The sequence below is a fragment of the Scyliorhinus torazame genome, chromosome 2 (assembly GCF_047496885.1).
Source record: "Scyliorhinus torazame isolate Kashiwa2021f chromosome 2, sScyTor2.1, whole genome shotgun sequence".
In the NCBI taxonomy this organism is placed as follows: Eukaryota; Metazoa; Chordata; class Chondrichthyes; order Carcharhiniformes; family Scyliorhinidae; genus Scyliorhinus; species Scyliorhinus torazame.
In genome coordinates this window covers 171,346,087-171,418,175 of record NC_092708.1, presented here as the reverse complement: position 1 = coordinate 171,418,175, position 72,089 = coordinate 171,346,087, and the positions used below count along the sequence as shown (strand labels likewise).

The 72,089-nt window shown below is 45.8% G+C and overlaps 1 protein-coding gene across 1 annotated transcript; it reads left to right on the top strand.

Moving 5' to 3' along the window:
• Window positions 1–20,431: 20,431 nt before the first annotated feature.
• idh1 (isocitrate dehydrogenase (NADP(+)) 1) lies at window positions 20,432–67,226 on the top strand. The gene is made up of 9 exons (XM_072479985.1): window positions 20,432–20,556; window positions 21,882–22,021; window positions 25,335–25,626; window positions 45,719–45,824; window positions 58,233–58,410; window positions 58,859–59,010; window positions 59,380–59,520; window positions 60,776–60,938; window positions 66,063–67,226. Exons 2-9 carry the CDS (start codon window positions 21,897–21,899, stop codon window positions 66,154–66,156), a joined length of 1,251 nt encoding a protein of 416 aa, XP_072336086.1. The 5' UTR covers window positions 20,432–20,556; window positions 21,882–21,896; the 3' UTR covers window positions 66,157–67,226.
• Window positions 67,227–72,089: the final 4,863 nt, after the last annotated feature.

Below are 72,089 nucleotides of genomic sequence, written 5' to 3'. Positions count from 1 at the left end.
CTCTTTCACCCCAGTTTCCCTCTTTCACTCCACTTCCCTCTTTCACCTCCCTTCCCTCTTTCACACTCCTTCCCCTTTCACTCCCTTCCAGTCACCCTTTAGCCCCAACCCTTCCCATCACCCTGTTACCCCACTCACCATCTAACCTTGCTCCCTCCCCACCACCCCCTCAACCTTTCCCCCTTCCCACGATCAAGGCTCCCATCCTCCCCCCCCCTCCCTCCCCCGCCCCCCCCCCCCCCCCAAGTATCATTTCAGTATCAGACCAGGGCTTGGGTTGGCAGGTATCCTTGGCAGGACAGAGGATGATGATGACCAGCTGTGAAATGAGCTGTGGTGCTTCTCATTATCTGAGCAAGTCTGACTCCTGTTTTTTTGATGATGTATCGCTGACCATCCGGATGATCTCTAGTTGTGCAATGGGGGCTTCTCCTCATAGCAACATTTTTTTGTGGGGTGGTGGGAGAGGGAGCGAAGTTTGGAGTCATTGACTGGAAATGCTGTCACACTGTTGCTCACATGGCCTGTCATGTAAGGGTGAGAGTGGAGAACCTGTAGGATATCCATGGGTCTGAGTGTACCTCGGACTCGGAGACACTCCAGGTTTCCCGCTGGCACGATTTGGGAGAATCACGCTCGTTGTATTTACATTTATGGTGTTGCGAAAATAAATGTTTATTTTTAATTTTAATTTAAACCTATGAGAAAACTTATTGTTCCTGTCATTGAAAGTTACAGCAATCCTTTAAAACACATCCTTTTGGGTTTAGTCGAGAGGCGGGTGGAAAATGGGGAGCCATCCTACAGTCTCCTTTTGTCTGCAATATTCTGTTCAATGGCAAGAAAATGGAATGTTGGCCTTCATTGCAAGGGGGAATGGAGTTAAAGAGTAAGGAAGTTACAACAGGTGATTAAGAAGGCTAATCGAGTTTTGTCTTTCATTGCTAGAGGGATGGAGTTCAAGACTAGTGAGGTTATGCTGCAATTGTATAGGGTGTTGGTGAGGCCGCATCTGGAGTATTGTGTTCAGTTTTGGTCTCCTTACCTGAGAAAGGACATATTGGCACTGGAGGGAGTGCAGAGGAGATTCACTAGGTTGATCCCAGAGTTGAGGGGATTAGATTATGACGAGAGGTTGAGTAGACTGGGACTGTACTCATTGGAGTTTAGAAGGATGTGGGGGGATCTTATTGAGACATATAAAATTATGAAGGGAGTAGATAGGATAGATGCGGGCAGGTTGTTTCCACTGGTCGAGGAAAGTAGAACTAGGGGGCATAGCCTCAAAATAAGGGGAGGTAGATTTAGGATGGAGTGTAGGAGGAACTTCTTCACCCAAAGGGTTGTGAATCTATGGAATTCCTTGCCCAGTGAAGCAGTTGAGGCTCCTTCTTTAAACGTTTTTAAGAAAAAGATAGATGCCTTTCTAAAGAATAAAGGGATTCGGGGATATGGTGTACGGGCTGGAGAGTGGAGCTGAGTCCACAAAGATCAGCCATAATCTCATTAAATGGTGGAGCAGGCTCGAGGGGCCAGATGGCCTACTCCTGCTCCTAGTTCTTATGTTCTTATGTTCTAAGTTCTGCTACAACTATACACAGCATTATTGAGATTGCACTTCGAGCACTGCATACACTTTGTATCCCCTACTTAAGGAAGGGTATATTTGTAGTGGAGGAAGTTCAAGGAAGGTTCACTAGATTGATTCCTGTGATGAAAGTGATCTCTGACGAATACAGTTTGAGCAGGTTGGATTTATAAGCATTGGTGATAATGGTAGAATCATGTTTTAATAGAACGTATGCTTTAAGTTGGTTAATTAAAAGCAACTGCCCTGAACTGGGGAAAGATTAGGAAATCATTGCAAGACAAAAAAAAAAGTTCACATTGAGCGTTAAGCGGGAACAAGAGGAACTTGTGCCATTACTTTGTAACTCAGTTTAAGAAAAAGACTGGCTTCAAATTCATTGTTTCCTTAATATATGATTCATGAGATTAACCTTTGGAATTTAGAAAAATGAAGGATGATCTTATTGAAACATATAAGAGTCCAAGGGGCTTGACAAGATAAATGCTGAGATTTTTTCTCTGATGGCAAAATCTAGAATTCAATGCACAGTTTCAAAATAAGGGGTTTCCTATTCAAAACAGAGATGAGGAGGAATTTCTTCTCAGAAGGTTATTAACCTTTGGAATTCTCAATTCCAGTGAGCAGTGGGGGGTGGGTTATTGAAATATATTCAAGGCCGAGTTACCACATCATTCTTCAGTCTTTCTTACTATTTAAATAATATTCTGATTTTCTATACTTCCTGCCAAAATGGACAATCTCATATTTTTGCACAATATAATTCATGTCAAATTTTAGCTATTCATTTAACCTACCTATATCCCTTTACAGACTCTTTATGTCCTTCTCATAATCTGCTTTCCTACCTATTTTTGTATTGCCAGCAAATTTGGCTACAAGTCATTAATATAAATTGTAAATAGTTGAGACCCCAGGACTGATCCCTGTGGCAACCCTCTCATTGAAAATAACCACATTTATCCCAAGTCTGTTTCCTGCTGCTCAGCCAATCCTCTATCCATGCCGAATATTACCCCCAACGCCATGTGCTCTTATTTTATGGAGTAACCTTTCAAGTGGAACCATCTCAAATGCTTTTTGGAAATCCAAATACACTACTGGTTCCATATTTCCACTCAGCTTGTTACATCTTCAAAGAACTTTAATACATTTATGAAAGATGTTTTCCCTTTCAGAACACTATATTGGCTCTGCTGGATTATATTCTGATCTTCTAAATATCCAGCTGCTACTTCTTATAAATTGATCCAAGCATTTTTCTCGTGACAGATATTTGGCCTGTAGTTTCCTCCTTTCTGTTTCCATCCTGGCTGGAATAGAAGTGTTACATTTGCAGTTTTCCAATCTGCTGGGACTTTAGTAAAACTTAAGGAATTTTGGAACATTACAACCAATGCATTCACTATCTCTGCAGCTACTTCATTTAAGACACTAGACATCAGGCCATCAGGTCCAGGGAAGTTGTTAGCTTTTTATTATATTACTTTTCTCAACAAAAGGCAGTTGAAGCAGAGTCTTTGAATATTTTTGAGGACGAGGTAAACTCTTGATTAACCAAGGGGTAAAAAGTTATTGGTGGTCGGTGGGCGGTTACAATCAGATGAGCCATGATCTTATTGAATGACAGAACAGACTCAAGGGGCTGAGTGGCCAACTCCTGCTCTTAATTCATGTGTTTGTAGTTTTCCCAGTGATTTTTCTCTAGTGATTGTGATTATTTTAAGTTCATTTCGCACCTTGACTTTCTTCTATTATTACTGGGATTCTTTTTTGTGCCTCCTAATGTGAAGCCAAATACAAGATATTTGTTCAAAGGCTTTGCCATTTTCTTGTTTCCCATTAATAATTCCCAGGTCTCATTATTTAGGGGACCAATCTTCACTGTAGCTACTCGCTTCCTTTTCACATACTTGTAGAAGCTTTTACTCTGTTTTTAAAAAATACTATATTTCTTGCTAGTTCACTCTCATGTTCTAATTTATCCCTTTTTAAAAGTTATCCTTTACTGGTTTCTAAAATGTGTCCAATCTTCTGACCCACCATTACTCTCCACAGTATTGTACATGTTTTCTTTCATTTTGGTACCTTAACTACCTTAGTTAGCCATGGATGGTGTGTCCTTCTCATAGTCTTTCTTTCTCAGTGGAATGTATTTTTGTTGAGGGTTATGAAATTTCTCCTTAAATGTTGGCCACTGCTTCTTTACCATCCTACATCCAAACATATGAATTAGGAACAGAATTAGGCCACTCGGCCCCTCGAACCTGTTCCATCATTCAATAAGATCATGGCTGATCTGATTGTAACCTCAACCCCACATTACTGCCTACCCCCAATTACCCCCAACCTTCACCCCCTCGTTAATCAAGAATCTATCTAACTCTGCCTTAAAACTATTCAAAGATTCTGCTTCCCCTGCCTTTTGAGGAAGAGTTCCAAAGACTCATAACCTTCTGAGTGGAAAATTTCTCCTCATCTCCAGATTAAATGAGTGGCCCAGTGGCACCTCATTCTAGATTCTTTGACAAGATGAAACATCCATTCCACATTCACCTTGTCAGTACCATTCAGGATCTTCAAGGTTTTGATCAAGTCACCTCTTACTCTTCTAAACTTTTGGTGGATACAAACCTGACCTCTCCAATCTTTCCTCATAAGACAACCATTTCATTCCTAGTATTAGTCTAGTAAGCCTTCTTTGAACTGTTTCTAATGCATTTACAACTTTCCTTTGGATAAGGAGACCAGTGCTGTACACAATACTCCAGATGTTGTCTCACCATTGCCCTGTACAACCGAGGCATAATCTATCTACTTTTGCAATCAATTCTCCTCACAAACAATAACATACTATTAGCTTTCCTATTACTTTCTGTACTTGTATACTAGTCTTTTGTGATTCATGCACTAGGACACCCAGATCCCTCTACACCTCCGAGCTCCACATTTTCTCACCATTTAGATAATAAGCTTATTTTTTATTCCACCTGCCAAAATAGACAATTTCACATTTAGCTACATTATCTTGATTTGCCAGATTTTTGCCCATTCATTTAACCTAGCCATGACTTTTGTAGTTTCCTTACATCCTCTTCACAATTTATTTTCCTACCTATCTTTGTGTCGTCAGCATATCTAACAACCATACCTTCAATCCCTTCATCCAAGTCATTTATATCAATTGAAAAAATGAGGTCACAGCACTGATCTCTGTGGCACACCACTTGTCACATCCTGCCAAACAAAAAAAGACCCACTTATGCCAACTCGCTGTTTCCTTTTCGCTAGCCTATCTTCAATCCATGCCAATATATTACCCCCTACACCGTGAAATTTTATTTTCCACAATAACCTGTGATGTGGGACCTTATCAAATGCCTTCTGAAAATTTAAGTACAGTACATCCACCGGTTCCACTTTATCTACAGTACATGTGACTCCTTCAAAGAACTGGTTAAACATGATTTCCCTTTCACAAAACCATGTTGACCTACCTGAACGCCTTGATTTTTCCCAAGTGCCCTGCTGTAACATCTTGCATAATGACTTCTAACATTTTCCCTACAACAGATGTTAGGATAACTAGCCTGTAGATTCCTGCCTTCCTCCCCCCCTTTTTGAATAAATTTTCTATAATGGAATCTTCCCAGAATCTAGGGAATTTTGGAAAATTAAAACCAATGAATCAACTATCTCATAAGCCACTTATTTCAAGACATTGGGGTGAAATCCATCTGGATCATTGGATTTTTCAGCCCGCAAACCCAACAATTTGCTCAATGCCACTTCCCTGGTGATTGTAATTTTTCTGAGTTCCTCCCCACTCTTTCATTTCCTGATTTACAGCTATTTCTGGGATGTTAACCACGTCAATTATAGTGAAGACATGTAAAATACCTGTTTAATTTATCTGCCAAAGTCCTACTTTCCATTATTAATTCCACAGACACACTTTCCAAAGAACCGTTGTTCACATTGTCAACTGTTTTGTTATTTAAATATCTATAGAAACTCTTACTATCTGTCTTTACTGTTTTGTTATTTAAATATCTATAGAAACTCCTTACTATCTGTCTTTCTATTACTAGGTAGCTTTTTCTCGTACTTTATTTTTTTCCCTGCTTAGTCTTTTTGTCATTCTTTGATGTTATTTCTATTCTTTCCAATCTTCTGACCACCACTCGTCTTTGCGCAAATATATGCTTTTTCTTTATCTTTATTACTGTCTTTAACATTTTTAGTTAACCACAGATCATGGGCACTCCCCTTGTAATTTTCTCTCTAATTGGAATGTGTTTTCTGTGTATTCTGGAATGTCTCTTTTGTGAGGGCCACGAAGATTCCAGCACGAGTTTGTAGAACAGAAAGAAATAACATTTATTTACAATTACATATCTATATATACACACAACAACAACAGCAGCAGCAGTACTCTCTTGCTGCTCACTCCTCTCTAGCTGGTTCCATACTGGCCAGCAGGTACTCTGCTAATGATTTCTCCCCTCATTGGGGAAGCTCATACTCCCTAAGGATTGTGGGATTGCCATTAGTCGCCAGCCAGTAGTAAGCAGGCAGGTTATAACATCCCTCCCCTCAAAGTCCAAGGAATCCACCGAAAACCCTGGCGAAGGAGGGCATCGGACTCGTTTTGCCGCAGGCCGGACACCATTTGCACGAGGTGCTGGATCGGGCGGCGTGTAACAAGATGAAGAATGGTGCTTCCGTGATGAACGGCGTAACGGTTGTACATCCAGGGCCCGTGGGCCCGAGGACTCCCCCTCTGAGGCATCCTGTGTCTCCATCTCGGAGTCGGAGTCCACTGCCTCTGTCATCTTGGCATCCCTATCTTGTGCTGGAGACGACCCTGGGCTTGCACCTGGTAAGAGATAGGGCCCGTTCAGCGAAAGCTAATACCAGGGACCCACTGGGCACCACCAGCAAAATTTTGAACGAACATGGGTCACCGGGCGCAAACTGCCGAATCGGCCGATGACAAGAAAGGTCATGTCCCTGCCTTTCGTGAGTGCAGCGTACATTTACGCCAATGTCCGAGAAAACCATGCTAAGGAGGGTGCGAAGTCTCCAACCCATTAGGAGTTCCGCGGGAGTTACCCCAGTCACCGCATGTGGAGTGGTCCTGTATGAAAACAAAAAACGAGCCAGTCTTGTGTCCATAGACCCGGAAGACTGCTTCTTTAGGCCCCGTTTTAATGTCTGCACTGCGTGCTCCGCCAACCCATTGGAAGCCGAGTGGTATGGGGCGGTGCGGATATGGCATATGCCGTTCATCTTCATGAACCTCGCAAACTCCTCACTTGTGAACGGAGTGCCGTTGTTCGTGACCAGCACCTCGGGGAGGCCATGCGTACTGAAAGACAAACGCATCTTCTCGATTGTTGCGCAGGACGTTGTGCGTACAATCTTATGCACCTCTAATCATTTAGACTGGGCATTGATTAATAGAAGGAACATGGATCCTTGAAAAGGGCCGGCGAAATCCACATGCAAGCACGCCCAAGGCCGCCCTGGCCATTTCCAGTGATGTAGGGGCACGGCCGGTCGAAGCTTCTGATGCTCCTGGCAAATGGAGCAGTTTTGGGCCACCTTCTCAATGTTGGTGTCGAGGCCTGGCCACCAGACATAACTCCGGGCCAACATTTTCATTTGGTCACACCCGGATGCCCATTGTGCAAGTCCCTTAGTATCAGCTCCTGGCCTTTTTCCGGAACAATCACACGCGTCCCCCACAAGAGGATGCCGTCTTCCACGCTGAATTCTGACAGCTTGGAGGAATATGCCCACAACTCGCCTGGGAGCTGTCTATGCTGCCCACCATACAGGACTATGTGCTGAACCTTTGACAGGACTGGCTCCTTCTGGGTCCACTCACAGATCTGTGATGACGTGACAGGCAAGGAGTCCATAAAATTTAGGGTTGCAACCACCTCACCGGTCATGGCGGTTGACATGGGGCCAGTTGACAAAGACAATCGGCTCAGTGCACTGGCATTCGCTATCTGGGCCCCTGGTTTATGCTCCAGAGAATACTCGTAGGCAGCGAGCAACAAAGCCCAGCGCTGGATCCGTGCGAAAGCAATGGGCGGTATTGGCTTATCCTCTCGGAAAAGTCCCAGCAGAGGCTTATGATCAGTCACGATAGTGAAGTGGCGGCCATACACATACTAGTGGAAGCGTTTCACCACAAAGACCACCGCCAGGCCCTCCTTCTCGATATGCGCGTACTTCTTTTCCACTGCAGTCAATGTGCGGGAAGCAAAAGCTATCAGCCGCTCGGCCCCGTTCTCCATCTTGTGGGACAGGACGGCCCCAATACCATATGGGGATGCATCACATGTGATGAGCAAAGGCTTTCCAGGATCATAGTGGGTTAGTAACCCAGACAACGACAATTGCTGTTTTACCCGCCGGAAAGCGGTTTCTTGCGACTGACCCCAAATCCAGGTGTGATTCTTCCTTAGCAGAAAGTGCAACTGGGCCAGCGTAGTTGCCAGATTGGGGAGGAACTTCCCATAATAGTTTATGAGGCCGAGAAAAGAACAAAGATGCAAAGTGTCAGTCGGGGCAGGGGGCTGTTGAATTGCGCGCACCTTCTCTGCAACAGGGTGCAAATTTTGCGGTCCACCCAATAACCCAGGTAGACTACTTCCTTCTCCTGAACAATGCACTTTGTAAGATGTAAACGGATTCCAGCCTCTGAAAAGCATCTAAGGACAGCCTCCAAATTTTCCAAATGTTCCTGCTCCGACGTCCCTGTAATCAAAACGTCGTCTAAGTAGACAGCAACACGCGGTAAACCTCTCAAGATGACCTACATGATGCGTTGAAAGATAACGCAGGCAGAGGATACCCCAAAGGGCAACCGTGTATAATCATACAGGCCCCGGTGTGTATTAATAGTTATATATGGCTGGGAGGCAGGGTCCAGCTCCAACTGTAGGTCGGCGTGACTAATATCTAAATTTTGTGACGAGAGTCCGCCTGCAAGCTTCGCGTAGAGATCCTCTATGCAAGACGTTATCAGTCGAGCCGGGAAGCCGTATTCACTGTCAGTTTATAGTCGCCGCACAAGCGAACTGTGGCATCTGGCTTAATTGCAGGTACAATTGGCGCTGCCCAGTCAGCGAAACGGACGGGCCTGATATTACCCAAGGACTCCAAACGAGTGAGCTCCCCTTCTACTTTCTCGAGCAAGGCGTAAGCACCGGGCGCGCCCGGAAATAGCACGGCGTGGCTCCTGGTTCGACTTGGATATGGGCTATGGCCCCTTTTATTTTCCCTAACCGGGCTGGAATGCATCTGGGTACCGTCCTAGTACCTCAGTCAACCCTCCAGAAACTGTTTGGAGGATGTGCTGCCACTGCAGCCGCAAATGTTGCAACCAATCCCGACCCAACAGGCTGGGCCCGTGGCCGCGCACCACGATAAGTCGCCCCTCCTGGCGTCCATTAACAACAGGGGTCATCCTAGTTCCTGCAATGTCCAATGGTTTCCCCGTGTAGGTGGCCAACTTGGCCTATGCATTGGTTAATGTAAGGGTCTGTATACCCTGCTTGATGTGATCGAATGTCCTCTGGGTGATTACGGAGACCGCTGCGCCAGTGTCCAACTCCATCTCAAGCGGGTGACCATTGACCTGTACTGTCACCTTAATGGGGGCCACACGGGGAGCTGCCACACAATGCAGCTGCAGGCAGTCGTCCTCCGTCTCCACGTCCTTGGAAGTTGTTGCGCAGGTTCATCCAAATGGAAAGTACGGCCCTGGGCTGGCCCCAGTTTCTGTCAGAACGACGGCGCCTCTGGCACTCCAGGACCGGCGTCCGCGACGGGGTCAGCGCCCACAATTCTGACACTGACTTGGCTCCTCATCTATTGGTTCTGGAGAAGGCTCCCTTCAGGGAGGAACGTCCGGCAGCCACTGGCGTCGATCCGGACGCCGACCCGCCCAAGGTGCCGCAGGGGTGCGGAGAGACGTATTTGGATGGAAGGGGTTGCGCCCCAATGCAATCACCTCCATTCTCTGTAGCTCCTGCACTCCCTATTCTGCGCTTTCTCGGGACAATACTATTTGAATGGCCTGTTGAAAAGTCAATGTTTGCTCAGCTAACAACTTTCTCTGGTTGGCCGCGTTGTTAATACTGCAAACCAAACGGTCACGTAACATTTCTGACAAGGTGTCACCATAGTCACAGTACTCCACAATCCTGCATAGCCTGGATAGAAACTCTGCAAGGGATTCTCCTGGGGTCCTCTCAGCGGTATTAAACTGGTATCGCTGGACTATCGTGGACGGGGTTGGGTTAAAATGTTGCCCCACTAAGGTCACAAGTTCATCAAACGTCTTGGTGTCCGGCGCAGCTGGGTACGTAAGGCTCCTAATCACCCCAAACGTATGCAGGCCGCAGGCGGTGAGCAAAATGACCACCTGCCACTCGTTTTCGGTGATGTTGTTTGCCCGGAAATAGTTACGCATCCGTTGTGCGTACTGGTTCCAACTTTCCAGCGCAGCATCAAAAACATCCAAACATCCGTACAGAGGCATGGTATAATAGAAAACAACTTCCAACCTGTATCCAACAAAAATCCAGGGAGGTGGCTTCAGCAGCGTTGACAGCTATCTACTTTAACCCTCATTGCCAGTTTTTTGAGGGCCACAAAGAATCCAGCATGAGTTTGTAGAACAGAAAGAAATAACATTTATTTACAATTACATATAGCAGCAGCAGCAGCAGCGCTCTCTTGCTGCTCACTCCTCTCTAACTGGTTCCATACTGGCCAGCAGATTGCGGGATTGCCATTAGTCCCCAGCCAGTGGTAAGCAGGCAGTTTATAACAATCTCTTTAAACATCTGCAACTGAATGTCTACTGATCTACCCCTTCAGCACATTTGCCAGTGCACTCTAGCGAGTGCCTTTGTCATACCCTCATAATTGCCCCTATTTAATTTTAATCTACTAGTCTTGGATGCACTCTTCTCTCTCTCAAACTGAATGAAAACTCAATCATATTATGATCGCTGCTACCTAGAGGTACCTTCACGATGAGGTTAGCAACTAATCCTAGCTCATTGCACAATACTAGGTAAAATATAGCCTGCTCTCTGGTTGACCCCAGAATGTGCTGTTCTAAGAAAGTATGCCAAAAACATTCTATGCTGCCTTTGTATATCTGATTTTCCCAATCGATATTTAGATAAAAGTCCTCCATGATTATCATTGTACCTTTCTGACAAGCTGCCATTATCTCTTCGTTCATACACTGTAGTTACAATTAGGGGGCCTGTACACCACTCCCACAAGTGATTCCTTGCATTTATCATTCTCATCTCAACCCAAACAGTTTCTTTGTATTGGATTCCTGACTTTAGGTCATCCCTCCCTAATGGGTGGCACGGTAGAACAGTGGTTAGCACTATTGTTTCACAGCACCAGAGTCCCAGGTTCGATTCCTGGCTTGGGTCACTGTCTGTGCGGAGTCTGCATGTTCTCCCCGTGTCTGCATGGGTTTCCTCCGGGCACTCCCGTTTCCTCCCACGAATCCTGAAAGACGTGCTTGTTAGGTGATTTGGACATTCTGAATTCGCCCTTAGTGTACCCGAACAGGCGCCGGAGTGTGGCAACTAGGGGATTTTCACAGTCAATTCATTGCAGTGTTAATGTAAGCCTACTTATTGTGAAAATAAAGATTATTATTAATACCATCATTAATTAACAGAGCCACCCATCCAGCTTTTCCTAGTATCTTGTCCTTCCAAAATGTCATGCCACCCTTCAATATTCAGCTCCCAATTTATGTCATCCTGTAGCCATGTCTCTGTAATGGCTATCAGATTCTACTTATTCATTTCTATATCTGCTATAAGTTCATCTGTTTCAAATGCTAATGCGTTTAGTTACAGAGCCTTTAGTTTTGTCCTTTTATTATTTTTGTATCCTCTGGCCTTATCTGCTGATTTACTCTTATATTTAAAAGCTCTGACATGATCTTTTAAAAAAAATCTTTATTGTCACAAATAGGCTGAAATGCAATGAAGTTACTGTGAAAATCTCCTAGTCGCCACACTCCGGCATCTGGAAATGTTTATCATTTCCCATATTTGTCTCTTCCTCTCTTGCCTTTCGCTACTCTTTGGTATATCACATCTTTCCAAATTTGATCCCTTGCCTCTATTATTCAGTTCAAAACTCTCTCTATTTTCCCAGTTACCTGACTCACTAGAACATTAGGCCCAGCACAGTTCAGGTGTAGGCCATCCCAACATTACAGATCCCACTTTCCCCAGAGCCAGTGCCCCACGATCCGTAACTCACCTCTTTAACACCAGTGTATAAACCACACATTTATCTCTCTAATCTGATTTGTCCTTTGACAATTGTCATGAGATTCTGCTTATGAATTTGGTACCTAATTCCTTATACTGATAATGCAGAACATCCTTCCCCATCCTGCATATATCGTTGATGCATGCATGTACTACGACGACTGGATCCTCTCCCTCCCACTCAAGTTCCTCTTCAGCTCTGAATAGATGTTCCAAACCTTTACAGGCAATATAGCTGTCTGAACTTTTGCTCCTTGCTACAGAGAATAGTGTCAATCCCTCGCTCTACACTGTCCCCTATACCACTACATTCTTATGCGTTCCCCCAACTTGAATGGTTTCCTGTACCATGGTGCCATGACCAGTTAGCTCATCCACCCTGCAGCCCCACTCTCGTACAACCAAGCAGAGAGAACCTCAATCCTGTTGGACAATTGCAGAGGTTGACAATCCTGCACTCCCACCATTTGGGCCCCTTACCTGCCTCATCCGCACTCACACTCTCCTGTCCTTGACCACTGACCAAATCAGAAGACCCTATCCTAAAAGATGTGACTGCCAGCTGGTACAAAACATCCAAGTAACTTTCCCTCTCCCTGTAGTGTTGCAGAGTCGACAGCTCAGCCTCCAACTCAATGGCTCTGAGCCCAAGTTCCTCAAGCTGCAAACACTTACTGCAGACATGTTTGTCCTAGATCACAATGTTGGGGAACACAGAGTTTAGAGAGAGGGAGGAATTAAAGGAGGTAAGTATCTGTAGAGAAATGATATTGGGAAAATTGCTGGGATTAAAGGCCGATAAATACCCAGGGCCCGATAATCTACATTCCAGAGTACTTAAGGAAGTGGCCCTAAACATAGTGGATCCATTGGTGGTCACCTTCTAAGATTCTATAGACTCTGGAACAGTTCCTACAGATTGGAAGGTAGTTAATGTAATTCCACGACTTAAAAAGGGAGGTGGAGAGAAAGTAGCGAAGGGTGACACAGTTGCACAGTGGTTAGCACCACTGCCTCACAGCTCCAGGGTCCTGGGTTCAATTCCAGCCTCGGGTGACTGTCTGCGTGGAGTTTGCACTTTCTCCCCGTGTCTGCGTGGGTTTCCTCTGGGTGCTCCGGTTTCCTCCCACAGTCCAAAGATGTGCAGGTTAGGTGGATTGGCTATGCTAAATTGCCCCTTAGTGTCCAAAAGGTTATGTTGGGTTACTGGGTTACAGGGATAGGGCGAAGGAATGGGTTTAAGTAGGGTGCTCTTTCCGAGATCCGGTGCAGACTAGATGGGCCGAATGATCTTCTTCTGCTCTGTAAATTCTATGCTTTGATGATTCTAGACCAGGAAGCCTGATGTCGGTAATGGGGAAAATTATAGAATCCGTTATCAAAGCTTTTATAGCAGATCACTTCTCCAACAGTGGCAGGATTGGACAGTCAGCATGGATTTGCGAGAGGGAAATCATGCTTGACAAATCTACCGGAATTCTTTGAGGATGTAACTAGTAGAGTTGATGAAGGGGAGCCAGTAGATGTGATTTATTTGTACTTTGCGAAGGCTTTTGACAAAGTCCCACATAAAATATTAGCAAGCAATGTTAAAGCTAATGGAATTAGGAGTAGTGCATTGAAATGGATAGAAATCTGTTTGGCAGACAGGAAACAAAGAGTAGGAATTAATGGGTCTTTTTCCAAATTCATAAGCAGAATCTCATGACAATTGTCAAAGGACAAATTAATGGCAGGCAGTGACTGGTGGGGTACCGCGGGCATTGGTGCTCTGATCCTAGCTATTCACAATATATATTAATGATTTTGATGAGGGAACGACATATAATATCTCCTAATGCGCAGATGACACAAAGCTGGGTGGGAGGGTGCGCTGTGAGGAGATGCTTCAATGTGATTTGGACAAGCTGAGTGAGTGGGAAAGTTAATGGCAGATGCAGTATAATTTGGAGAAATGCGAGGTTATCCACTTTGGTAGCAAAAACAAGGAAGGCAGATTATTATCTGAATGGCCAAAAATTAGAAGGGAATGTGCATCTAGACATTGGTGTTCATGTACACCAGTTGCTGAAGGTAAGCATGTAGGTGCAGCAGGCGGTAAAGAAAGCAAATGGTATAATGGACTTCATTGCGAGAGGTTTCAAGTACAGGTGCAGGGATGTCTTGCTGCAATTATACAGGGCCTTGGTGAGGCCACACCTGGAATATTGTGTACAGTTTTGGTCTCCTTATCTGAGGAAGGACGTTGTTGCCATAGAGGAAGTGCATAGAAGGTTTACCAGACTGTTTCTTGAGATGACATATGATGAGAGATTGAGTCGGTTAGGCTTATATTCGCTGGAGATCAGAAGAACGAGCGGGGATCTCACAGAAACCTATAAAATTCTAACAGGACTAGACAGGGTAGATGCAAGAAGGATGTTCCCAATGGTGGGGGTGTCTAGAACCATGGGGATACAATCTGGGGATCTGGAGTAGACCATTTCGGACTGAGATGAGGAGACCTTTGTTCACCCAGCGAGTGGTCGGCCTGTGGTATTTGCTACCACAGAAAGCAGTTGAAGGCAAAACACTGTGGGTGCGATCTACCGGCCTCAACGGGGTCTCGTTTGAGTGCAACGTGGCATTAGATTGTGGGAGAGGCCAAAATCGTGAACCACACCTGGTGCCAATCAGTTACAATCTAATCGACCCGCTCTCGATGGCAAAATCAGGGTCCCACCAAGGCGTGGTGACAAACCAATGATCACCAATTAAAGCCAATCTTGAATTTAGATTTGGATTTATTGTTACGTGTGCCGAGTTACACTGAAAAAAGTATTATTCTGTGTACTGTCCAGACAGATTGTTCCATGGGAAAAACATAGGACGTACGATAAATATACAAAGTAAATACATAGACATAGGGTGAAGCATACGCAATGCTTCTCAGTAGAGAAGATGCATGGAGAGATCAGTTCAGTCCATGAGGGTCATCGTAGCAACAATCCCCATACCAGTAATGGGAATGACCCCATATCCAACGGTCTCCCATGATCGAACCGTTTCCCCAGCAAGCGGTCACACGGGTGCCAATTAGTACAGCTTTTTAAAAACATGAAGCTAGCAGAATAGTTGCTGTGGGGATCCGAGGAGGTCAGTAGCCATCTTCGAAGTCGGGAAATCAGCCCTGGGGCAATGGAGTTGCTGGTCCAGTGCTCGGTGGGGGGTGCCCCGGGCTGAGAGTGGGTTCCCCTGTGTCCACGGGTCTGCCATGCCACCCGCTGGATTGTCTGTATCCATAACAGGGGCAGCTTCGGCGACTGCCTATCTGTCCCACCAACCACCCATAACCCCCATTGACAGTGGCGGCCTCTGGGCACACAGCTGAAGGCTATTGCTAATAGGGAATTGGCAACTATAGTAATGTGAGCACAGCCCCCAAGTGGATTCCTGTGTGTACACGTGGTATATCGCAGGCGAGAGTTATTGCCTCGCATCTCAACAGGGTATAATTGCGACTCCACCGTGTCCAGCAGGCAGGCCTGATCGACATCTCTGAATCTTGGAGTCGTTCTCCTTGGTGGCATGGCTGCATGCTGTGCAGTATTACTGCTTTGGGATTGGTTTAAATGCTGCCCCCTTCATTGGCGGGGAGCTGGAGATGCAGTCCCGGCAAATCAGCCAGCGGGACAATCATTCGTAGCGTGAAGCCTCATTATGTGGATCAATTAACATTTGATACCGGTGATGGTCTCGCCAGATCGACCGTCTGGAAGCTTGCAGCAGTTTCCGCTCACTACCACACTTAGAAACGTTTCCGTTAATCGCGCCCTGTATGTTTCCAAGAAGCAATTAGTTATAGCACTCAGGGCAAAGGGGATCAAGGGTAAAGATGTATTATAACCTATACGAGGGTCTCGGGACCGGGCCGATTAGCTTGATGGATATGAGTTACCACTCTCAGGGGGTGGAGCTCCCTCACTAACAGGGAACAAACCTGGACATAAAAACCTCAGCCCGGGTGTGGGCTGGTCGCGGGAGTCCCTTCGAGGATTGATGGTGTATAGATTCCTTGTTCAACAGTTAAATAAACATTTGATCCTTTATGCTTCCATGTGGTTGCTTCCGTGGATCCAACAGGTGGGATCAGGCTATTGAGTTGGATGATCAGCCATGATCATAACGAATGGCAGAGCATGCTCAAAGGGCTGAATGGCCTCCTCCTGTTTTCTGTTTCTAGGAGTTCCCACATGTTGCAGCCTTGACACATCACCTGCCCTGCCATCTCAATGTGTTTTAAACAATTACTTAATTAAATTATATACTTATCTATGGTACTTTTTATATATTTTATTAACTTTATTTTCTTTAGTTTGAAGTCCTTTCTACAGCCCTATTTATACAATTTGCACGTTCAAATGAAGGTTGTCACAATGGTTCAACTCTCTTTTTCACCAGTCCTGGTGCCGTTGCTCCATTAATCAAACCTATTTCTCCCACACCAATCTTTGAGCTATGCATTCAATACTGATCTTATTTACTCTATGTCAATTTGTGGCTCAGGAAGTAATTCAGAGGTTATTATCTTTGTTTTTTAATTTAACCTCTTGCTGCTCAGAATCCCGCAGCAGAAACTCTTTCCTAATCCCATTAATGTTGTTAGGATCCATGTGGACCATGACAACTGGATCCTTTCCCTCTTTCTGCAAGATCCAAGGAGGTGGATTTGAGATCAGCCATGATCTGATTGAATGGCGGAGCAGGCTCAAAGGGCTGAATTGCCTACTTCTGTTTCTAATTCCTATGTTCCTATGTTCTTCTCCAACCCCAGGGTCCTGAACCCTGGCACCAGCAGACAACAGAACCTTGTTAGGCCACACTTGGAGTATAGTGTTCAATTCTGGTCGCCACACTACCAGAAGGATGTGGAGGCTTTAGAGAGGGTGCAGAAGAGATTTACCAGAATGTTGCCTGGTATGGAGGGCATTAGCTATGAGGAGCGGTTGAATAAACTCAGTTTGTTCTCACTGGAACGAAGGAGGTTGAGGGGAGACCTGATAGAGGTCTACAAAATTATGAGGGGCATAGACAGAGTGGATAGTCAGAGGCTTTTCCCCAGGGTAGAGGGGTCAATTACTAGGGGGCATAGGTTTAAGGTGAGAGGGGCAAGGTTTAGAGTAGATGTACGAGGCAAGTTTTCTACGCAGAGGGTAGTGGGTGCCTGGAACTCGCTACCGGAGGAGGTGGTGGAAGCCGGGACGATAGTGACATTTAAGGGGCATCTTGACAAATACATGAATAGGATGGGAATAGAGTGATACGGACCCAGGAAGTGTAGAAGATTGTAGTTTAGTCGGGCAGCATGGTCGGCACGGGCTTGGAGGGCTGAAGGGCCTGTTCCTGTGCTGTACATTTCTTTGTTCTTTGTTTGTTTGTAACACAGCCTTCGAGACTCATGCTTGTGACTGCAAAGAAGAGTGTTCATCTGCCAAACTATACTGTTGTCTACTCCAACTACATTCCGTTTTATTCCTCCCAGTGAAATATCTTCCTGCACCATGGTCAGCTCGCTCACCTACCCTACAGTCCCTGCCCTCATCCATACAAGCTGGAAGAACCTCAAACCTGTTGGACAATTACAGGCTCCTCCACTTAAACCTTCTTGGTCCCCATACCTGCCTCACGAGCAGACATATCTTCATGTCCCTGACCATGGACCAAACCTGAAGAACCTTGCCTAAGGGGTGTGAATGCCTCCGAGAGCAAAGTGACCAGGTAACCTTGCAGCTCCCTGAGGCACCACTTGCACTCTCGGGCATCAACTTTGTGCTGAAGTTCCTCGAGCTGCAGATATTGCAAATATGGTCACCATAGTTCATGCTGGTGTCCAACAGTTTCCACATGCTACAACTGCAACACATCACTTGCCCTGCCATTGTTAATTTGAATGCATACCATAGTTTAGAGCGAGTAAAGGTAAAAAATACTCACCACCAAATCACTTACCTTTTCTCCTGTTAAAATACCCTCCATCGTGTTGCATGACACTACCACCGTGCTAAGTGGGATAGATTTTGAAATCCCTTCCATTTCCTAATTTACTGATATTTCTGGGTTACTTGTATCACCTATAGTGAAGACTGATGCAAAGTACCTATTCAATTCATCAGCCATTTCCTTATTTTCCATTGTTAGTTCCCAGACTCACCTTTTGTAGGATGAATGCCGATTTTCTTAACCCTTTTGTCAAATAGCTATAGAAGTTCTTACTATCGGTTTAGCTAGCTTTCTTTCATACTCAAATTTTTCCTTTCTTCTTAATCTTTTAGTTATTCTTTGCTGTTTTTATATTCTGTCCAATCTTTGCACCATTGTATGTTTTTTCTTGAAGTTCGAACAGATCTAGAAACTCAAGACTGGGCAACCCTGAGGCGCTGTGGGCCATCAACAGCAGCAGGATTGCACACAACCATAATCTGTAACCTCATGGCCAGTATATCCCCCATATAGCTTGATACATCATGCACTTATTTACTCTAATCCTATTTTGCAGCACTTGGCCTTGTATGCTATGGCATTTTAAGTGCTCTTCTAAATACTTGTTAAATGTTGTGAGGGTTCCGGTCTCTACCACTCTTTCAGACCTTGCAGTCTTCCTCCTCATCTGCACAGGTAGCAGAGCAGATATCTCGTATTGGTTGGACAAAGTCAGGGGCTGAAGCTCTTCCATCACTGCATGCTGGTTCCCCTTACCTACCTGACTCACAGTCATATCTTTCTGACCCTGACTATTAACCAACTGTAAAATTCTGCCTAACCCAAGGGGAGTGACTGCCTCCTGGAACAATGCGTCTCTTAACAAATTCCAGTATAAGAGGTATGGGTTAAAAAAAAAAGCTACTCATCTTGCAAAATTAAGGCAAAACATATTTGTACTGGAAGTAGATGTACCTCAACCGCAATGTATAATTTCTGGACAAATGTGGTCCAATGAATTTTGAAACCCACAAAATTACAGAGTGGTTAAATGCCACAAATGAAAATTATAAGGACAAGCAGCATTAATTTTTTTGAAGAAAAGGGCGCAGGCATTTTGAAACAAGTGCTTACTAAAGCAATAATGGAATCCACAACCACCGCTGATAAATAACTCAATCTCAATCCACATTGTGACACAGAAAATTGCTAAAGCAACAGAAACCACATCCAATTGCTGAGGAGCCGACAATGCCTTGTGCCGTTGGAATCATAAGGAAGTTGTTTGAAGAAAAGAAGGCTAAGGAACTGAAACAAATGCCAATGTCAAACGAATTAAATGACAGACTGATTTAATGTCAGGAGACATAGGTTTGCAGAGCATTGATCGCCTGCACAGCAATAGCTTTGCTACGCAATTTGATGAATCCACATACATTTCTAAAATATTCCACACTTGCCTATGTTAGGTGCAATAAGGAAATAAGAGTTTCTGTTTTGCAAAGTGCCCAATACAACAACAAAGAATATATTTAGTTTTTACATTATTTTATTCAAGAACAGACTGACGAAACCACAGTTCTTCTATGTAAAAATAGAATGTTTATTTCCAATTACTCATGACAGAGTTTGCTACACAGGCGAGTTATAAATATTTTCAACGAGAATATTAAAGCTAAACTGCCATTCTCTGTCCTATCAAAGCTACTAGGGAAGCTCATTAACATTTCATCAGGCAATTCCCTCAGAACCGAGGTCAGTAAAATGCCCTTAGAGATATTTTGGTGTGAACGCTCCGATGAATTTGTATCCCCCGCAAAGTGTTGGGCTCAAGTAAATTAGCACAAGCTTGGTAGACGAAGCTGGATTTAAAACAATGACATCTATAAAAAGTACCGAGCCCCTAGGATCAACACTGAACACGACGTGCGTGCGTGCAAAATGAAGGTATCTCCATGGCTCGCTAGAATTATTGCTCAACACTGGCAACAAGTTTTACATTAGAAAATGCGCCTATTTGCTTAATGATTTTTTATGCTGAAAAATAGACTAGTTACAGAGCGAATTTTTATAACATGGAGGAATGCTTCAGAAGCAAAAAGGTTGAGACCCCACCAAACTCTATAAGAATATTTACTGCAATGCCAAAATACAATAGGGGCATGAACGTGTGCCCACACGCTCATGTTATATTTAAAAATAGTTTATGTTACGCAAATATACGATGTTACGCAAATATACGGCCGATCCCATTCATTACTTCTCCTGTCGGGGGTGCTTGACATGAACATTCTTCACAGTTGAACATTGGGCTGCAGAATACACAGACCCCCCAACCCAACACAAGCTGCCCTGTAACATCAGGGTGCGCACTGCTTCTGATCCTCCCTGGTGCGGGATCAGAGGTTGCCCCGGCCCGGACTGCAGAGCCGGCGCGCTAGCGGCCAACCGCCAACCAACCGCGAGCAGCGGCTCGCGCGCGTCAAAACGTCATATGTGGTGCCTCCCCATTGGCCAGAGCAGCTGGGACCCCGCCCTTCCGTCCCGCTGATTGGGTGGTGCGGCGGTCACGTGGGGAGGCCGGGCTCGAGCTGTCACTGCCCGAGTGCGAGCGGCTGGAGTCGGCAGCAGGCGAGTTAGTCCTTTCATCGAAACCGCTTTCCGCAGGTGAGGCATATTCCTCCCCCCCCCCTTCTTCCCGAACTAGCCAGTCTCCTCATTCCCCTGCGCTCGTTTTCGGTGTCGTGACATTTGGAAGCAGTGTCATTTAAAAGTAGCTGGAAAGTTCAAGAGATGAATTGGTTCCTTTGTGGCAGCCGGGCGGAGGGGAGCGCTGCTGATGCCCAAGACGGAGCTTCCCTATTTTGCTGATAATTCGTGCGGGCTTTTAAGTTAAACTCCTCCCGACGGCTTCGGTGATACGACCTTGACTTTCGCTGCTTATTGTGGTCGAGATCCCCTGTCCCGAACACCGGTCAGTGAATTTTAGGTGTCTCCCGTCACATCCGAGGGACTCGTGTAGCATTGCAATGAGAGGAGGAGGGGAATGTCTCATTGGTGCAAAGTACAAGATCCGTGAAACAAGTGGCGACAGGCAAAGATAAACTCTTTAATTGGGCAGAGAATAGTGTGGGTTCGTTTTCACACACTATCCGTGTGATTGTTTTTTTCCATTCCTGACTGCCTGTCACTTGACTACTTAAATGGAAACGCAAGAAATAGGAGCAGGAATCAATCACTTCCTTTCTTCACATCGTGGCTGATCTTCTCTCTCAGTCACACCTTCTTGTACTCTCTCCCATATTCCTTAATTAATTTAGTGCCCAAAAATCTATCGATCTCTGTCTTGAAAATATTCAATGATTGAACATCCACAATTCTGGTAGAGAATTCCAAAGATTCCCAACCCATTGAAGAAATTTCTCCTCATCTCAATCCTAAATGGCCCCTGATACTGTGGTCATGGCCCCAGGTTCTACGTTCTCGGAAATAGCCTGGGCAGAGTCCACTTGATAGCAGGGGAAATTGCAGAGGCTTCAAAAAGGTGTATGCTACTCTCTGGCTCAACTCCCTCTTTTCCCAATAATTGATGATTCAGACGGCCTTTTAGTTTGCAAATGGCATCAATGTTGCAAGAGACAGGGCTGCAACTGTGTAATAGATTAAATGGAAGATGCTAAGGCAAGATCTGAATTAAATCATAAAAGTGTGAATGTATTGGAGCACGAAAGGTATTCAGAAGTTGTCGAGCCAGTTTTGGGAATTAAAAAGACTGAAAAACCAGTTTAGGGTATACATGCCATCAAGCTTACTTCATTTTGTAATAAACTTAAAATGTTGAAATTTGATATCTGATTTGTCAAGGTTGATCTTACTAGGGTACAGTACCTAAATTTAATGATGAACAGAGATTTGTGTCGATGCACGCTACTGTTAGGAGGAAATACTCCAAATTGATTATTTTGTCATCAATGGCTATTTCTTTTCTGCAGAAACAGAACAAAAAGATGTCATGCAAAAAGATCAAAGTTGGTTCTGTGGTGGAAATGAAAGGGGATGAGATGACAAGAGTTATATGGGAGCTGATCAAAGAGAAACTCCTCTTCCCTTATATGGAGATAGACCTACACAGGTTGTAATTTAAAGAAGATTAAAAATACGTGGCTTGTATTAATTGAATTTTTTTATTGGCTCAAAAAAAGCGAATACTGTTCACATTTGGCTTCGAACATGCTATTTCTATTCCCGCATTTTGTAACTTAACAAAAATAAATATGATGTTGTACTTTTAACTATTGACTTCTTTCAATGGACGGCACGGTTGCGCAGTAGTTAGCACTGCTGCCTCACAGTGCAGAGGACGCGGGTTCGATCCTGGTCACTGTGTGGAGTTTACACATTCTCCTTGTGTCTGCGTGGGTCTCACCCCCACAACCCAAAGATGTGCAGGGTAGGTGGATTGGCCACGCTAAATTGCCCCTTAATTGGGGAAAAAAAATAATTGGGTACTTTAAATTAGAGAAAACTTCTTTCTGTTGCTATTTCATACAACATGGAATGCTGATTGGTGCACAATTCACTGTCTGGGTGAGGCACTTGAGTTAACATATAGACTAAACCTTGAAAAATTGCTGAATCACCGAGTTACTGAAAATACTTACTGATGCAGTAATTCTTCCCCAAATTTTAAATAAATATTAAACTTTATCATGTTTAGCTTTTGAGCATGTTTTGTGTGCCATGAAATGTTTTCTGAATTCCCCGAGTATGTGCAAGATAATATGAAGTATATGTACTTTAATAAATGATTGTTTTCTTAATTTGTGTCTACACTTTTCCTGAGTGGTGAATACTGCTGAGTACTAAAGCTATTGACAAGCCGTTTTTGCATGAACCATGTCAGATGGTATTTTCAGAAACTTATACTGTTATTACAGCTGAGCCTCATTCTTACTATCCCCTGATATCCACATACAGCACGCTTCATTTATGTGTTACAAGAAAGGAATAAGTAGTAGATCACAAGTGATGTGTGTCTTTCTATAATTTTGATGCAATAAGGCCAATTGTAATAGCTGTTCCTTTCCCCAACCATATCATACTATCCTAGTTGACGTTTGATAACTCCATACAAACTAAGAATCGAACATGAGCATTTATAGCTCTGTACCACATCAGTTAATCTGATTTGTGCATCACATTATTAACTGGTGAGTAAGGTTTATATAATTTCCCTACAAGCAACTGACTTCCATTAATTGGTAAACCTAGCCTGTGTTTTGTAGGAAAGTTTAACAAATATGTGTTAGTGATTTGCAGTTGTTGGACATTATTTTAAAGATTATAGCGAGGATGCATACCTATTTTCTTGAAGTATTTGGAAATTCAGAAAATAAAATTGTAACAAAAGTAAAAAGTTGTCTCTTGTAATAGAAACTTGACTCCATCATATATACTATTGGAATTTGAGTGTTATGGAATTACTGTGTATTTTTGAGAATTTGGTTTTAACCTACTATCTCTTTGAACTGAATTGCCAATGAAAATAAGAGGAGACTACAATTTGTAAAGTTAAATAGCTAGCCAGCCAATTAAGGTGCAATGAAATTAGAATCCTCGGTATGAGTATATTCAGTCTTAAATTCTGTAGCACAGCTACATGATGTGCTATTTTGCTAAATGTGTTTTTTTTACTCTTGAGTGCTTATTGCCATAGTAAAGTAGAGCTTGGGTAAGAATCGCAAAGGATTTGTTTTTTTGGGACAGAGGTTGGAAATGGGAAAAATGTTTGAAAGATGGGGGAGATTACATAACCAGTGTTGCCATTTAATGCTGTAGGAATTGTGGTTAGATAAATCTGGAAAATTTGTTCTGCTTCTGCTCTTGAATTATGTTTTTATTTCTTTGAATAGGAAGATGGATGACATAGTATTTTCTATGGAAGTTGGTGTTTAGTATAAGTTCTTTATTTTCAAAATTATGATTAGCTGTTTAGATTTGCTTATAGTGGTTTGATAATCTTTGGCTCAGCCCACAGGCTGGTTTAAGGATGGATGACCACTGAACGGAATGAAGCCACTGCAGAAGGTTGCCCTGGAAGAATTGTGGCACACTTAGGTAGTGCTCCACCTCTGACCCAGAAGACTCAGTCCCACTTCAGGACTTCATGTCCATGGAAGGTGTGTTTCATGACATGGCCAAAGAGGTTGATAGTGGTAGAGGATTTCCAGATTTCCTCACTATTCCCCAAAGGAAAAGGCGTGCGTGAAGGTATGCAAAACAAACAAGAAGGCCGCCATAACCTAAATTATAGTGAGTTGTGATTCAGCAGTGGCACGAAATGACATATCTCTGAGGGAAAAGATAGCTGCTATCTTATTCTATAAGAGATGCTGTCTTCACTTACATAAAAATAAGCAGATGACAGAGTATTTTGTGTGTAGCGAGTAAGATGACCTGTGTCTGACTGCATAAATAAAACGACAGTTCTTGATAGGAGAAGTTGAAGGTGCAAGAAAGTGAAAGTTACAGTCACTTGCCTATGGAAACATGCCATTTTGATTCTTTGCTAGTTGGATGCTGTGATTACCTAGATTCTGAGCACATTTTATATATCTTTATTGATTAACTGAAAACCCAGTGCTTTGGACTGGCATAGATGTAAATCTGGACGTGAGCAACATAAAACTCAACTAGTATTTGCTTTTATTATGTTGGATGCCTTCAAATTGGCAACTGGACTAGTCGGAAACACTATGGGTTAATTAATGGAACCATGACAGCAGCCAATATAAAGTTTGTGGGTTTTTGAGTGCACACTGGATGTTTGGAGGCAGCCTTGTAGGAGACTAGTGGCAGCCCACTTGTGAAATCTCATACCCGCATGACGAAAATAATAAATGGTTTTATATGTAATGGCTTATTAACTAGGAGAAAAGTAAAATAATTGTAAATTTAAGATAAACCTGTGCTAAGCTCCTGGTTTCAGGGTTTTTTGCCCTCCTGTTTCCACACACACACATTCTCAAAACCTTTTGTCCTGTGAAACTTTTTCTTTTAGATGTGTAGTACACCAAAATGAATTTTATAATAAATCTATAATTTTAGTGCTGCAACCTGGGTCTTGGAGACGCTTTTCTGGAACACTATAATTGTGGATAGAAAGTGAGAATTTCCCTTTTAGTTTTCAGTTTGTGGATTAACTTCAAAACTCAGTCTCAACTAGAAAATTCAGTCATTTGAATGGATGCAGAAGTTCTTTTTCATAAATTTGTAACTGGCCTAAATGTCTTTTATTGAAGCAATAATACATTTTAATCCTGTGCACTTCAAATGAGAAGTATAGAAATATTATTTTAGAAAAAATTTACATCAATATCAAATATGTTTCAAACAGACCTTTATTAAAAAATAGAGTCATGAATTAACCTTGTTTTTCATTTAAGTTATGACTTGGGAATTGAGAACCGTGATGCTACGAATGATCAAGTGACTATCGATGCTGCTGAAGCTATTAAAAAATATAACGTAGGAATAAAATGTGCCACCATTACTCCTGACGAGAGCAGAGTGAAGGAATTCAAGTTAAAGAAAATGTGGAAATCACCAAACGGGACCATCCGCAACATACTTGGCGGCACAGTGTTTCGAGAAGCAATCATCTGTGAGAATATTCCTAAGCTGGTATCTGGCTGGATCAAGCCAATTATCATTGGACGTCATGCATATGGTGACCAAGTAAGATAAAATAACAATTTTGTTGTGCTTTTAAATGTCTTCATAAACAAACTATGTTACAGTAAGTTATTTTGAAAACCTTTTGAAGCTAATTTTTTTGAGACCTTGGTCATTAACTGTATATATATATATATATATTAAGTGCTACCTGGTTTAGTGTTTTAAACATTGTTGGCTGAAGAATATGCTTCATTTGCCCCAGAATTTTTACCAAGGTCTGGTTGTAACCAATGATTGAAAACAGACTTTTTGTTCGGTTCGGTTCGGTTTTGGTCAGTTTCTTCATTTCCTCTTCTAGCGCTATCTACATTAGAGCGTCTTTAATGACCCATTCGGCTTTCTAATGGTTGGAAAACATGGTGACCCTTACTTCCAATATCAGTATGTTGTGCAACAACATCAGGGTGTCAAAGAAAGTACCTCTTGGGTTCTGAATATTTGACAGCAATACTATCTCACATTTACTGACCTGGAATTAAAGTTGTGATAACTGAGTGATGTTCTGGTAAAGCAATTGGAGCATCTGTTCAGAAAAACCTTTTTAGTTAAACATTTTTATTTCAAATAAAGGGGAGTACAGATATCATTCCTGCACTGTAATTACTCATGCTACTCAAATAAATCTCCAGTGTGAATAGGTCTGCTACCAGTAAACTTTTCTCTTTTTTTCCTTTATGGCTTGGTAATAAATGTAATCAAAATAGGACATAGACCAATTCATGCATAGACTAATGGATTTCATCTAAGTTTATCAGTAAGGAACACATGTCTCATTTGATTTATATGGAGGTGGGGTACTCAATTGCCTATGGAAACATGCCATTTTGATTCTTTGCTAGTTGGATGCTGTCATTTTTTTTTAAAAAAATGTATTTTATTACAAACATATATCAAAACAGGTTACAGTGAACAAACACCCCGGGAAACATGCTTCCCTACAATCAACTATACAGTCTGCTCAGATTTTTCCTCTTTTTCACAGACCCCCCCCCCCCACTCCGCCGCGGCGAACAGCCCCTCAAACACGGTCACAAACATCCCCCACCTTACCTCCGATCTTCTCTAATAGCAGGAAGCCGTACAGGTCACCCAACCACGCCGCTACCCCCCCCCCCCCCGGTGGCGATGCTGACCGCCACTCCAGCAAAATTTGCCGTCGTGCAGTCAGAGCGGCGAAGGCATTGGCCTTCTCCTCTCCATGAGCTCCGGCTTCTCTGAGACCCCAAATATCGCCACCTCCTCCTCCACAATCCTGGCTAAGACTGCAAACACTCCCGCCCAGAACCTTCCCAATTTTTCGAAACCCCAAAACATGTGCTCGTGATTCGCTGGCCCCCGCCCACGCCTCTCACACTCCTCTGCTACTCCCTGAAAGAACCCACTCATTCTCACCCGAGTCATATGCACCCTGTGCACCACCTTAAACTGTATCAGGCTCATCCTTGCACATGAGGAAGTCCCGTATACCCTACGCAGTGTCTCACTCCATACTCCCCAGTTGATCTCCACTCCCAACTCCGCTTCCCATTTCTCCTTGATCTTCACCACCCGCTCGCCTCCCTGTTCCACTAACCACTTGCATATATCGCCAAATCTTCCCTCCCCTTCCACATCCGGGAGCAGCAGTCGCTCCAGCAAGGTGTATCCCGGCAACCTAGGGAACCCCCTCCAGACCTTTCGCGCAAAGTCCCTAACCTGCAGATACCTGAACTCACTCTCCCTCGGCAGCTCTACCTTCTCCCTTAACTCCTCCAGGCTGGCAAACTCTTCCCCTCAAGGTTGGCGAACCCTTCCCCTCCAGGCTGGAGAATCCTTCCCCTCCAGACTGGTGAACCCTTCCCCTCCAAACTGCTGGCGAACCCTTCCCCTCAACTGGCGAACCCTTCCCCCCACCCAGACTGGCGAACCCTTCCCCCCACCCAGACTGGCGAACCCTTCCCCCCCCAGACTGGCGAACCCTTCCCCCCCAGACTGGCGAACCCTTCCCCCCCAGACTGGCGAACCCTTCCCCCCCAGACTGGCGAACCCTTCCCCCCCAGACTGGCGAACCCTTCCCCCCCAGACTGGCGAACCCTTCCCCCCCAGACTGGCGAACCCTTCCCCCCCAGACTGGCGAACCCTTCCCCCCCAGACTGGCGAACCCTTCCCCCCCAGACTGGCGAACCCTTCCCCCCCAGACTGGCGAACCCTTCCCCCCCAGACTTTCGAACCCTTCCCCCCCAGACTGGCGAACCCTTCCCCCCCAGACTGGCGAACCCTTCCCCCCCAGACTGGCGAACCCTTCCCCCCCAGACTGGCGAACCCTTCCCCCCCAGACTGGCGAACCCTTCCCCCCCAGACTGGCGAACCCTTCCCCCCCAGACTGGCGAACCCTTCCCCCCCAGACTGGCGAACCCTTCCCCCCCAGACTGGCGAACCCTTCCCCCCCAGACTGGCGAACCCTTCCCCCCCAGACTGGCGAACCCTTCCCCCCCAGACTGGCGAACCCTTCCCCCCCAGACTGGCGAACCCTTCCCCCCCAGACTGGCGAACCCTTCCCCCCCAGACTGGCGAACCCTTCCCCCCCAGACTGGCGAACCCTTCCCCCCCAGACTGGCGAACCCTTCCCCCCCAGACTGGCGAACCCTTCCCCCCCAGACTGGCGAACCCTTCCCCCCCAGACTGGCGAACCCTTCCCCCCCAGACTGGCGAACCCTTCCCCCCCAGACTGGCGAACCCTTCCCCCCCAGACTGGCGAACCCTTCCCCCCAGACTGGCGAACCCTTCCCCCCCAGACTGGCGAACCCTTCCCCCCCAGACTGGCGAACCCTTCCCCCCCAGACTGGCGAACCCTTCCCCCCCAGACTGGCGAACCCTTCCCCCCCAGACTGGCGAACCCTTCCCCCCCAGACTGGCGAACCCTTCCCCCCCAGACTGGCGAACCCTTCCCCCCCAGACTGGCGAACCCTTCCCCCCCAGACTGGCGAACCCTTCCCCCCCAGACTGGCGAACCCTTCCCCCCCAGACTGGCGAACCCTTCCCCCCCAGACTGGCGAACCCTTCCCCCCCAGACTGGCGAACCCTTCCCCCCCAGACTGGCGAACCCTTCCCCCCCAGACTGGCGAACCCTTCCCCCCCAGACTGGCGAACCCTTCCCCCCCAGACTGGCGAACCCTTCCCCCCCAGACTGGCGAACCCTTCCCCCCCAGACTGGCGAACCCTTCCCCCCCCAGACTGGCGAACCCTTCCCCTCCAGACTGGCGAACCCTTCCCCTCCAGACTGGCGAACCCTTCCCCTCCAGACTGGCGAACCCTTCCCCTCCAGACTGGCGAACCCTTCCCCTCCAGACTGGCGAACCCTTCCCCTCCAGACTGGCGAACCCTTCCCCTCCAGACTGGCGAACCCTTCCCCTCCAGACTGGCGAACCCTTCCCCTCCAGACTGGCGAACCCTTCCCCTCCAGACTGGCGAACCCTTCCCCTCCAGACTGGCGAACCCTTCCCCTCCAGACTGGCGAACCCTTCCCCTCCAGACTGGCGAACCCTTCCCCTCCTGACTGGCGAACCCTTCCCCTCCTGACTGGCGAACCCTTCCCCTCATGACTGGCGAACCCTTCCCCTCATGACTGGCGAACCCTTCCCCTCATGACTGGCGAACCCTTCCCCTCATGACTGGCGAACCCTTCCCCTCCAGACTGGCGAACCCTTCCCCTCCAGACTGGCGAACCCTTCCCCTCCAGACTGGCGAACCCTTCCCCTCCAGACTGGCGAACCCTTCCCCTCCAGACTGGCGAACCCTTCCCCTCCAGACTGGCGAACCCTTCCCCTCCAGACTGGCGAACCCTTCCCCTCCAGACTGGCGAACCCTTCCCCTCCAGACTGGCGAACCCTTCCCCTCCAGACTGGCGAACCCTTCCCCTCCAGACTGGCGAACCCTTCCCCTCCAGACTGGCGAACCCTTCCCCTCCAGACTGGCGAACCCTTCCCCTCCAGACTGGCGAACCCTTCCCCTCCAGACTGGCGAACCCTTCCCCTCCAGACTGGCGAACCCTTCCCCTCCAGACTGGCGAACCCTTCCCCTCCAGACTGGCGAACCCTTCCCCTCCAGACTGGCGAACCCTTCCCCTCCAGACTGGCGAACCCTTCCCCTCCAGACTGGCGAACCCTTCCCCTCCAGACTGGCGAACCCTTCCCCTCCAGACTGGCGAACCCTTCCCCTCCAGACTGGCGAACCCTTCCCCTCCAGACTGGCGAACCCTTCCCCTCCAGACTGGCGAACCCTTCCCCTCCAGACTGGCGAACCCTTCCCCTCCAGACTGGCGAACCCTTCCCCTCCAGACTGGCGAACCCTTCCCCTCCAGACTGGCGAACCCTTCCCCTCCAGACTGGCGAACCCTTGCCCTCCAGACTGGCGAACCCTTGCCCTCCAGACTGGCGAACCCTTGCCCTCCAGACTGGCGAACCCTTGCCCTCCAGACTGGCGAACCCTTGCCCTCCAGACTGGCGAACCCTTGCCCTCCAGACTGGCGAACCCTTGCCCTCCAGACTGGCGAACCCTTGCCCTCCAGACTGGCGAACCCTTGCCCTCCAGACTGGCGAACCCTTGCCCTCCAGACTGGCGAACCCTTGCCCTCCAGACTGGCGAACCCTTGCCCTCCAGACTGGCGAACCCTTGCCCTCCAGACTGGCGAACCCTTGCCCTCCAGACTGGCGAACCCTTGCCCTCCAGACTGGCGAACCCTTGCCCTCCAGACTGGCGAACCCTTGCCCTCCAGACTGGCGAACCCTTGCCCTCCAGACTGGCGAACCCTTGCCCTCCAGACTGGCGAACCCTTGCCCTCCAGACTGGCGAACCCTTGCCCTCCAGACTGGCGAACCCTTGCCCTCCAGACTGGCGAACCCTTGCCCTCCAGACTGGCGAACCCTTGCCCTCCAGACTGGCGAACCCTTGCCCTCCAGACTGGCGAACCCTTGCCCTCCAGACTGGCGAACCCTTGCCCTCCAGACTGGCGAACCCTTGCCCTCCAGACTGGCGAACCCTTGCCCTCCAGACTGGCGAACCCTTGCCCTCCAGACTGGCGAACCCTTGCCCTCCAGACTGGCGAACCCTTGCCCTCCAGACTGGCGAACCCTTGCCCTCCAGACTGGCGAACCCTTGCCCTCCAGACTGGCGAACCCTTGCCCTCCAGACTGGCGAACCCTTGCCCTCCAGACTGGCGAACCCTTGCCCTCCAGACTGGCGAACCCTTGCCCTCCAGACTGGCGAACCCTTGCCCTCCAGACTGGCGAACCCTTGCCCTCCAGACTGGCGAACCCTTGCCCTCCAGACTGGCGAACCCTTGCCCTCCAGACTGGCGAACCCTTGCCCTCCAGACTGGCGAACCCTTGCCCTCCAGACTGGCGAACCCTTGCCCTCCAGACTGGCGAACCCTTGCCCTCCAGACTGGCGAACCCTTGCCCTCCAGACTGGCGAACCCTTGCCCTCCAGACTGGCGAACCCTTGCCCTCCAGACTGGCGAACCCTTGCCCTCCAGACTGGCGAACCCTTGCCCTCCAGACTGGCGAACCCTTGCCCTCCAGACTGGCGAACCCTTGCCCTCCAGACTGGCGAACCCTTGCCCTCCAGACTGGCGAACCCTTGCCCTCCAGACTGGCGAACCCTTGCCCTCCAGACTGGCGAACCCTTGCCCTCCAGACTGGCGAACCCTTGCCCTCCAGACTGGCGAACCCTTGCCCTCCAGACTGGCGAACCCTTGCCCTCCAGACTGGCGAACCCTTGCCCTCCAGACTGGCGAACCCTTGCCCTCCAGACTGGCGAACCCTTGCCCTCCAGACTGGCGAACCCTTGCCCTCCAGACTGGCGAACCCTTGCCCTCCAGACTGGCGAACCCTTGCCCTCCAGACTGGCGAACCCTTGCCCTCCAGACTGGCGAACCCTTGCCCTCCAGACTGGCGAACCCTTGCCCTCCAGACTGGCGAACCCTTGCCCTCCAGACTGGCGAACCCTTGCCCTCCAGACTGGCGAACCCTTGCCCTCCAGACTGGCGAACCCTTGCCCTCCAGACTGGCGAACCCTTGCCCTCCAGACTGGCGAACCCTTGCCCTCCAGACTGGCGAACCCTTGCCCTCCAGACTGGCGAACCCTTGCCCTCCAGACTGGCGAACCCTTGCCCTCCAGACTGGCGAACCCTTGCCCTCCAGACTGGCGAACCCTTGCCCTCCAGACTGGCGAACCCTTGCCCTCCAGACTGGCGAACCCTTGCCCTCCAGACTGGCGAACCCTTGCCCTCCAGACTGGCGAACCCTTGCCCTCCAGACTGGCGAACCCTTGCCCTCCAGACTGGCGAACCCTTGCCCTCCAGACTGGCGAACCCTTGCCCTCCAGACTGGCGAACCCTTGCCCTCCAGACTGGCGAACCCTTGCCCTCCAGACTGGCGAACCCTTGCCCTCCAGACTGGCGAACCCTTGCCCTCCAGACTGGCGAACCCTTGCCCTCCAGACTGGCGAACCCTTGCCCTCCAGACTGGCGAACCCTTGCCCTCCAGACTGGCGAACCCTTGCCCTCCAGACTGGCGAACCCTTGCCCTCCAGACTGGCGAACCCTTGCCCTCCAGACTGGCGAACCCTTGCCCTCCAGACTGGCGAACCCTTGCCCTCCAGACTGGCGAACCCTTGCCCTCCAGACTGGCGAACCCTTGCCCTCCAGACTGGCGAACCCTTGCCCTCCAGACTGGCGAACCCTTGCCCTCCAGACTGGCGAACCCTTGCCCTCCAGACTGGCGAACCCTTGCCCTCCAGACTGGCGAACCCTTGCCCTCCAGACTGGCGAACCCTTGCCCTCCAGACTGGCGAACCCTTGCCCTCCAGACTGGCGAACCCTTGCCCTCCAGACTGGCGAACCCTTGCCCTCCAGACTGGCGAACCCTTGCCCTCCAGACTGGCGAACCCTTGCCCTCCAGACTGGCGAACCCTTGCCCTCCAGACTGGCGAACCCTTGCCCTCCAGACTGGCGAACCCTTGCCCTCCAGACTGGCGAACCCTTGCCCTCCAGACTGGCGAACCCTTGCCCTCCAGACTGGCGAACCCTTGCCCTCCAGACTGGCGAACCCTTGCCCTCCAGACTGGCGAACCCTTGCCCTCCAGACTGGCGAACCCTTGCCCTCCAGACTGGCGAACCCTTGCCCTCCAGACTGGCGAACCCTTGCCCTCCAGACTGGCGAACCCTTGCCCTCCAGACTGGCGAACCCTTGCCCTCCAGACTGGCGAACCCTTGCCCTCCAGACTGGCGAACCCTTGCCCTCCAGACTGGCGAACCCTTGCCCTCCAGACTGGCGAACCCTTGCCCTCCAGACTGGCGAACCCTTGCCCTCCAGACTGGCGAACCCTTGCCCTCCAGACTGGCGAACCCTTGCCCTCCAGACTGGCGAACCCTTGCCCTCCAGACTGGCGAACCCTTGCCCTCCAGACTGGCGAACCCTTGCCCTCCAGACTGGCGAACCCTTGCCCTCCAGACTGGCGAACCCTTGCCCTCCAGACTGGCGAACCCTTGCCCTCCAGACTGGCGAACCCTTGCCCTCCAGACTGGCGAACCCTTGCCCTCCAGACTGGCGAACCCTTGCCCTCCAGACTGGCGAACCCTTGCCCTCCAGACTGGCGAACCCTTGCCCTCCAGACTGGCGAACCCTTGCCCTCCAGACTGGCGAACCCTTGCCCTCCAGACTGGCGAACCCTTGCCCTCCAGACTGGCGAACCCTTGCCCTCCAGACTGGCGAACCCTTGCCCTCCAGACTGGCGAACCCTTGCCCTCCAGACTGGCGAACCCTTGCCCTCCAGACTGGCGAACCCTTGCCCTCCAGACTGGCGAACCCTTGCCCTCCAGACTGGCGAACCCTTGCCCTCCAGACTGGCGAACCCTTGCCCTCCAGACTGGCGAACCCTTGCCCTCCAGACTGGCGAACCCTTGCCCTCCAGACTGGCGAACCCTTGCCCTCCAGACTGGCGAACCCTTGCCCTCCAGACTGGCGAACCCTTGCCCTCCAGACTGGCGAACCCTTGCCCTCCAGACTGGCGAACCCTTGCCCTCCAGACTGGCGAACCCTTGCCCTCCAGACTGGCGAACCCTTGCCCTCCAGACTGGCGAACCCTTGCCCTCCAGACTGGCGAACCCTTGCCCTCCAGACTGGCGAACCCTTGCCCTCCAGACTGGCGAACCCTTGCCCTCCAGACTGGCGAACCCTTGCCCTCCAGACTGGCGAACCCTTGCCCTCCAGACTGGCGAACCCTTGCCCTCCAGACTGGCGAACCCTTGCCCTGCAGACTGGCGAACCCTTGCCCTGCAGACTGGCGAACCCTTGCCCTGCAGACTGGCGAACCCTTGCCCTGCAGACTGGCGAACCCTTGCCCTGCAGACTGGCGAACCCTTGCCCTGCAGACTGGCGAACCCTTGCCCTGCAGACTGGCGAACCCTTGCCCCGCAGACTGGCGAACCCTTGCCCTGCAGACTGGCGAGCCCTTGCCCCGCAGACTGGCGAGCCCTTGCCCCGCAGACTGGCGAGCCCTTGCCCCGCAGACTGGCGAGCCCTTGCCCCGCAGACTGGCGAGCCCTTGCCCCGCAGACTGGCGAGCCCTTGCCCCGCAGACTGGCGAGCCCTTCCCCCGCAGACTGGCGAGCCCGTCCCCCGCAGACTGGCGAGCCCGTCCCCCGCAGACTGGCGAGCCCTTCCTTGGATGCTGTGATTACCTAGATTATGAGCACATTCCATATAACTTTATTGATTAATTGAAAACCCAATGCTTTGGACTGGCATAGAAGTAAATCTGGACGTGAGCAACATAAAACTCAAATAGTATTTGCTTTTATTACGTTGGATGCCTTCAAATTGGCAACTGGACTAGCTGGAAACACTGTCTTATGGGTCAATCAATGGAACCATGACAACAGTCAATATGATGGTTTTCAAAAGGAAGGAAATTGTAATTTCCTCATGTTAAGACATGTGTTTAAAATCTATTCCCATATTAAATGAAAAGTGCAGAGAGATCACTTCATATTGAAAGTTCCCCTCTCCCTTTCCCATCCTCATTTCCATGTGTTGTTTTCTTTGTGTAATAATTGTAATATATCAGTAAAATGCAGTATTTTGGATTAAGTTTGAAAACTAAGGAGACCACTCTTTGTACATATTACCCTTAATGCACAAATTCCAATATCTACTTTGCAAATAATTTCTAAACAGTTTGAAAACTTTGTTTTTACTTTTGATAGTGTGGAATGGGTAATTGCTCTCGTCCCTTTCCATGTACAGAGAATAGGGATACACGGTACAAAGATGGCAAAAATGGAAATACATTACCTGCCAAGTTTTACATTTATGAAAAAGTCATTTGAAATAAATAGAAAAATTCACTTGATGGTGCATTGTTATTTACTACTTGTATCTTTTGGTAAAGTATGGACAGGCACAATTTAATAGCAGATCTAAACTTTGTGTTGAATACTTGCAGAAAATATTGATATATATGCAGAATCTACAAAATATGTTGCAACAGTATACAAGTGATCCTGGAGTGCCAAAATAATTGTATAGCCAAATTTGTATATTGTGCAATCAAAATGGAGATGAGGGCACAAATCCAGTGATTGATGTCAGTTTTACATAAATATTGTGAATTTTAGTCCTTATACAAACCTACTTTCAATATATCTAACATTTTAAATTACTGCACAACATTTAGTTTAATTGATAACTGATTTTTACTTAGAAATACTCATTCTTAAAATATTTTTTCCCACTTTAATCTTTTTCTCGAATTTTCCCCATTGTTTGCATCATCCTGTATTTCCCTTTTGAACTTTATTTTCTCTTTGCTTCTTTATTTCTCTATTGCCTAATTTTCGTTTTTACTGTTTCTTCTTCCTTGTCTTTTTACCTTTTTTACTTGCCTCGTTTCTTACCTTTTTTTTTTCTCTTTCTTCATCCTCTGAATATAATTTACTTTTTCTGAGGTAAGGCTGGATGCTATAGAAACATAGGAGCACAGAAAATAGGAGCAGGAGTATGCCATTCGGCCCTTCGAGTCTGCTCTGCCATTCAATATGATCATGGCCGATCATCCAATTTAGTAACCAATTCCCACTTTCCCTCCCATATTCTTCGATCCCTTCAGCCCCAAAAGCTATTTCTAACTCCATCTTGAAAACCAACACCGTTTTGGCCCTAACTGCTTTCTGTGGTGGAGAATTGCACAGGTTCACCACTTTCTGGGTGAAGATATTTCTCCTCTCAGTCCTAAATGGTTTACCCCATATCCTCAGATTGTGACCCGGGTTCTGAACTTTCCCACCATTGAGAATGTCCTTCCTGCATCTACCCTGTCTAGTCCTGTTAAACTTATAGGTTTCTATGAGGTCCTCCATCATTCTTCTGAACTCCAGTGAACATAATCCTAACCGACTCAATCTCTCCTATATCAGTCCCACCATCCCAGGAATCAGTCTGGTTAAACCTTCTCTGCACTCCCGCTATAGCAAAAACATCCTTCCTCAGATTAAACTGCACAATATTCCAGGTGTGGCCTTGCCAAAGCCCTTTATATTGTCAGCAAGATATCCCTGCTCCGGTACTCCTCTCGCTATGAAGGCCAGCATACTATTTGCCTTCTTTACCGTCTCCTGCGCCCAGCAGGCTTACCTTCAGTAATTGGGTGTGAGAGGACACCCAGGTCTCTCTCAATTTATTCTCTCTTAATTTATAGCTATTCAGATAATCTGCCTTCCTGTTTTTTCTCCCAAAGTGGATCACATCACATTTATTCTCGTCATATTGCATCTGCCATGCACTTGCTCACTCACTTGGCTTGTACAAATCCCACTGAAGCATCCTGCATCCTCCTCACAGCTCATCATCCCACCCAGCTTTGTGTCATCTATAAATTTGGAGATATTACATTTAGTTCCCTCATTTAAATCATTAATATATATTGTGAATAGCTGGAGGCCCAGCACCGATTTCTGTGGTACCCCACTAGTCACTGCCTGCCATTTGAATACCCATTTATTTCTACTCTTTGTTTCTTGTCTGCCAACTAGTTTTTTTAAAAATCCATTTCAATAGACTACCCATTAACCTCTTATGTAGGAGTTTGGCAAAAGTCTTCTGAAAGTCCAAATAAACCTCATCCTCTGGCTTCCACTCATCAACTCTACTACATAAACTCTATTAGTTACATCCTTGAAGAATTCCAGTCGATTTGTCAAACATTATTTCCTTTTCGTAAATCCATGCTGACTCTGGCTGACATCGCCACTGTTTTCCAAGTGCTCTGTTATTAAAGCTTTGAATATGGACTCTAGCATTTTTCCCACTACCGATGCCAGCTGACTGGTCTAGAATTCCCTGTTTTTTCTTTACCTCCATTTTTAAAAAGTGGGGTTACATTCGTTAGCCTCCAATCTGTAGGAACTATTCCAGAGTTTATAGACCCGTGGAAGATGAACCAATGCTTCCACTTGTTCCAAACCACTTCCTTAAGTACTCTGGGATGTAAATTATTAGGCTTTGGGGATTTATTGACCTTCTATCCCATCAATATCTCCAACACCACTTTCCTACTAATATTGATTTCCTTCAGTTCCTACCTCTCACTAAATTCTATGTAACCCAATAATTCTTGTATGCTATTTGTGTCCTCCATTGTGAAGACAGAACCAAAGTGTGTATTTAGTTGGTCATCATTTCTTTGTTCACCATTAGAAATTCCCTTGTTTCTGACTGTAAGTGACCTACGTTGTCTTCACCAATCTTTTTCTCTTCATATACCTATGAAAACCTTTTACAGTCAGTTTTTATGTTCCTTGCAAGCTTACTCTCGTACTCTTCTTTTCCCCTTCTTAACCTGGAATGAAGAGCTTGTATGAGGAACGGTTGTGGACTCTGGGTCTATACTCGTTGGAGTTTAGAAAGATATGGGGGGATCTCATTGAAACTTACAGAATACTTCGTGGCCTGGATAGAGTGGATGTGGAGAGGATGTTTCCACTTGTAGGAAAAACTAGAAGCAGAGGACACAATCTCTGACTAAAGGGACGATTCTTTAAAACAGAAATTAGGAGGAATTTCTTCAGCCGGAGTGTTGGGAATCTGTGGAACTCTTTGCCGCAGAAGGCTGTGGAGGCCAAGTCACTGAGTGTCTTTAAGACAGAAAGATAGTTTTTTGATCAATAAGGGGATCAGGGGTTCCGGGGAGAAGGCAGTAGAATGGGGATGAGAAAAATATCAGCCATGTTTGAATGGCGGAGCAGACTCTATGGGCAGAGTGGCCTAATTCTGCTCCGATGTCTTATGGTCTTAATCAATCCCTTGGTCCTCCTTTGCTGAATTCTAAATTTCTCCCAATCATCAGGTCTGCTGTTATTTCTGGCTAATTTATATGCCTCTTCCTTGGATCTAATACTATCCCTAGTTTCCCCTGGAAGTCACGGTTTGGCCACCCTTCCCATTTTATTTTGGCGCCAGACAGGAATGAACAATTGTTACAGTTCACCCAAGCACTCTTTGAATGTTTGTCATTGCTTATCCACTATCTCCCCTTTAAGTAATGTTTCCCAATCCATCCTAGCCAACTTGTGCTTCATACTATCGTAGTCTTTATTCAGGTTCCGGAGCCTAGTTTCCGAATCAACAATGTCACACTTCATCTTGAATGAAGAATTCTATCATATTATGCTCGCTCATCCCCAAGGGGCCTCGCACAACTAGATTGCCAATTATTCCTTTCTCATTACACAATACTTTGTCAAGGATGGCCTGTTCTCCAATTGGTCCCTCAATGTATTGGTCCAGAAAACCAACCCTAATCTATGGTGTTGTTACTAATTTGATTTGCCAAATCTATATGCAGATTAAGGTCACCCATAATTATAGATGGTCCTTTATCGCATGCATTTCTAATTTCCTGTTTAGTGCCATCCTCAACAACACCACTATTGTTTGGGGGTTTATATACAACCCCTACTAATGCTTTTTGCCTTTTGGTGTTTCTCAGCTTTACCATACAGATTCCACATTGACAGAGCTAATATCCTTCCTCACTATTATGTTAGCTTCCTCTTTAACCAGCAATGCAACCCCACTACCTTTTCCTTTTTGTCTGTCCTTCCTAAATACTGAATACCCCTGGATATTCATTTCCCTGGTCACCCTGCAGCCATGTCTCCGTGATGCTGATTGTATCATACCCGTTTAGATTTATTTGCGCGATCAATTCATCCACCTTTTTGTGACTGCTCTGCATTAAGGCACAAAGCTTTTAGGTTTGTCTTTTTTACATTCCTTGTCCCATTACCATTATATTTGCACAAGTGACAATGTGCGCAAAATGAAGGTGTATGCAAAATGTAGCATACATGTGAGATGACCTGTCTGTAAAAACAATATTAGGAGGCAATGAAGTCACATATGGAGCGATAAAATAATTCCAGGGAAGTCCTAGCTATAGAAACTCAGATTAAGAGCAGAGAGCAAGGCTAATCTCCATCTTCTCACCTTACCCTGTAGTAAATAGAGTTGAGGGGGAGGAGATTAAGGCTTAAAAGGAGGTGACAGCACCAAGTGATTTCTCATAAAATGTCCTCCCTCACATCAGTTTTCATCTTATTCTGCTCTGATATCTTGGAACATTTCCCTACTTTACTTATGCTATTTAAATGAAGTTTCTTTGGTCAACAGTTGAAAATGCTTGTGAGAAAGGAAAGTGAGGCTCGAACATTGATTAATTTAAGAAAGTTGCATGACACTTCAACAGAAAGATGGTTTAGGTATTCCAGAAGGAAGAGACCAAAGTTTTTATCCATACTTATCTTGCAGTACAAAGATAGTGGGCTGAATTTTTCAGCAAGGTTGGAGGTCTAATGCTTCGCTAAGATGTTTGCGGAACTGATGGAAGAGGGAGAGGAGCCCTCTTGGTATGAACTGGACCGAGCCCATCGGTCGCTGAGGCCAAAGCCAAAGTTAAATGAGCCGCCAAGGGCAGTGATCATCTGCTTCCACAGGTGCCACATGAAGGTGAAGGTTTGCACGGTAGCGCAGTGGTTAGTACTGTTGCTTCGCAGCTCCGGAGTCCCAGGTTCGATTCCCGGCTTGGGTCACTGTCTGTGCGGAGTCTGCATGTTATCCCTGTGTCTGCATGGGTTTCCTCCGGGTGCTCCGGTTTCCTCTCACAAGTTCTGAAAGACATGCTGTTAGGTAATTTGGACATTCTGAAGTCTCCCTTTGTGTACCCGAACAGGTGCTGGAATGTGGCAACTAGGGGCTTTTCACAGTAACTTCATTGCAGTGTTAATGTAAGCCTACTTGTGACAATAAAGATTATTATTATTACGTACTCACTGCTGCTTGAATTGGAGGAGGGCTGAGGGCTGGAATTCCGTGATGGCTGGCCAATTAATTGCTGGGGGCAAAGGAGGCATCGCTGAAAGTGGTGGCACTATACTTAAAAGGCGGCCAGCCATCACTGATACTGAATTTACCAAAAAGAAACCTTAGAACCCCTGAGAAAGAAGGCCAGTCAAGGAATGGCAGAGGGAAGATCCCAGGTAGCCCACAGTGATGCCTTCCTGCAAGTTCACCTCCAGGCTGCTCGGGGGAGGCGGTGGGTCCTCTTTCTCTGACATGCAAGGAGGAGATCTGCCCATGAGACCAAGCAAGTCTGGATGTAGATCGCAGAGGAGGTCAGCAACCATGGGGTGATCCCTTGAACTTGGCTGCTGTGCCACAAGTTGATTCATGACTTCATGCCATCAGCGAAAGTAATGCACCACACTTTGCTTTCCTTGGAGCTGTGCATTGAGGGTGAGCTTTCTAGGAAAGGAATGACACCCGAGGGCGGCACGGTAGCATAGTGGTTAGCATAATTGCTTCACAGCTCCAAGGTCCCAGGTTCGATTCCCGGCTTGGGTTGCTGTCTGTGCGGAGTCTGCACGTTCTCCCCGTGTCTGCGTGGGTTTCCTCTGGGTGCTCCATGGGCATGGGCATCAAGGTCTGCAGCCTGCCTCCATTTCAGCTGACAGCGCAGGGGGAGCACAATGTAGAAGCACTCGTTCGAAATATAAGAAGAGTATTTAGTTGCACTCTGGATTCACAGGTTAATATTTTGTTAAAGTATGCTGGAGTGCAGTTTTTTTGCTTTTGTGTGATGTGACAATGCAAATGGCTGTCTTGCATTCCTTGTAGGCTGCTGAGACATCATGATAGGGTTTATGGGTAGCCGGTGTCGAAGTGCTAATGTCACGATGATTATTCCAGAGGCTCAGGCCAATCTTCTAGGGACCTGAGTTCAAATCCTACCAGAAGTTGGTGGCATTTAAATTTAAATGATTAAACATAGGGATGCAGGAGCAGGCCATTCAGCCCCTCTAGACTGCTCCTCCATACGGATCACTAATCTTCTACCACAATATCATCTTACCGTACTATCCCTGTTAACCCTTGATGTCATTGGTATCTAGAAATCTATCGATCCCTGCTTTGACTATACTCAATGATTGAGTCTCCACTGCCCTTTAGAGTAGAAAATTCTGAATATTTACCATCCTCTGACTGAAGAAATTGCTTCTTATCTTGGTCCTAAATGGCCTACTGCTTATATTGAGATTGTGTCGCCTGGTTCTCGACCCCCAGCCAAAGGAAAGAAACATATTGCCCTGCATTTATTGTCTCGAACCCTGTAAGAATTTTGTACACTCCAATGAGGTCAGGTCTCATTCTTCTAAACTATAGAGAATACAAGCCCAGTCTCCTTGATCCTTCCTGATAGAACAATCCCACCATCCCAGGGATTGGTCTGGTGAGCCTACATTGCACTTGTTCTGTGGCCAGTTTAGGTAAAGAGACCAAAACTGCATACAGTACTCCAGATGTGGGCTCACCAAGGCTCTGTACAACTGCAGCAATCCTCTTGCAATAAAGGCTAACATATCATTTGTATTTCAATTGGGAGCTATTTTCAGTAATGACGACCATGAAACTATTATTGATTGTTGTAAAACCCCATCTGGTTCACGTAATGCTCTTCAGAAAAGGAAATATGCTATCCATACTTGCTCTGGCCTTTGTGATTCTAGAATCAGAGCAATGTGGTTGACTTTTAACTGGCTTCTAAAGTGGCCCAGCAAGCCACTCAGTTCAAAGCAATTAGGGACGGTCACCAAATGCTGGTCTTGCCAGTAACACCAGCATCCATGAAAGAATTTTTTAAAAACCTGGCACCGTCATAGGGTCTGATGGGTGGGACGACACTGCATGAGGTCAATATGTTCCCCATTCTGTCATCTAGCGTTTTGCTAGATGCAAGTTAATGTCAATGATGGAAGTGGCAACAGGGTTGCAGAGCGCTGAAATTTTACTGAATTGCAACGAATTGTCATTGAGGAACATGTGAAATATACCTGTATTAGCATGTGTTGAGCGTTATTTTTTCCTATCTCTGGCAACCTTGCCTATGATTCCTGAGATTCCTTAGCATCCTCTGCCTGCTCATCATCTTCCTCCATTTCTTCATTGGAGGAAGCATCACACTGCACAGTATTCCAATTATTCAAAGCCTCTCCCCCTCAACAGTACCAGGTTGTTCAGAGTAGACCACATCACCATAATATTCAAGACCATTGCTAGGCAATAATGTTGATCGCCTCTGAATCACATCGTCATAGGTCTCTGGCCTGCTCAGTGGTCGAATGATTTGTCCAGTGAAGGTGTTGCATCTTTCCTCTGTAGAGTAATAGAATTCCTCACAGGTGTTACTGGCCATATTTTCAGTGTGTATCACTTACCACCTAGTATCCATTCCTTGAAGGTACATCATGGGCCTGAGAAGTATGCAGATACCTTGGTATGTTGTTGTTAGTTCTGCTCCCTGGGAATTTTGAAAATACCTGCAGAAAGCACATCTGGTTGTCAAAGGCCAGGGGCTGGATTCTCCGTTGTGCCGGCGTGGGGCTGCCCACAATGGAAAACCCCATTGGTCGGCTGGTGGGACGGAGAATCCTGCTGCCGGTGGGGGCATGCCACATCAGTTGTTTGTTGAATGTGTGGAAGCCCTTCCTGATGATGAAGACTGCAGGCTGGTCAGTGGGTGGTGCGTAGATGGCAATATACCTCCAGTTCATTATATGTTGCAAAGGGAGGGTTTGCGGAAGGAATGGAATACAGCAATTGCCTCAAACCCAATAGCCCCCAAAGCAGGACTAGCCAGATCGATATTGAATTGCATGTATTGGCTGGCCCTCCTGAACAAGCCATTGAGGACCTTCCTGATGGAGTGATTAGCCACAAACTGAGTGGATCTCTGGAATGATCCTGAGTCATATAAAAATCAACATCACAGTGACCTTCAGTGCCACTCACATTGGGTGGTCATCATTTTCCATTGTACTCCGTTTGTTGTCCATTGTTTCACACACTCTATGATGGTCTCCTTGGATTTGCAGGGGCTTTATTGAGACTACGCTCAGGCTTTCGAAGGTAGCTGAGCTTCAATTGATAGACCCTCTATGGTGGCTAATCTCTTCTTGTGCATTCCCTCCGCAACACTTCACCCCCCCACACCACACCACCGAAGGCTAATGTCTCTGCACATTGGGTTGCTGATGCCTTATTGCCTGGGGCTTTAGCTCTGTCCTTTTCTGGTGCTTCTCTTCCCTGGAGATCCCAAAATCTGTGTGAAAGAGGCCCATGTCAGCTGGATGCTCTTCGTCTCCAGGCCCTCTTTCCTCCTGCTTTGCCCACACATATGCCACATCTGAGATAGCACTCTGACTGTATGCCCTACAGTTCTGGCAACTTTTTCGCTTGTTCCAGTTGTGATGACAATGCCTTGGGTTCAGAGTTGATGAGTTGGAGTCTGAGCTTCAGACGCTGTGACATATCAGACAAGGGGAGAATTACCTGGGCGCTATATTTCAGGAGACAGTCACACCCCTTAGATTAACTTGAATTCGGTGGGCAGCACAGTGGTTACTACTGCCTCATGGCGCCAAGGTCCCAGGTTCGATCCTAGCTCTGGGTCACTGTCCGTGTGGAGTTCGCACATTCTCCCTGTATTTGCGTGGGTTTCGCCCCCACAATCCAAAGATGTGCAGGGTAGGTTGATTGACCACAATAAATTGCCCCTTAATTGAAAAAAGTAAATTGGGCACTCTAAATTTATTTTTTTAAAACTGAATTTGGCCAGTGGTCAGGAGGTTGTGACTATGAGTGAGGCAGGTAGAGGGATCCAGGAGGTAGGGTTTCAGGAGCCTTTGCCCTTATCCAACAGGTTTGAGATTCTTGCTCACTGTTTGGACAAGAGCGTGGATGAGCAATGAGCAAACTGACCACAGCACCATGGTACTGGGAGCCATTCAAGTGTGGAGAGAAAAGAGAAATGTAGTCTTAATCAGGGACAGTATAGATAGGGGCATAGACCCTGTTCTAGATTGAGAGTCCCGAAGGTTCTGTTGCCTACCTGGTGCTTGGGGTCGCGGTATCTCATCTGGGCTGCAGAAGAACTTGGAAGTGGCCCACGTGGGTACCAACAATATAGGTAGAACAAGGATAGAGTTTCGGCTGAAGGAATATGAGCACCTAGAGGCTAAATTAAAAAGCAGAACAAAAACAGTAATAATTTATTACCTCAGCCACGAGCTACTTGGTACAGGGTAAACAAGATTAAAGAGGTAAAGGCGTAGCTCAAAGATTGGTGTGGGAGAAATAGTTTTGAATTCATGGGACATTGGCACGAGTACCAGGGAAGGAGGGAGCTGTTCGGATGGGATGGTCTTCACCTGAACCATGCTGGGATCAGAGTCCTGCTGTACCAGAAAACTAGGGCTTTAAATAGTAGCGGATGAAGGGAGGGGTGGGTTTCAGTTGCATGGCAATTTAGAAAATCGAAGGTAGGAGTTCAGAATGATGAGGCTGAGTGTTACCAGAAAATAAAACGGAGGGGCAGAACGTGTTAACGTCGTATTGCACCACAGAAGAGTAGGGAAATAGAACAAAAGGCTTTGTATCTGAATGTATGAAACATTCAGAATAAAATCAATGAGTTAACAGCATAAATCGAGACAAAGGGTGGTGATTACTGAATCCTGGTTGGTGATGCCAATGCCTTGGGTTCAGAGTTGATGAGCTGGAGTCTGAGCGTCAGAAACTGCGACACATCAGGGAGGGGGAGAATGACTTGCACAATGGGTTTCAGGACCCAGTCACACGTCTTAGATTAACTTTTATCACTATTGGAGCTAGATTTGATAGAAAAAACAGAAATGTAGAATGTTTCATAAATGGGGAGAGATTGGGAAATGTTGATGTCCAAAGAAACAGGTTTTCTTGTTCATAAGTCACTGAAAGCTAACATGGAATTGCAACACGCAGTTAGAGAGAAGTAGTATGTTAGCCTTTATTGCAAGGATATTTGAGCACAGGTGTAAGGAAGTCTTGCTGCAGTTATATAGGGCCTTGGTGAGACCATATCTGGAATAGTGTGTGCAATTGTGGTCTCCTTATTTAAGAAAGGATATACTTTGCCACAGAGGGAGTTCAACAAGGTTCACCAGACTAGTCCCAGTGATGGTGGGATTGTCCTTTGCAGAAAGATTGAGGGGACTGGGCCTATATTCTCTAGAGTTTAGAAAAATGAGGAAAATATACAATATTCTCACAGGGTTCAACCGGGTAGATGCAGGAAGAATGTTTCCCTGGCTAGGTGTCTAGAACCAGGGGTGGCAGTCTGAGTAAGAGGGAGGTTGCAGTCATGCGGTGATAAATCTTTCGAATTTTCTACCTTGGAGGGCTGTGGAGGCTCAGTCGTTGAGTATGTTCAAAGCAAGGGTTGTTAGTTTTCTGGATATCAATAACATTACGGGATTCTGGGATAGTGCAGGAGGATGGCGTTGAGGTAGAAGATCAGCCATGATCCAGTAAAATGGCACAGCAGGCTTGAGGGGCTGAATGACCTACTCTTGCTCCTATGTTCCGATAGTTAAACATCCTACTGAGTGTGGTTTGCAGAACTTAAAGCGTAAACAATTATGTTTTGATTCCAATTTGCGCCTAAATATTTATTTTGTCCACAGTATAGAGCTACGGACTTTGTTGTACCTGGTCCTGGTACAGTTGAAATTAGATACATACCTGAAAATGCTGGGGAGCCTGTCACGTATGTTGTTCATCATTTTACAGGTAAGGTTTGCATGATGAGAAGAAGATGTGTGCTTTATGAAATCTGTACTTTTACCTGTTCTGCAATATGCATGTTAAATGATTCTTTAAGTTGAGTAGATTGTGCCGGATTTCAAATTTGCAGTTACTGTTAATGCTTAACTGGTAGATAAGATTGACACACATTCAATAACACTTCATATTTGCATCAAGCATCTTACACTGCCAACATCACGGCCTGTGTAGTTTTTATGTTTTGAAAGAAACAAAAAACATAATCCATTCCCCAATGTGTACATATGGGGATAACCTGGTTAGGATAGATGTAGAAGGCAAGAGAATAATGCATACAATTGAGAAGAGCTCATGAAAATAAAATAGGTTAATTGTTAAGTCACTGATATCCTGGAGGGAGGGAAAGAATATTCAACACTGTTGCGTGATTAGAAATTGAGTTCATCTTTACACTCGTAAACTGGAAAGGAGTGGGATGAAAGAGGATCTAGAAATTGAAGGGTTCTTTTAACAATAGGTGTAAGATCCAAAAACGATAATGGGTGGCATGGTGGCATAGTGGTTAGCACTGCCTCACAGCACCAAGGATCTGGGGTTCAATTCGGCTTTGGGTGACTGTGGAGTTTGCATGTTCTCACTGTGTCTGCATGGGTTTTCTTTGGGTGTTCTGGTTTCCTCACACAATCCAAAGTTGTGCAGGTTAGGTGAATTGACCATGCTAATATTGTCCAAAAGTTATGAATAGGAGCGGGGGATTGGGTCTAGGTAGGGTCCTCTTTGGAGCAAGGGCCGGTGCAGGCTCACTGGGCGAATGGCCTCCTGCATTGTAGGGATTCTATGAATTATGGCAAAGACAAAATATTACTTTTATTTTTTTTGGAATATTTTTTATTGGCTTTGTATGTATTTGTAACAACAAGGAATGGGACACAAAGAAAAAAGGAAAATAAACGGGTATGAACACCTAGGAAACATACACAGACGAGGCATATTAACATTAATCGATTGTTACAGTCGTACTTGTTGCCCCTTGGTATTCAAACATATCGGTGGGAGAGGGTCTGTTTGGACCTCCAAGGCATACTCCGTTATTGTTTGTCGTGGCCGTCCCTTTGGATTTATTTTTCCTCTGTATATTTGGTTTCTCTGCAACTACTTCCCTTGCTCTCTGGATGGTGCCTCCCCCTCACCTTTTCCTAACCCCCCCCCCCTTTTTATTTCCCTTTGTCTAGTTTGTTTCCCCCTCCCTGCTCTCCAACACCCTTCCCTTATTGGTTGCTGGTCATGAACACGTCCTCGAACAGGTTGGTAAATTGCTTCCATGTATTGTGGAATCCTTCTTCCAATATGTTAATGATGAATTTTATCTTCTCCAATATGAGGAATTCTGCTAAGTCGAACAGCCAGTCTGCGGCCTTGGGTGATACTGCTGATAGAGCAGGAGTCTCTGGAAAACGATCAGGGAGGCGAAGGCTAGGGCGTCTGCCCCTCCTCCCATAAAGAGCACTGGCTGTTTCGATACCCTGAAGACTGCCACCAATGGGCATAGCTCCACCCTCACCCACACAACCTTGGACATGGCCTTGAAAAAGGCGATCCAGTACCCGACAAGTGTAGGACAGGACCAGAACATTTGGATGTGGTTGGTCGGGCCTCCCTGGCATCGTTCAAGTTTGTCTTCCACTTCTGGGAAGAGCCCGCTCATGCGTGTTCTAGTCAAGTGTACCCTGTGCCCTACCTTTTGCGCATGAGGAGGTGGAGTTCGCCCTCTGTAGTGCTTTGATCCAGAGTCCTCCCCCCTATCTCCATGCCCAGCTCCTCCCACTTTTCCAGTGTCTTGAAAAGTAGGGCCCTTGCCTCTTCTAGCAGTCGTCTGTACCTATCAGAGCAGTTACCCTCCCCTAGTTCATCTGATATTAGAAGTAAGTCCAGTAGGGTGTATCCGGGTAGCTGGGGGAATTTTGTGATCTCCTTGCAGAGAAAGTTCCTTAGTTGCATGTACCGGAGCTTGTTCCCTTTCCGGAGCTGGAACTTGTCTGTTACTTCCCCCAGGGTCGCTACTCTTTAGTCCATATAAAGGTCACCTGTCTGTATCCCTTCGTCCTGTCTCCACTTTTTAAAGGAAGCATCTATTGTTGCAGGGGGGAATTTATGTTTTTGCACAGGACATTGCACCCAGGTTGAAATGGTGCCTGCGCTGATTCCTCCTTAGCGTGGCCACCAGCACTGGGCGTCTCGAGTACGTAGCTGGGGGGAATGAGAGTGGGGCCACAGTGCTCGGAGGGATGTCCCCATACAGGAGGTCTTCTCCATTCGCGCATTTTGCCTCTGGCTCTCTGATCCAGCCTTTCTGAGTTAGCCGTCCAGTGATTAAATGGCAGGTCTGGGAGGGCCAGGCCCCCATTTTCCTCTATATTTGTAGGGCACTCTTACCGATCTAGGGTTTATCCTCTCTTTCCCCACTCCCCGCCCCACCAAAAGATTAGTTTGTCTTATTTTTCTGACTGACTTGGGGATGAAGATTGGGAGGGATCTGAGCAGGAAGAGAAATCTTGGCAGCACATTAATTTTGTTTGTCTGCACTCTTCCCACCAGGGAGAGCGAAGTGAGTCCCGGTTCTGCAGGTCTCTCTTTACCTCTTCCACCAAACTTGGGTTTTGATTTGGGCCAACTTAAACGGCTGCTTCCCCAGCTTTGCTTCTCCCCACTGCGGATTCACGGGGATGATTTCGCTCTTGCTCAAGTTTGTAACCTGAAAAAGCTCTGAACTCACTGAGGAGGTTATTATTATTATTATTCCTCCCATGCTGGCAAGAGGCTTGAGATGTAGAGGAGCAGGTCATCCGCATAGAGTGACACTCTGTGCTCCATCTCACCTCTGAATTACTCTCTGTCCCTTCGCTGATCTGAGAGCGATAGCCAATGACTCGAATGCCAGGGCAAATAACAGGGATAAAGGGCATTGCTGCCTCATGCCTCTGTGCAGCCATATGTATTCGGAGCTGGTGGTGTTTGTCTGTATGCTCGCTATGGAAGCGCAGTACAGTAGCTTCACCCATGAGATTAACCCTGGCCCAAACCAAAACCATTCCAGTACCTCCATTCGCCTTCTCTGCGTCCAGGAAGATGATCACTTAATGTGCCTTCTTCCCGGGTGTATAGTTCCTAATAGAAGGTCGCAGAGGCCTCGTTGATCTTACCTAGCTCTGTGACCACCTTACTACTGCTGTCCTTCACCTGTGCTATCTCCCTCGTCCTGCCTGCTTTCTCAGCTGGTGAGCCAGTAGGCAGTTGACCTTGTCTCCATGCTCATTAGAGATCACCCATGTCTGGCGGAGTTGGTGCACTTGCTTTCTCGGTGGAGAGCAGGTCAAGTTCCATTTGTATTTTTCCTCTTCGCCAGCAGTACCACCATCGGGGCCATGGAGTACCACCGATCCACTTCCAATATGGGGCTGATCAGCCATTGCCTAGCTGCCCTCTCTTTCCTGTCCCGATGTGCCCTAATTGCTATTATTTCTCCCCTCATCACCGCCTTGAGTGTCTCTCAGAATGTGGAGGGTGAGACCTCCCCATTTTGGTTGCAGGTTACATACCCACCGATGGTTTTGCAGAATGCCTTGTTGGCGAGGATGGCTGTATCCATTAAACTAACTAATGGTGGGGGGGGGGGTTTCAGTTGTATGGAAAATTAGAAAATCAAAGTTAAAGGAGAAGATAAGAGTGCAGGTTAATGATGAAGACTTTAAATGAGTTAGTGACGCCGAGGTCTCAGGGGAGGTTAGTAAAGTTTCCAGATCACGTAATAGAACAAAGAGTAGAAAGCAGCAGGAATCAGATGTGCGGGTTAAGTGGATTGGCCATGCTAAATTGCCCTTAGTGTCCAAAAAGGTTAAGTGGGGTTACGGGGATAGGGTGGAGGCGTGGGCTTGAGTCGGTGCCCTTTCCAAGGGCTGGTTCAGACTCGATGGGCCGAATGCCCTCCTTCTGCACAGTAAATTCTATGATTCAGGCACAGCAATGAAGGGGCAACTATGAGGAGGGGTCGGTCAACGCCGGACTGAGGGTGATGTATCTAAATGCGCGCAGTATACAAAATGAGCATGTTGCGCACCTTGAAGTTGGCAGGTATAATGTGGGCATCACAGAGATATGGATGGCTGCAAGGGGATCAGGGTTGGTTCTAAATATCTCAGGATATGTGTCCTATTAAAAGGACAGACAGATGGACAGAGGGGGCGGGTTGCATTGTTCATAAGAAATGAATTTAAATTGATAGCAAGAAGCGATTATAGGGTTGAAAGACGTAGAGTTGAGGAATTGCAAAAGAAAAAAGGCCCTGATGGGAGTTATGTACGGCCCTCACTAGCAGTAGTCTGGATATGGGGCAGAAAATAAATCAGGAGATAGAAAAGACATATGAGAAAGGCAATATTACAGTAATCATGGGGGAATTCAATATGCAGGTGGACTGGGAAAATCAGGTTGGTAGTGGATCCCAAGAGAAGGAATTTGTGTAATGTCTACAAGATTGTTTTCTTGGAGCAGCTTGTCGTAGAGCCCACTAGGGAACAGAAATTCTGGATTTGGTGATGTGAAATGAGGCAGACTTGATTAGGGAACTTAAGGCGAGGGAACCCTTGGGGGACAGTGACCACAATATGAATTCACCTTGCAGTTTGAGAGGGTGAAACTGGAATCAGACGTGATGGTTTTACAATTGAATATAGGTAACTACAAAGATATGAGGAAAGGAGCTGGCCAGAGTTGATTGGAAGGGGAGCCTAGCAGGGAAGACAGTTGAACAGCATTGGCAGGAGTTTTGGGGTTATTCGGGAGGCACAACAGAAATTCAGCCCGAGGAGGAGGAAACTGGTCAAAGGGAGGACAAGGCAGCTGTGGCTGACCAGGGAAGTCAAGGACAGCATAAAAACAAAATAAAAAGCATACAATGTGATGAAGATTGGTGGGAAGACAGAGGATTGGGAAGCCTTTCAAAGCAAGCAGAGGACAACTAAAAAAGCAATAAGGGTGGAAAAGATGAAATATGCTAAGAGATTGCGGGTAAACAATACAAAAGCATTAGTGATCAGCTTCCCTGGTGTTGTAGTGGTTAGGATTTGGTGTTCTTAATGCCTCGGCCCGGGTTCGATTCCCGGCCAAGGAATTAAATCTACGGGCGGCACGGTAGCACAGTGGTTAGCACTGTTGCGTCACAGCTCCAGGGTCCCAGGTTCGATTCCCGGATTGGGTCACTGTCTGTGCGGAGTCTGCATGTTCTTCCCGTGTCTGCGTGGGTTTCCTCCAAGCGCTCCGGTTTCCTCCCACAGTCCAAAATATGCAGGTTAGGTGAATTGGCCGTGCTAAATTGCCCTTAGTGTCTAAAAAGGTTAGGTGGGATTACCAGGTTACGGGGATAGGGTGGATGTGTGGACTTAAGTAGGGTGCTCTTTCCAAGGACCGGTGCAGACTCGATGGGCCGAATGGCCTCCTGCACTGTAAATTCTATGATTCTATGAATGTAAGCTGGCTAGTAATATAAAAGAAGATTGCAAGAATTTTATTTCGATACATAAAAGGTAAGAGAGTGGCAAGAATAGATATTGGACCATTGGAAAATAAGGCTGGAGTAGTAGTAATAGAGAACAATGAAATGGCAGAGAAACTGAATAGGTACTTTGCATCAGTCTTCACAATGGAAGACACCAGTGGGATACCAGAACTTGAAGAGAGTCCGGGGTAGAGGTGAGTGTTGTAGCCATCACTAAGGAGAAGGTGCTGGAGAAACTGAAAGGATTGAAGGTGGATAAATCACCCAGACTGGAGGCAGGGAGGGTCCCAGAGGATTGGAAAGTATATAATGTAACACCCCTGTTTCAGAAGGGAGGGAGGGAGGCAGAAAACAGGAAATTATAGGCCAGTTAGCCTGACTTCGGTTGTTGGTAAGATTTTAGAGTATTATTGAGGATGAGATTGGGGAGTGTGTAGAAGTGCATGGTAAAATAAGACTGGATCTGCACGGATTCGTCAAGGGGAGGTCATGCCTGACAAATCAGTTAAAATTCTTTGAGGAGGTAACTAGGAAGTTAGACAAAGGAGAACCAGTGAACGCGATTTTTTGGGATTTCAAGATGCCGTACAGGCGGCTGCTAAATAAGATAAGAGCCCATGGTGTTAGGGGCAAGGTACTGGCATGGCTAGAGGATTGGCTGACTGGCAGAAAGCAGAGAGTGGGGATAAAGGGGTCCTTTTCAGGATGGCAGCCGGTGACGAATGGTATTCCGCAGGGGTCAGTGTTGGGACGACAGCTATTCATGATATACATTCATGATCTGGAAGAAGGAACTGAGGGCATTGTTGCTATATTTTGCAAATGATGCAAATATATGTAGAGGGACAGGTAGTGTTGAGTAAGCAGGGAAGTTGCAGAAGCTGGACATGCTAGGAGAGTGGACAAACAAGTGGCAGATGGAATACAATGTGGAAACATTTGAGGTAATGCACTTTGGTAAGAAGAATAGAGGCATAAAATATTTTCTGAATGGGAACAGGCTTCAGAAATCTGAAGCACAAAGGGACTTGGGAATCCTAGTTCAGGAGTTTCTTAAGGTTAATGTGCAGGTTCAGTCGGCAGTGAGGAAGGCAAATATAATGTTAGCATTCATGTCGAGAGGGCTAGAATACAAGAGCAGGGGTGTACTGTTGAGGCTGTAAAAGGCTCTGGTCAGACCCAATTTTGAATATTGTGAGCATTTTTCACCCTGTATCTAAGGAAGGATGTGTTGGCCTTGGAGAGTGTCCAGAGGAGGTTCACAAGAATGATCTCTAGAATGAAGGACTTGTCATATGAGGTGCAGTTAGAACATTAGTACAGGCCCATCGGCCCACAATGTTGTGCTGACCATTTATCCTAATCTAAGTTCAACCTAACTTTCACCCCTTCAATTTACTGCTGTCCATGTGCCTGTCCAAGATTTGCTTAAATGTCCCTAATGACTCTGACTCCACCACCTCTGCTGGCAGTGCATTCCATGCACCCACCACTCTGTAAAGAACATACCTCTGACATCTCCTCTATATCTTCCTCCAATCACCTTTAAAATTGTGTCCCCTCGTGACAGCCATTTCCGCCCTGGGGAAAAGTCTCTGGCTATCCACTCTATCGATGCCTCCCATCACCTTATACACCTCTATCAAGTCACCTCTCTTCCTTCTTCGCTCCAGTGAGAATAGCCCTAGCTCCCTCAACCTTTCTTCATAAGATATGCCCTCCATCCAGGCAGCATTCTCTGCACCGTCTCCAAAGCCTCCACATCCTTCCTATAATGAGGCAAACAGAACTGGACGCAATATTCCAAGTGTAGTCTAACCAGGGTTTTATAAAGCTGCAGCAAAACCTCGCGGCTCTCAAAACTCAGTCCCCCTGTTAATGAAAGCCAGCACACCATACGCCTTCTTAACACCCTATCAACCTGGGTGGCAACTTTGAGGGATCTATGTACGTGGACCCCAAGATCCCTCTGTTCTTCCACACTTCCAGGAATCCTGCCTTTAACTGTGTGTTCAGCATTCAAATTCGACCTTCCAAAATGAATCGCTTAACATTTATCTCGGTTGAACTCATCTGCCACTTCTCAGCCCAGCTCTGCAGCCTGTCAATGTCTTGTAACCTGCAACAGCCCTCGACACTATCTACAACTCCACCAACCTTTGTGTCATTGGCAAACTTACTAACCCATCCTTCCACTTCCTCATCCAAGTCATTTATAAAAACCACAAAGAGCAGAGGTCTCAGAACAGATCCCCGCGGGACACCACTGGTCACCGACCTCCAGGTGGACTACCTTCCAACCACTACCACTCGCTGTCTCTTCTTTTGGCCAGCCAATTCCTTATTCAGACTGCCAAATTTCCCTGTATCACATGCTCCCTAACTTTCTGAATGAGCCTACCATGGGGAACCTTATCAGATGCCTTACTGAAATCCATATACACCATGTCCACTGCCTGATCTTCATCAATGTGTCTCGTCATATCCTCAAAGAATTCAATGAGGATTGTGAGGCACGACCTGCCCCTCACAAAGCCATGCTGACTATCTTTAATCAAACTATGCATTTCTAAATAATCATAAATCCTATCTCTCAGAATCCTTTCCAACATTTTGCTCACCACAGACGTAAGACTGACTTGTCTGTAATTTCTATGGATTGCCCTATTTACTTTTCTTGAACAGGGGAACAATATTCGCCTCCCTCCAATCATCCGGTACTACTCCAGAGTGAGGACACAAAGATCATCGCCAACGGCGCAGCAGTCTCCTCCCTCGTTTCCTGTAGTAACCTTGGGTATATCCTGTCAGGCCCAGGGAACTCATCTATCCTGATGCTTTTCAAAATTTCCAGCACACCACCTCCTTAATATCAACCAATTCGAGTCTATCAACCTAGTTCACGTTGTTCTCCTGAGCAATAAGGTCCCTCTCTAGTGAATACTGAAGCAAAATATTCATTTAGGGCGTCCCCTATCTCCTCAGACTCTAGGCACAAGTTCCCTCCACTATCCCTGATTGGCCCTACTCTCACTCTGATCATCCTCTTATTTCCCACATTAGTGTAGAGCGGCTTGGGGTTTTTCCCACCTGGGTTTTTTCATGCCCCCTTCTAGCTCTCCTAAGTCCATTTTTGAGTTCCTTCCTGGCTACCTTGTAACCCTCTAGAGCCATGCCAGATCCTTGCTTCCTCAACCTTACGTAAGCTTCCTTCTTCCTCTTGACTAGAAGCGTAAGCTTCCTCCTTCCTCTTGACTAGAAGCTCCACTTCTCTTGTCATCCAAGGCTCCTTCACCTTGCCATTCCTTCCTCGTCTCAGTGGAACAAAACTATCTGGCACTCGCAGCAAGTGTTCCTTAAACAACCCCCACATTACTTTTGTGCATTTCCCCAAGAACAACTGTTCCCACTTTATGCTCCTCAGCTCCTGTCTAATAGCAGTATTATTTCACCTCCCCCAATTAAATACCTTCCCATACTGTCTGTTCCTATCCCTCTCCATGGGCGAAATTCTCCCCCAACGGCGCGATGTCCGCCGACTGGCGCCCAGAATGGCGCCAATCAGACGGGCATCGCGCCGCCCCAAAGGTGCGGAATGCTCCTCATCTTTGGGGGCCGAGCCCCAACATTGAGGGGCTAGGCCGGCGGCGGAGGGATTTCCGTCCCGCCAGCTGGCGGAAACGGCGTTTGTTGTCCCGCCAGCTGGCGCGGAAATGACATCCCCAGGCGGCGCATGCGCGGGAGTGTCAGCAGCCGCTGACAGTTTCCCGCGCATGCGCAGTGGGGAGAGTCTCTTCCGCCTCCGCCATGGTGGAGGCCATTGCGGAGGCGGAAGGGAAAGAGTGCCCCCACGGCACAGGCCCGCCCGCGGATCGGTGGGCCCCGATTGCGGGCCAGGCCACCGTGGGGGCACCCCCCGGGGCCAGATCCCCCCGCGCCCCCCACCCCCCCCTCGGACCCCGGAGCCCGCCCACGCCGCCTTGTCCCGCCGGTAAATACCTACTTTAATTTACGCCGGCGGGACAGGCAATTTCTCGGCGGGACTTCAGCCCATCCGGGCCGGAGAATTGAGCGGGGGGGCCCGCCAACCGGCGCGGCCCGATTCCCGCCCCTGCCCAATCTCCGGTACCGGAGACTTCGGCAACCGGCGGGGGCGGGATTCACGGCGGCCAACGGCCATTCTCCGACCCGCTGGGGGGTCGGAGAATGACGCCCCATGACTCTGGTAAAGGTCAAGGAGTTGTCGTCGCTGTCACCGAAATGCTCTTCCACCAAGACATCTGACACCTGGCCTGGTTCGTAGCCAAGCACCAAATCCAATATGGCCTCCCTCCTAGTCGGCCTATCTACATATTGAGTCAGGAATCCTTGCTGTACACACCTGACAAAATCTGCTCCATCCAAACCATTTGCAGTAACGAGGCTCCAGTCAATATTAGGGAAGTTGAAGCCACCCATGACAACAACTCTGTTACTTCTGCACCTTTCCAAGATCTGCTGCCCAATCTGTTCCTCCATCTCTCTGCTGCTATTGGGGGGTCAATAGAAAACTCCCAATAAAGTGACTGCTCCTTTCTTGTTTCTGACTTCCACCCATACTGACTCAGTAGACAAACTCTCCTCGTCTACCTTTTCTGCAGCTGTGATGCACTCCCAAATTAACAGTGCCACTCCGCCTCCTATTTTACCTCCCTCCCTATTCTTCTTAAAACATCTAAACCCCGGAACATCTAACAACCATTCCTGCCCCTATGAAATCCATGTCTCTGTAATGACCATAATATTATAGTTCTAAGTACTGATCCATGCTCTTAAGTTCATCTTTCTTATTCCTGACACTCCTTGCATTGAAACAGACACACTTTAACCCATTCCACCGAGTGCAACTTTGCCCTATCAACTGTCTATCCTTCTTCACAGACTCGCTACATACTACTTCTGCCTGTTCAACAGCTACCCTATCCTATGATCCATAGCTCTGGTTCCCATCCCCTGCCAAACTAGTTTAAATCCTCCTGATGAGCTCCAGCAAACCTCCCACCCAGGATATTGGGACCGCTCCAGTTTAGGAGCAATCTGTCCTTCCTGTACAGGTCCCACCTTTCCCAGAAGGCATCCCAATGATCCACATATCTGAAGCCTTCCCTCCTGCAGCAGCCCTGTAGCCACGTGTTCAGCTGCACTCGCTCTCTGTGCCTTGAGGACTCTGGGTCTGTACTCGATGGAGTTTAGAAGGATGAAGGGGATCTCATTGAAACTTACAGAATACTGAGAGGCCTAGATAGAGTGAACGTGGAGAGGATGTTCCCACTAGTAGGAGAAACTAAAATCCGAGAGCACAGCCTCAGACTGAAGGGACATTCTTTTAAAACAGAGATGAGGAGGAATTTCTTCAGCCAAAGGATGCTGAATATGTGGAACTGATTGCTGTAAAAGGCTGTGGAGTCTAAGTCACCGAGTGTCTTTAAGATAGAGATAGATAAGTTGTTGATTAATAAGGGAATCAAGGGTTATGGGGAGAAGGCAGGAGAATGGGGATTAGAAACAATCAGCCATGATTGAATGGTGGAGCAGACTCGATGGGCTGAATGGCCTAATTCTGCTCCTTTGACTTATGACCCGTCGCCAATCTCATAGTGTTGGTGGTCTGAGATTACTATAGCAGAGTATTCCGCCCCTACTACCACTGGAAGCACTGATTTGCCCACTGCAAAGAGATTGATATGGGAATATACTTTGTGAACCTGGAAGAAGAACTCCTTCTCCCTTGGATAGCTGAACCTCCATTGGCCCACCCACCCCATTTGTTCCATAAAAGTGTTCAGTTCCTTTGTCATTACCAATTGTTTCCCTGATTTGGAGCTGGATTTATCCGTCATTGGGTCCTGTACACATTTGAAGTCTTCCCCCCCCCCCCCCCCCCCCCCCCATGATGAGTCGGTGGGAGTCTAGGTCGGGAATCCCCGCCATGGTTTTTTGGAATGGAACCATCCCCATGTGCGATTATATGTCCTTCCCACCTACACAGCCGCATTCTCCTCGCACAGATTAGCACCCGCTCTTCGTCCTGAAACTTATGTAGTTTCATAATTATTACCCACAGAGGTTCTCCTGATTTGGAACTTTGTTGGAGCAACCTGTGGGCCCGGTCCACCTCTGGGGATTTTGCGAAGCCTTCCCTTCCGATCAGCTTCCAGGGCGTCTTTGTGACATGCACTGTTGGGTTTCTGCCCTCTGTGCCCTCAGGTAGCTCTATAATTCTCGGGTTCTGACGATGGGACCTGTTCACCTGATCGTCAGCCTTCCCCTTGAGCACTTTCTGGGTTGTTACCAACCTTGCCACCTTGACCTCGAGCGAGGCGATCTGCTCGCTCCGGTCGGTGGCCGTTTTCTCCAGGTCCTACACCGTTACTTCCTGGGTCTCCATTCTCTGCTTTGTTCTGTTCTACACCTCTTTAATGGGGGCCAGAGTGGTTTTCATGGCCAACATGAGGTCCTTTTATAGAATCCCTGTGTTTCTGGAGCTCCAGCAACTACTCCATCGATGGGTGGGCCAGTGTTTGTGTTGGCGACCCTGTTTGATCCACCATGCTTCGCTCTGAAGTTGGGGTTCTTCTCTCCCGGCTTTGTGGCTGGTTTGATGGTATTTCCTTGATTGGTTGTAAGTTTGGAGGAGACAATGGGGGTGGGGGGGATTTTGTTGCGTTTTGTGTCCGCTTGATGAGTTACAAGAGCCTTAATTAAAGTTCCCAAGAGAGCTACCTTTTGTGTGACCGCTGAGCTCATTGCCCCACTGGAAGTGATGTTACTTTTATTACATGCAGCTTTGTAAAAAAGGTCACTGAAACTGCTTTCTGTTTCAGATGGGGGAGGAGTTGCTTTGGGAATGTACAACACTGACTCCTCTATTAGGGACTTCGCTCATAGCTCCTTCCAACAAGCTCTTGCTAAAGGTTGGCCGTTATACATGAGCACAAAGAATACCATCTTGAAGAGATATGATGGACGATTCAAGGACATATTCCAGGAAATCTTCGAAAAGTAACTTTTTTTAAATAACCATTTGAGAAATGTTTTTCTTGCCATCCCTGCAACAATCGCCTTTCTCCTACTTCATTATTTTACTTGCTTGCAAAGGAATCTTACTGTTTGAAGCTCCTTCAGTTACAAAAGAGGATGGGCACTTTGGACTGAGGTTCACTTGCTCATGTAATTCCTTGATTGATGAACAAGAAACATGATCATAATACAATGGCAGTGATCCATAAAGGAGCTATGGACCAAACTGGCTAGCTTACCAACTGAAGTAAGAAACACAGTGGCAGAAGACAACATTTTGGTACTTAAAACGAGGAGAGCAGTGTAAATATAAATATTTGGAAATCTTAACTTTACGGTAAAGCTGTTGAGGTCAGAATGCTAATTGTGCATCTTTTTTTTCGGCCATGAAAATGTTCTTTTCTAATTAAGAATTGCTGTCTCTTTGCAGACAATATAAAGGACAATTTGAGGCTAAAGGAATCTGGTATGAGCACAGACTAATTGATGACATGGTAGCTCAAGCATTAAAATCTGAGGGAGGCTTCATTTGGGCCTGTAAGAATTACGATGGTGATGTGCAATCTGATTCTATTGCACAAGGTAATAGCAACTACATTTATCTTTGATAGATTATGCTTGATAATGTATAGTAAACAGCTAATTGTACTGATGAATTTGTCGATTAGCCTAATGTTTATCAGAATTTGCAAATTCAAAAATATTCTTGTAATTCCAGACTTATTTTCAAATTAATCCAACAGATGAAGAAATAGATTGGCAAATTCATTAGAAAATGCAGGAATTATTGAGAAAATTGCCTCCGATTCTTTTCTCTACTCAGTCTCTATTTGACTGAAAATTAGGAGTTGTTACTCCAGTCCATATTTTTAGCTAATTACTCACATATTGAAATATGTTTTTATTTTTATTTTGTGTTGGATAAGAAGATATGTTTCTAATCCGGTGCAGGATATGGCTCACTGGGAATGATGACTAGTGTATTGATCTGTCCTGATGGTAAGACAGTAGAAGCTGAGGCAGCCCATGGGACTGTGACACGCCATTACCGTATGCACCAGCAGGGCAAGGAAACCTCAACCAATCCAATTGGTAACATTATTTTGTTTTGCCTTCCTTATTATATAAGTTTAATTATGAGTATAAGTAGTAATTTTAAGGAATATAAGATATTAATTTTCATGTTTAGAACCATAAAAGATTCCAGAAGATCATTTGCCTGTGTCATCTTTGTTGGAGCAGACCAAAACTAATTTTAATGCCTTTACCCTTCTTCAACTATATTCACTTTTTCCTTCAAAGCTTCAATGATTTCTCTTAACAATTTTCTGTCGCAAAGCATAGCGTGCTCTGAACACTTGACTAAGGAAATGTCTCCTAACCCCTATCACTATTTTTATGACTATTTTAAATTGATGTCTGCTCAAGAAATGGCTTTTCTTAAGTCACTTTGTCAAAGCCCTGTATAGTTTCTGAACAATATACTATCATCTCACCTGTCTATTGGCACTTCAGATCTCTGATCACTTCTTTATCTCCAATACAATCCACAACTCTTTTAACACAACTATACTCCTCTTCCTCCCTCCAGCTTCTTCACAAATTTCTAATTCTTTACCGGATATGCTAATTTTCAAACCCTAAATCCTATGCATCACCAAAATTTCTCGCTTCCACAATGTTATCCGTCTGTTTCACTAATTAACTCTCACTTCTACTAAAATTCTTATCCATTCTTCCGACAACCATAGGCTTGATTTCTTCATCGTTTTCCTGCTGATCTTCCATCCTCTCAATGCATCTAAGATTCATCTGCCTGTGTATTGTCTTGCAGTGATTGCCCATCACACCTACCTATGAATTCCTCTGGATAGCTATTCCTAATGGTTTGAATTTAAACTTCTTTCCTTCACCTATAACCCCTTCCATGGTCCGATTTAATTTAACTTTGCAACTTCCTCCAACCTTGCAACCCTCCCTATACACTGAGTATACATTTGTATGCTTTTCTGTTCCTGGCCTCTCTTCAGCCATCAATGACAGTAAAGCCTTCAGTTGCTTTAGCCCTTAATACCTAGAAACCCCTAAAACTATCAGCTTCATTTCTTGCCAGCCTACAAAATATGTGGCTACCTCTCCCTTTGTAGCACAGCACCATTTGTTTTATATTTTTCTTCTGTGAGCTGTGAACCACTCAAGGGTGTTTTTCTGTACTTAATGTGTAGGGATAACGGAGAGTATATACCACAATCTGTTGAATCATAACAGGACTTTAATTGCCTTGCATACCAGTGTTTTTAATGTATGTTCTTCCTTCCGCTACCCCCACCCCCTACATTGTTTTAAGCTTCTATCTTTGCTTGGACTCGAGGACTATCCCATAGGGCAAAGCTGGATGGTAACTCTGCACTGCAGACATTCAGTACCTTATTAGAAGAAGTTTGTATAGAAACTATTGAGTCTGGCTTCATGACTAAGGATTTGGCTGCATGTATCAAAGGTCTACCAAAGTAAGTATCAATACTGGCCAGGGCTAAAAAAAAAGTTTAAAGAAACCTTTTTTTTTTCTTGTAGATCTATTATTATTTTCATGATGTGACTGGTCTATTCTGGATTACTAATTTTCAATCACCGTATATAGATGGTTAACTCTACCTGCTGAATCATAAATTGGCAGAAATATTAATTCATGTCTAATATGAAGGCATTAATTTGTTCCTACTGTGATTAAAGATAGCTAAATATATTGTCTGTTCAATTCATTCTCTCATTATATTCTGTCCGAAGCAGAGAGCTTGATACTTTATTGAACAAGTGTTAAGTTCCTAACATCACAGATTAACACAGTGGTACAAGATCAATTGGTTTCTTAGAAACAAACCTTGCCATTCAGTTCAGATATTCTATGTCCGGAGTGCCCAGATTTTAGTGACTTGAGATCTGCTTTTTCGACTGTCGTCCTAATACGATCTACCATTGTGGTCTTCCCATCCTTCCCTACAAGGACAGTCAAGCATATTGCACAATATCTGTTTTATATACAGTACCTGTCTATAGATAAAAAGAAGAAAAATGCACCATGCACAGGTTTGAATACTATTATGCAAAGATTTCCTCCCCAAAGGGCATTAGTAAAAGAGGTGGGTTTTTATAACAATCTGATACTTTTGTGATCACTGGTTCCAGAATTTTAACTTTGTTTAATTCATTGAATTTAAATTCTCCAACTGCATGATGGGATTTAAACTCTTGTCTCCAGATCATTAATCCAGGCCTTTGGATTACAAATCCTGGGACATAAGGTATGCTTCTGTACCCTAAATCGTAAAGGTTTAATGTATAATATTCAGTTGTCAACCCAGTTAAAAGGGAAAAGTATTCTAAGTAAGTGCCAACTGTATTCTGCTTTCAACACAATCGAAGCATCCTATGCAGGATTTTTATAGCTGCCTTCACCAAAAATGCACAATAGCTATATAATTTAGTTGCTATTGTACCATATAAAGTTTACTCTCACCTTTTCTAGGGTAAAAGCGTGCAAAGAAAGCACACGCCATGCCTGTGCTGACTCCGCACATGTGCAGAAAGGATACATTGATCCCATGCATGCATAATGCGCAGAAAGCGCACATTGCCCATGTACCGAGTGCAAAGCTTTCGGTCGACTGGAAACTGGTCCCCAGTCGACCCCGATTGATGTTTTGGTCACATCTGTTCTTTGTCATTGACATTCTTGGAAGAGGGTTTTCTTGATAAAGGTAGTTGTTTTGGAAATGATAGTAAGATTTGTGAGGAATTTGTGATTTGTGTTGACTATTGGTGGGTAATTCTGTGGCATTTGTAGGACTACTTTTGGTTTCCTGTATTCTGTTCAATCATCAGTATGAGGACACTCTGGCTTAAAACTAGCCTGAGGACTTGTATCCACTGCCATGGAGTCTTGCCATAGCAGAAAAAAGGATTTTAGAATGAGGGTCAGCCTTGCGTTGAAGGGTGGCACAGATGATACATCTTTGTTGCTTTTGATATTAAGATTAGCTTGTGTTCTATAAATATTTGTCTTGGGTAATATCCTTTTACTTGTTTAATTTTCAATAAATTTATCTAGTGACTAATTACCCAAATTACAGTCTTGCATCATTATTCTTCCTGTTGTTGACGTCTAATTGATCATGTGATGCATATATTTGTGACGTTGTGTGAAATTTGTATAAAATACTGGTTTGGCCTCAAGTGGAATATTGTCTAATTCTGGGAGCCACACTTCAGGAAAGATGTGAATGCATTAAAGAGATTACAGTAAAGATTTTAAAATATTCATTCATGGGATGCGAGTGCCAGCATTTATTGCCTATCCCTATTTGCCCTTGAATGCATTTCAGAGGATATGTCAACCACATTGGTGTAGGTCTGGAGTCACATGTAGGCCAGACCAGGCAATGAGGGCAGATTTCTTCTCTCAAGAAGGAACCAGACAGTTCTTCACAACAATCCGCAATGGTTTCATGGTCAGCAGTACATTCATAATTCCAGATTTCTTTTTAAAATTTAATTTTTATTGAATTCAAATTTCATCATGTGCCATAGTGGGGTTCAAACCCAGATCATTGCTAATTCAGCAACAATAACATTATGCCATATTTCACAAGTGGTTCCACTGATGAGGAACTTCAGTTACATAGTTGGTTTAGAGAGGTTGGAACTGTTTTTCTGCAGAAAATAAAGTTGAGAGGAGTTTTGAAAGAGGAGCTCAAAATAGTGAGGGATCGGGACAGAGTAGATATCGAGAAACTGTTCCCATTGGTGAAAGATCAAAAACAAGAGGACACAGATTTAAGGTAATTGACAAAAAAGCAATGGAGACATTCGGAAAAAACCTTTTCACACAGCGAATGGTTGGGATCTGGAATGCACAGCTTGGGAATGTGGTGAGCCAGGTTTCATCAAAATACTTCAAAGGGAATTGGATTATTATCTGAAAAGGAAAGACGACAGGGAAAGACAGGACAACAGCACTAGGTAAATTGCTGTGTCAGAACCAGCACAGACACAACAGGATAAATAGCCTCCTTCTGTACTGGAACCTTTGTGTGATTCTGTAAACTAGAGTACAGAAATGAAGACATTTTCTTTGACCCCTGATTGTCGCTACATTTACCTGGATATTGGATAGGTAAAGGCATTCTGATTGATAGGAAACTCTAGTTTCACTAACCAGATGGCCAATGTCGCTGAACCCACGAAAATAACTGGAAAAAAGATTACCATATGTAAACATAATCTAGGAAAGTATGAAGGTGGAACACTATCATAGTGCTAAGTGCTGCACAATCTCAGAAGGTCTGACAGCATCTGTGGAGAGAAAATTATCCAAGTCTGTATGACTCTCAAAGCTAGAGAGAACTGAAAATAGGATGAGATTTATACTGTTGAGTAGAGGGGAGCGTGGAGCAGTGGGGCTGGATAGAGGGCCAGCGATATGTGGAGATTGACGAAGATGTCATGGGCAAAAAGACAAAGGGAATGTAAATAATGGTGATAATGATAGGGGTAAGCAGTAGGTATAAATCTCAACCTATTTTCAGTTTTCTCTAGCTTTAACAAAGAGTCACCCAGTCTCAAAATGTTAGCTCTGTTCTCGCTCCACCGATGTGTCAGACCTGCTGTTTTCTGTTTTGTTTCCGAATCCAGCATCTGCAGTAATTTGCTACTATCACAGGGAAATTTAATTCATAAATAACTTGTCTTCTGTATCTTAAAAATAATTATTCCCAATACTGTTGTGAAAAATTGCTTGGGTATTCCTGTACATAAAACCCAATACAAATCCAATGCAGCCAATTACCACCCCATCAGACTACACCCCATCAGACTACACTCAATCATCAATAAAGTGATGGAAGGTGCTATCATGGAGCACTGGCTTAGAAATGCCCTGCACATCTTGCCCAGTTTGGGTTCCGCCAGGGTTGTTCAGCTCCTGACCTCATTACAGCCTTGATTCAAACATGGACAAAAGAGGTGAGGTGAGCGTGACTCCCCTTGACAACATGGTGAAATTTGAATGTGAGGGGCATCAAGTACAAAACTGCAGAGTTAATGGGATTCAGGTTAAAAGAAACTCTACTGCTTGGAGTCATACCTACCATAAAGGTGGTTGTCTGGATCAATTATCTCCATTACAAGACATCACTGCAGGAGTTCCTCAGAACAGTAACTGCAACCAGCTTCAGCTATTTCATTAATGACCTTCTTTACATCATAAAGTCAGAAGTGACTGATTATTGCACAAATGGTCAGCATCATTCGCAACTCCTCAGATACTGAAGCAGTTCATGTCCAAATGCAGCAAGATTTGGACAACATTCAGGCTTGGGCTGACTAGTGATATTTACCCCATACAAATGCCAAGCAGTGATAATCTCTAACAAGAGAATTTAACCATTGTCTCTTGACATTTAATGGCATCACAATTTTTGAATCTCCCACTATCAACATCCTGGGGGTTAAGTTACCATTGACCAGAAGCTGAACTTAACTAGCCACATCAATATTGTAACAAGAGGAGCAGGTCAGAGGCTCAGAATCTTGCAGTGAGAAACTCACCTCCTGACTTCCCAAAACCTGTCCACCATCACTGCATGGCACAAGTCAGGAGTGTGATGGAATGGTCTCCACTTGCTTGGATAAGTGCAGCTTCAACAAAATTCAAAAAGCTTGACTCTATCCAGTACAATGCAGCCTGCTTAATTGGCACCCCTTGCACAAATATTCACCCCCTTACATAGAATATACAGTGCAGAAGGAGGCCATTCCTTCGAGTCTGCACTGACCCACTTAAGCCCTCACTTCCACCCTATCCCCTCCTAACCTTTTTGGCCACTAAGGGAAATTTATCATGGCCAATCCACCTAACCTGCACGTCTTTGGACTATGGGAGGAAACCGGAGCACCCGGAGGATACCCACGCAGACACGGGGAGAACGTGCAGACTCCGCACAGACAGTGACCCAGAGGGGAATTGAACCTGGGACCCTGGCGCTGTGAAGCCACAGTGCTAGCCACTTGTGCTACAGTGTTGCCCCTGCTTACAGCTGATGCACAGTAGCAGCAGTGTGTATCATCTACAAGATGCACTGCAGGAATGCACCAAGCATTCTTAGAAGCACCTTCCAATCCCATGACCTCTACCAACTAGAAGGACAAGGGCAACAGACACATTGGAACCCATCACCTGGAAGTTCTCCTCCAAGACACTCACCATCCTGACTTGGGAATATATATTGCTGTTCCTTTACTGTCGCTGGGTCAGAATGCTGGAATTCCCTCCCTAACAACACTAGGTCTACCTACACCGCATGGCTGGCAGTGGTTTAAGAAGGCAGCTCACCGCCATTTTCTCGAGGGCAATAAATGTTGGCCTAGCTAGTGATGCCCACATCCTGTGACTTAATTTTTAAAAAATTGTGTTAATGCTTATCATTGGTTTAAAATGCACATGAAAATTTGGTATAGTATAAACACTGAATAATATAGATTAAGTTGCCAATTTTTAAATTAAAAAATGAAACTGTCTTTTTTCAACATTTATTTCTATAATTCTTGACTAAAATTCACTGATTTTGTTTTTGAAGAGTGCAACGCTCTGATTACCTGAACACCTTCCAATTTATGGACAAGCTTGCAGAAAATCTTAAACTGAAGCTGGTATCATCACATAAGCTTTAAATTTGGCTAAGCATGCATTGTAGAAGGCACACTACAATATTAACCGTGGGCCATTCTACGTACTGAATGGTCAAATCTGTCTTTAAAAGAAATGGAGTCAAATCTAGCTGGTCTGTTGATGAAAGAGCCATTATCTGATTCGTTACACTTCATTGAGGTACATCTTCATATTTAGATGATAAAACTTCAAACACCCATTATTGAACAATAGTATTGAGCAGTTTGAAAAATTGCTGCTAGCTTTAATCATGACTTTTTCCTGAGATTACTTAATTAAAAAATCAAATATGTTTACATAATGAAACTGCAATTATTTTTGATGGGATGTATATACACAACACAGCCTGCCAGATGAACAATTTAAACTGTCTTTTAATGTCTACACAGAACTTGTAAAAATTTAAAGTTCTCCAGGTATCAATGAACACAATGTGTCTGTTTTCAATCCATGTTCACTATGTACTTCAATTTTAACGCCTTAAAGGGGAAAACTTTGTTCAAAGCACTCTCACATTTTAGGAGAATGATTTTATTGTAAAAGAACAATTTTCTTTCTAGCCATTTATTGTGAAACAACGCTAGTGATCCTAGATAGGTGGTGTAGCTCAAACAATCAAAGAAGGTGGAAGGCTATTCTGGCACTAGACTCTGCAAAACACTGCCAGCAAATAAAAATGCTATTTTCCACACTCATGGCGTAATCCAGAAATCTACTTTATTTGTTGTCAACAAAATGGCCTCAAAAAAGTTACGATTTTTGTCAAGAATTTTGCAGCAATTCTCATTCTCAATCCATCAATGGGGAACCCCATGGAAATACTGCCCGAAAATCTCCGAATTGAATTAGAATTATCTTCAGAATTTTTTAAATAAAATGAGGGAATGCTTTGGACAGAGGATAAAACTTGTTGCTCTACAAGGCTTTACTGCCACTTTGACATGTCTATTTTCACATTTGCAAAACAGTTGAATAATTTTCCTTGTGAAACTGCTAAAATAATTTCCTAATGTTAATACAAGTTCTCAGTCATTTGAACATTTATTACTCAAATAAAATTTACTTAAAAACATCCTCCACCAGTGTTAATTTGTTTGACAAAGTGAAACTGCCACTTGAAGACCTTTATAAGGTATCTTGTCTTTGACAGGGCATATCATAGAATTTACAATGCAGAAGGTGGCCATTCGGCCCATCGAGTCTGCACCAGCCCTCCTACTTCAGCCCTTGACTCCACCCTATCCCCATAACCCCACATAATCTTTTGGACACAAAGGGGCAATTTAGCATGGCCAATCCACCTAACCTGCACATCTCTGGACTGTGGGAGGAAACCCAAGCAGACACGGGAGAAGGTGCAAACTCCACAGAGATAGCCACCCGAGGGTGGAACTGAACCCGATTCCCGGGAGCTGTTCCCGCGCCAACCAGCATGCCACCTGTGACGTGACACTAATAAAGATTATGATTATTATAATTTTGTTCAAGGAATCAATTGCAGCAGTAAGGAGGGACAACATCTTAGAAGGCTCTTTCAACTGAAGTCATATGGGTAGAACTTCAAAACCAAAAAGGGGCAATCACATTGTTGGGAGTGTTCTATAGGCCTCCTAACAGTCCGAGAGAAATAGAAGAGCAGATGTGTAGGCAAATTTCAGAGAAGTGTAAAAGTAATAGGCTAGTGGGGTATTTGAACTTCCCCAATATTAACTGGGGTAGCCATAGTGTGAAAGGTTTAGAGGGAGCAGAATTCTTAAAATGCGTCCAGGAGAACTTTTAAAGCCAGTATGTACAAGGACCTACAAGAGAGGATCCTGGACTTAATTTTCGGTAACAAAGCTGGGTAAGTGGTTGAAGTATCAGTGGGGGAAGCATTTTGTAGACTGTGATTATAACTCTGTTTGATTCATGATTGTTATGGAAAAGGACAAGGATGAACTTGAGATCAAAGTTCTAAACTGGGGGAAAGCCGATTTTAATAAGATCAGAAATGATTTGGTCAGAAGGGGCTGGGAGCAGACACTTTTAGGTAAATCTGACAAAACAGTGGGACACATTCAAGATGGAAATAGGGAGAATACAGAGCCAACATGTTACAATCAAGATAAAGAGTGGGACCAACAAATCCAGTTAACCTGGATATCGAGGGATATACACCATTGGATAAAGAAAAAAGGGAGGCTTAAGGCAGATATCTAGGGCTCAAAACAGCAGAAGCCTGAGAGGCTTATAATAATCGCTTATTGTCACAAGTCGGGTTCAATGAAGTTACTTTGAAAAGCCCCTCACCACATTCCGGCACCTGTTTGGAGAGGACGGTATGGGAATTGAACCAGCGCTGCTGGCCTTGTTCTGCATTACAAGCTAGCTATTTAGCCCACTGTGCTAAACCAGCTCCTGAACGTGAAAGCGGGAACTTACAAAAGGAAAATAAAACAAAAAGGAGACATGAAAGGATACTGGCAGGTAAAATATTGGAAAATCCTAAGTCCATCAGGGTAAAGGGATAGCTAGAGAAAGAGTAGGGCCCATTAAGGACCACAGTGGTAATTTGTGTGTGGAGTCGGAGGATGTAGGTAGGGTTCGCTTGTGAGAGGTACAGTATGGGTATAGAAATCAGGGAGATGGATTGTAACAAAATTATAGTGATTAACATAGACAAAGAGATGGTTCTGAGTGGTCTGGCAGGCTTAAAAGTAGACCAGTCTCCAGGGCCAGATGAAATGTATCCTAGGCAGCTGAGGGAGGAAATAGGGGCGTCGCAATAATTTTCAATTTGTCTCTGGCCACAGGAGAGGTGCCGGAGGACAGGAGGATAGACAATGTGGTACCATTATTCAAAAAGGGAGGTAGGGATAAACCAGGGAATACAGACCAGTCAATCCTCGGTGGGGAAAGTATGGGAAGAAATTCTGAGAGACAGAATGAATCTGCATTTGGAGATTGTAGCCATGATGTGGAGATGCCGGCGTTGGCTGGGGTGTTAATAGACATCTTGCTGTGCATTTGGAGAAGCAGGGATTAATCAAGAACAGTCAGCATGGTTTTGTTAAGGGGAGGTCATGTCTGACCAACTTAATTGAATTTTTCGAGGTGGTGACCAAGTGTGTAGATGGGGAAAATGCATTTGACGTAGTTTATTTGCACTTGAGCAAGGCTTTTGATAAGGTACAACATGGGAGATTGATAGTGAAGGTAAGAGCCCATGGGATCCAAGGAAATTTGGCAAATTAGATCCAAAATTGAATGAGTGACAGCAAGCAGAGGGTAATGGCTGCGGGGTTTTTCTGACTGGAAGCCTGTGTCCAGTGGGGTCCCACAGGGATCAGTGATCGGGCCCTTGCTGTTCGTGGTTTATATAAATGATTTAGACTTGAATGTGGGAGGGTTGATCAGTAAGTTTGCGAATGATATGAACATTGGTGGGATGGTAAATTGTGAGGATAGCCTTCGATTCCAGGAGGATATAGGCAGGCTGGTCAGATGGGTCGATCTGTGGCAAATGGAATACGATCTGGAGAAGTGTGAGGTGATGCACTTGGGCAGGACAAACAAGACAAGGGAATGCATCATGAACAGCAGGACCCTGGGAAGTACCGAGGATCAGAGGGACTTTGGCGTGAATGTACACTGGCCCTTAAAGGTAGCACAACAAGTGGATACAGTGGTGAAGAAGGCATATGGTATACTTCCTTTATTAGCCAAGGCATAGAGTTCAAGAGCAGGGAGGTTATGCTGGAATTGTATAAAACATTGGTTAGGCCACAGCTAGAGTATTGTGTGCAGTTCTGGAATCCACATTACAGGAGGAATGTGATAGCACTGGTAAAGGGTACAGAGGAGATTTACCAGGATACCTGGGCTGGAGAATTTTAGTTATGAAGAGAGATTGGAAAGACTTGGGTTGTTTTCCTTGGAGCAGAGGAGACCTTTCCCCTTGGTGGACCAGGGGGATTTAAGGTAAGGGGCAGGAGGTTTAGAGGGGTTGTGAGAAAAACCTTTTTTACCCAGAGGGTGGTAGGAGCTTGGAACTCTCTGCCTGAAAGGGTGGTGGAGGCAGAGACCCTCATAACATTTAATATGTATTTAGATGTGCACTCTGGACCCCAAGGCATACAAGGCTATGAGCAAAGTGCTGGAAAATACTGCAATATAAGAGCAGAATTAAGACATTCGGCCATCGAGTCTGCTCCGTCATTCTATCATGGCTGATATGTTCCTCATCTGCTACCTACAATATTACAGATCAAGACCGGGAGTAGGCAATTTAGCCTCCCGAGCCTAACACCCTCAATGTGATCATGGCTGATCCCATCCTGGCCTCAAATCCACCGTCCTGCCCGTTCTCCATAAATCTTCAACCCATTATCAATTAGAAATCTGTCTAACTCCTCAAATTTACTCACTGTCCCTGCATCCATCGCACTCTGGGGTAGCGAATTCCACAGATTCACAACCCTTTGGATAGTAAGATGCTCATTCCTAGGATAGGAGAGTAAGGTATTAGGGGACATGGGTTTAAAGTGCGTGGGGAAAAGTTTAGAACAGATGTTTTTACACAGGGTGGCAAATATATAGAACGCGCTGCCTGGGGAGGTGGTGGGAGCAGGTACGATAGCGGCATTTAAGGGGCATCTAGACAAATAGATGAATAGGGTGAGAATAGAAGGATATGGACTCCGTAAGTGCATACGGTTTTAGTTCAGGTAGGTACCATGGTCGGTGCAGGCTTGGAGGGCCGAAGGGCCTGTTCCTGTGCTGTATTGTTCTTTGTGAGAAGTAGTTTTTCCTCATCTGTTTTAAATTTGCTACCTCTTATTCTAAGATTATGACCTTATGACCTCTTGTTTTAGAATGTCCCACAAGAGGACGTATTAGCTCCACTTCTACTTTATCCATACCTTTTAGCATCTTGTATACCTAAATTAGATCTCCCCTCATTCTTCTAAACTCTAGAGTATAGGCATAAACTGTTCAATCTCTCATCATACAACAAACCCCTCATCTCTGGAATCAATCTAGTGAACCTCCTCTGAACTGCCTTCAATGCCACAACATTTTTCCTCAAATAAGGGGACCAAATGTGTTGACAATACTCCAGGTGCAGTCTTATCAATGCCTTGTATAGTTGCAACAACACTTCTTTACCTTTATACTCAATTCTTTTTGCTATAAATGCCAACATTCCATTTGCTTTCCTTATTATCTGCTGCACCTACATGCTCGTTTTCTGTGACTCATGCACGAGGACACCCAGATCCCTCTGCGGGAGCACGCCAAAATCTCTCCCCATTTAGATAATAAGTTGCCTTTTCATTTTTTCGACCAAAATGTATGTTCTCACACTTATCCACATTAAACTCCATCTGCCACATTTTGGTCCACTCTCCTAACCTATCTATATCCATTTGTAAGATTCTTATTTCTCATTGCAACTTACTGTCCCACCTATTTTTGTGTCATCTGCAAATTTTTCTATATAACCTTCTATCCCTGTATCCAAGTCGTTAATATAGATTGTAAATAGCAAGGACCAAACCCTGTGGCACCCCACTAGTTACTTCTTGCCATCCAGAAAAAGAGCCAGAATTTATCCCGACTCTCTGTCGCCTGTCCATCAGCCAGTCTTCTAACCAAGCTAATAAGTTACCCCTAATCCCATGTGATCTCACCTGATGAATCAACCTTCTGTGCGGCACCTTTTCAAACGCCTTCCGCAAGTCCAGATATACTACATCTACAGGATCCCCATTATCCTCTTTGCTTGTTACATCTTCGAAGAACTGAAGAAAATTAATCAAATATGATTTACCCTTCATAAACCTATGCTGACTCTGATGGGTAGCGCTTTGGTTTTCCAAATGTCCTGATATTACGTCCTTGATAACTCATTCTAACAATTTTCCAACAACAGATGTTAAACTAACTGGTCTGT

What these genes read in the sequence shown, in the direction of transcription:
- idh1 (XM_072479985.1), top strand. Translation starts at nt 21,897, where the DNA reads ATGTCATGCAAAAAGATCAAAGTTGGTTCTGTGGTGGAAATGAAAGGG. An exon ending in GTCATGCATATGGTGACCAA is followed by an intron (nt 25,627 to 45,718) that starts GTAAGATAAAAT and finishes TTTTGTCCACAG; the next exon opens with TATAGAGCTACGGACTTTGT. An exon ending in ATCTGATTCTATTGCACAAG is followed by an intron (nt 59,011 to 59,379) that starts GTAATAGCAACT and finishes AATCCGGTGCAG; the next exon opens with GATATGGCTCACTGGGAATG.